The sequence below is a fragment of the Alternaria arbusti genome (genome assembly GCF_024043155.1).
Source record: "Alternaria arbusti strain BMP 1465 chromosome Unknown scaffold_14, whole genome shotgun sequence".
Classification (NCBI taxonomy): Eukaryota; Fungi; Ascomycota; class Dothideomycetes; order Pleosporales; family Pleosporaceae; genus Alternaria; species Alternaria arbusti.
In genome coordinates this window covers 643,359-706,713 of record NW_026249954.1, presented here as the reverse complement: position 1 = coordinate 706,713, position 63,355 = coordinate 643,359, and the positions used below count along the sequence as shown (strand labels likewise).

Below are 63,355 nucleotides of genomic sequence, written 5' to 3'. Positions count from 1 at the left end.
CGACCCCCCCCCCCCCCCCCCCCCCCCCCCCCCCCCCCCCCCCCCCCCCCCCCCCCCCCCCCCCCCCCCCCCCCCCCCCCCCCCCCCCCCCCCCCCCCCCCCCCCGGCGTCAACTAGATCTTTTGAGGTGCGACTGCTGCGCGGGCCCCAAGGCCCGCGCTAGTCTCCTCTTTCGCTCGCTTGCGCTGCGCGCCCGCGTTGTCTTGCTCCCATCTGAAGTTTTTTTGCTCCCGTCTGGTGATTTGGCTCGCTTGCGCGAGCGCTCTCGCGCGCGGCAAGTCGACGCGACGCTCGCGTCGGCTTGCCGCTGCAGCTTCAAAACACCAACCTCCGTGATTACCGTAGTTCTATGCAGCTAATAGGAGTGCCGCTTCTGGTCTGCTAATTAGAGCGTCCGCTTTCGTCCGGTGCGAGTCGAGTACATACAGCCAGCTCTGCAAGCAGGGCGATAATGTTCCTCGCTAGGACTCGGGGCAGCAGCGCGCGCGAAACGCCGACTCTCCGTGCTGAGGTACAGTAGGTAATTAGCCAGCAGCCAATGGGACCTTGGGATGGAAGCTTTGATCAGCCAATCGAATTTCCCGCTTTCAACGCTCGTTCAAATCCTAAAGCCCTGCAAGCAGGGCAACTTTAGTTTGACTCGAAGACGATTGTGGGTTAGCCAACAGGGTGAGCATACTTACTAGCAAAGTAACGATGCGACGCTACCTAGGTATCGGCCTCAAAACCCCGTCTAAGTAGGCTGCAAGAAGGACCAGGAGGATTCCATCCTTGAGCTTAGCTCTGACGCCCAAATTATCATATTTATCCTCATGATGCAGAGAAGAGAGATTTCTTCAGAGCGGTATTGCTAGTGTTTACCTGATTGTCTGCCTTGACCTTACTCGTACGGGGTGTAGTAGGTCGTGTAGCAGAAAGAAAGGCTGTAGAAAAGGTAATAAAGCTCATCAATCCCTTGCTGCAATGTACGTACTTTACACCCGGGCATGCTGATGACTGAGAGTGGTACCTAGGTAGCAGAGAGGAAAAGATATAGACAAGAAGAAGAGATTGACCGCCGTTGGGGCCTAGGCTCAAACTTCGTGCTGCCTTGGGCATAGCGAAGGCAGCCGTGAATCAGGCTTTGCAAACCGCCGAGACTATCAGTAAGAATTAGTGTACGTATTCGTGCGTATCTTACATGCAGTGAGATATAAATCTTTAAAGCTATGATACAAAAGTGCCGTTCATTATATCCCTGCCTTGCCTACAAGTGCACGAAAAGAGACGAGCTATCATAGTCTTCTGAGAGTACAAAAGAAATAAAGAGTAGCCTTTCCTCTACATCGCAACTTGACAGCAGATCCGCAAGTCACATGGTATTCTGAACCATTGGGAGCTCCTCCAATGGTATTTCAGGGTGTGGTGCTTCCCACCATTGGTCCTGGTGGCATAGAAGAACCCTCGTGTTGTGAAGACACGCCTTTGCCACTTTTCCAATACCCCGTAACCAAGCTCCATACATGTTCTTGGGAATTCCAGTAACCCTAGTGGGAGGGACCGGGCCCTGGCAAAGTATGAGAGACTCTAGAGAACAATCTGACTTGAAGATGCAAGCGAGGCCCGACTGTTGGAGAAAGGTCGCTGGCGCCGGAAGCGCAAATATTTCACCGGTACCATACAACAGGCACTGAAATTCGAACCCAAGCTTGAGATGCTTCAGTCCTTTGCAATCGCTAATGAGCTTCACGTAGTGTCCACGCAGAGGCCAGCGTGCAAACGAGGGAAACTCCAGAGACCGCACGTAGTGTAGAGGACCGGGCACATACATGGGAGTCAGCAAGACAGAAAGCATGGTGCGAAACCAAGCCACTTCCTGATCGCCCCATCCATTGAAGTATGCGCTTCCAAACACGAAGGTGGACTGTTGCATCCATTCGATTATGATAGAGACCCGAACGTCCGCGGGCGCCTCGCGACACTGTACTGGTAAGATGGCTTGGTACGAATCAATTACCCCGCGCATGACAAGAACGGATCGCTCGTCTTGTAGGAAGTGTTTGATGGGTGACGTTGATATAGGGCCTACCCTTTTGCGATGGTGATTGATGTAAGCGAAATGCTCTGCAACGACCTGTACGGGGGACATGGCTTCTGTGATGGAACGCGCCGGCAGCGGTATGGATGCCCGCACGGCTGCCACTTTGGCGATTATGCCGGTGGCATTACGAGCCAATGCATTGAGGGTGGACCAGTTGGCGTTGGGATGGAGCACGAGATCCGCAACCGTATCCAGAATCTCGTGCATGGCCGCCACTGGATGGATGGTGTACTGCATTCCGACACTGTGTACCATGGTATGATCCTGGCTTTGAATAGTTTGCTGGACCTCAACTTCTTGCGACTATGGTCCTGTCAGCCCCTGCATCGTACAGCTAGGTATCACCAATGACTTCCTACCGTTGCCGATCCAGGGTTTGGTCGTGGCTTTGACACAATAGATGGGTGCTTTCTTACACCAGAGTGAACCGCGTGCAACGGATCGCGAGGTTGTTTCCCAGATCCAGAGATATAGGAGCTTTTTCTGGCCCCTGTGCGGTGGAGTGAAGGAGCGGATCCTGGGCCAGGATCGCTGAACGGTTTCGGCAGGGTGGGCGCATCGGAGAATTTTGTAGGTTTCGGGTGATTGGGTGAGCAAGAGGCTGATGAGCTCACATCGCTAGACACTGCGGGTATTATGGGGGTGTTGAGTAGCTCCATGATAGCCACGTGGAGAATGGAAGTCTTGTGAGCGATATTGTAGCAAAAGGTGTCCTTTAGAGACCAAAAGGTCTGAGGTACAGGGAGTGAAGAAGATGGAAGGGAAAATCACACTCAGGAAACGTCACACCTTTTGGGGTTACCTAGTTTGTCTCTTTCACCCGTCGTAAGCTGCCCAGGTGTGATGTCATCTACCGGCCCATTCTATGCATGCTTAACAAGCAAGAGACGTGCGTTGGTGTGCGGAAATCTCTTTAGTGGAGATCCAAAGGCCCTGCGGGCTTCAAAATAGGGATATGATGCTGACTGGGAGGGTTTCAAGGTTTGTTTGTTCCCCTCCACGGGTAACTGCAGTATGAACCTATTGTTGAGGTTCCGACGTTAGAATCCGTCAATGAAACTTTTCAGATTGCGTATGTAATCATAGAACACAGACACCATGATTCATGGCTGCAAAACAGAGCCTATCACATGCACGCTAGCGTTCCACTCACCAGGTAGGTTGTGACGGCTTGTGTTTGCTTTCAGGGCGGTAGAGATGGTTACGAGCCTTTTTTGTCCCCGTTCTGTATATCCGCGGGAATTGCATGCTTCCTAGGGTCTTTATCATACTTATTCTTCTGCGCCCAAACACTCACTTTTCTCAGCCTGAGTAGATAGCGTGGAGACAACACCAAAGACATGGATCGACCTCAGAATGCGCCCAAAGGCGGTGTGACCACCATGGCGGTAATCGTCATTACCGCTTGCACGGTCGCCATGTTCCACGACTGGGGCTTACCCACTTTCCAAGCTGTATATGTAGGTTCGGGCCTAAAGGTACCCGATTCTCGACCCTGGATTCAGTCTAGTTCACGGCTAACAACATCCTCCAGGCAATCATCGTCCGGGTCCAGACCAACATCCTCTGGATTCTAGCGTCAGGTTTCAGCTTCGGCGCGCGCCGGATTGCAGAAGCCGTGCAATGTGTTCAGCAAGTAAGTGACGATACAAGACAAGTACACGATACCTAGGTAGTTACGCCACTAACAGTGGCTTTGGGTCTTGGATTCATTGCCTCATCGTCTTGCCGAAATTGTGGTGAGACCTTGCGCTACAGAGTGGAGCACTCTCAAAGAGCAAGCTGCAGGCTGCGAAATGGCCCTGCGCGCAATCAGCACCCACGTCGCGATCATCATGGCATCTTCCATCCGAATCCTAGCATCAGCGCATGCCCTCTTGACCAGTTACATGCCTCAACAAGTAGCTACGCTAGCCTTGCTTCTTGGACCTCCGCTTCTAGTTTATGTTCTTTGCCGCATACTTGTTTGGATATATCGGGCGATCAACACGGGTATGAATTACGTGCGATTTGTGTTGGGCACTCTCGGCGCGGCAATAGCCTTCGTCAAGTGGCTCATGGTCGAATAGCTCTCTCGGATCGACATTTTTGTTTGGTGCACAATGTTCTTTGTCTTTCTTTTGCATCAAGCAGAATGTCTCTTTAATCTAGGTAATGCAGGTATGAAATGTGTGGGCGCGTGATGGAATCAGAACTTTTGTTGATAACTAAGACGTCATATTTTCTATACCGTACTATCTAGAAATCCTCGTAGCGTCTTACAAAAGTGTACATCTTTCTGCTGAGTGTGCCATGGTTATAGTCTTGAAAGAGTGACAACAAAAGATACCGGGCCCAACGCAGGAGAGATTCAGGGATGAGCTGGCTTTGCTAAGTAGAAGCAGTGACATAGTGAGAGGCTAGTAGAGCTAGACTGTTAGAAAGAAAGAACAAGTTTCGAAAGCGTAGGCAAGGAAAGTAGGGCGAGGAGAGCTGGTCCAGACAGGCATCCCAAGAATAATGACAATCGTCCTGAAGCCCTCCCGCAGTTCAGTTGTGGGTCTAGCTAGTCTCGAGAACCAAAGTACGACCCAGAACCTGCCATAGATGCTGCCTAAACGCATCTGAATCTGCCGTTGTGCACCGTTCGTGTTCAGTGTCGACCTGGATGTCGAGCAGAAGCGAAAGTTCAATTATGCCCCTTTCGAAATGGAGCCACTGGGCACCAAGCTCATGGTTGAGGAGAGTAGCTCGCTCCACCTCCTTTTGGGCCTCTTCTAACGCTTTGATGTTGCAATGGTGCTGTGTAATGGCAGGATGAGCTGCTCTCGAGATTGGAGAAATGCTTCGACCTGTAAGGCCGAAGTACAACGACTTCACGCCCGCGTAAGTCTGTTTCGCGACATGCCAAAAAATGAGGATATTGGAAGAGCCGGAATTTCTGGTCTGAAAGGCGGACTGTCGGCTTGCGAGGAGGATTTGTTCCTGCACGAGTCGGCTTTCAGTTTTGTGCAGGTGTTGTTGCATCTCTTCATTGATCAAAGCCACCACGGCAGCCGAGGTACGAACGCCAAGAAGCATAGGCCTAAGGTATCGAAAGTCGTTGCAAAGAAGCACGGTGTCGAATTGGGCGTTGTTTTCTGTCAAGGCTGTAGCGACAATGTGTAGCAGTAGGCCAATGCTGTTATTGCGTGATGCGTCCGTCGTAATCGCAGCATCAAGTGCTTGGAGGGTCTGTGGGGCACTGTGTTGGACACTTTCGAGTCTTTCGTGGGCCACTTGAAGATGGTGATGGATGGCGAAAGTGCCTGTGTTGTTGAAGTGAATCGCAATATTGGGCTTTGTAGCGCCAAACGACCATGACGGCCAACTGATCACAGAAGTTGTCATAACCCATAGCGTCAACATGAGCAACGTCAGGCGGAGGAAGTGACGATGGTGCAGTAGATATGGCATGGCAATGGCGGGAAGCGAGGCCTGACGAGCTGAGGTGAAGTCGTACGTCTTGAGGGAAATGCTTATCGAAACAAGTACACTGCCTTTTAAGATGTCAATCCTTCACGTCAGGACAGCTAAGGAGTTTTTATGTAGAGGAGTATGTCTCCAGGTGAAACTATTGCATCCGCTGGTTGCGATTGTCTTGCACACGTTGAAGCTATTCTATGCCTGTTTGCTTCCCGGGCTCTGAGACTGTCTTAGGCACACGCTGCATACGTCACCGCCCAAGGCTAGACATCTTCTCGCCGAGACATTCTCACAGACCCCAAAGCTTGCATAAATGAGACAGATTTCGCAAGATGCCAATGCGCTTTGTGTCAAGGGCTGCGCTTGTTTCGCGCGCAAACGTGCATGACGTGGCTCACGCACTATCCCTACTGCTGACCAGCTACATAAAAGGCGCCGACGGTAGCTCCCCCCCCATCTCACTGGATCAACATCAAAGTCATCAAACAAAACATCTTTCGTTCCATCTTCTCGCATCTCCACGCTACGGCAGCAACAAGATTAGCATGCCTGTCATCAAAAAGCTCGCAGTGACTCTCGTCGCGGCCCTCATTACGCTTGGGCATCAGTTCCGGGTCGATAACTTCATTATCACCTTATGGGGAGAACTCAACACTCCAGTGGTGCAAGTAGGTCACTTCAATGCCATTACCTCTAAAGCGCAGTGCTGATCGTTGAGTGTAGGCAAGCACCTCTACTGCCATGGTTTACAGTTCGGTCTTTCGTGACAGGTTCCTCAACCACTTCTACGTATGTGACATTGCATCCCACTTCTCCAAATACTAGTACCATCTAACACTGTCTTTATAGGATCAGGCACCAGTCCAGGCAGTCGTCCAGCTGAGCAAGCTCTTTGCTGCAATCCGCTCACTCCTCACAGCCGGGCAGACTTCAACCATGATGCTTGCAACCATTTCTCGTATCATGTGGACATTTCTTTCCTTGATCGAGACACTCGCATCTCCTATTGTATCGCCAACTGTTGTCTTCGTTGCGAAGCTCACCGTCGTCGCCACCTGTCTCCACTGTTTCGCGTTCGTCGGCGGCTTAGTCGTAGGCGTTTGCCGCTTCTTGTAAGCAATGTCGCCTTCCATTCATTGGGTACATGAATTAACCGTCTGATAGTCTGTAAGGGGTCTCGCTACATCGCTAGCCTATACATAGCGCGTCTAGACCATGGTTGCAAAGGGCTCTTTCTTGTGTAGTACCAAGGGACGAGGTCAGGCATTCATTAGTCATAGTGTTATCAAAGATGGGTACTTGAGCTTTCGGAAACCACCTTGCAGCCGGGTTTACATGCCTGTATTAGTAGCCACCTATGACCCCTGAAATACATAACCACTACATACGCAAAAGGTACTCCTTATCAAATAACAGAGATCGCAATCCTTGGACTCTCACAAAGTTTAAGTATACAACTTGCTGCCTACAAGCCTGAAGTTTAAAGTAAAACAAAGTTACAGCTCTTCGTAAGGTGCGTACTCACGGTTATCGTATCATGTCTTGGTGATGTATGACGCAACCGTCTGAGAGGGCGAGTGAGAGAGGAAGGGGGGACAGCAGAGGAGAGGCAGCAGCTTCTGACTCGAGAATATCAACGTTAATATCACAGAGGGAGACATTGCTAGGCTTGTCTTGCTTAATCGCCTACTGCTGGGAGATGCGTCGTCCCTTGGTATCTGACTGGGTTGAGCTCTTGGATCTAAACTGCGCCAGGAGGTCTTCTAAAACGTCGCCTCGTTTCTTAGGAGTAATGGGCTGAGGAGAGCATAGCTTGTTATCTGGCGCAAGCTGCCTCTTGTGCTTCTCCTAGGCTGTAAAAGTCTTTGGTCTTGCTTGTACAGTAGCGGCAACAAACGAGAGCTGTATAGTTGTCGTTATGGTGGGTTATCCGCTTATTACCCTACATTCTCCTGAGCCTATTACTCTATTGAGGAAGAAACCTAACGGCGGCTAGGATACCTAGGTAGCTGGAAGGAGGAGGAGGAGGACGAGGAGGAGGAGGACGAGGAGGAGAAGGAAGGCGCGGAGGGGAGCTAGGAGCCGAGGACTGCGGCCGGCGGCCGGCGGCGGTCGTTTCATTGAAGTGTGGTGCTCGAACGTGTCGAGAAAGGCCTCAAGACCCTTGCGCCAGACAACGGCCTGGACCCCCTTCTTGCCGAATACAGCCTTGAGCGCATTCAAAGGACGATCAAGGACAACAGCGCGGAGGGGACATGGAAGCTGCGGGGTGGAGGTCGCGTGACTCGAGCTTGCCGGTCCAGACATCTAGCCACTTCGTACCAGAGTGAGCGTTGATAGTTGTGACCTTCAGGACTTTTTGTAGCCGATGAGGAAGCCGGCAACGTGCTCAAAGCGGAAGGCCTTTGTGAAAGTGTGGTGCTCAAAAGTGCTAATGAAGATTTCAAGGCCTCGGGGCCAGACGCCGTTGGTGGCGAGGAGGTTAAGGGAGTACCGCAAATAACCTCGTTGACGTCTCTGTCATAACAGGGCTATCTTGCGCTCGCCTGCGACCCAGACAAGTGCTACACTCCCCTTACTCTAAGGATTACAATCTCTCTTATTCAATAAGAAGTACCTTTGCATATATATATATATTTTAAAATACAGAGCCGTGCGTTCTATCAGTACACGTTGCGTATGCTGCCGTCCTGTCGTCGTCGCTATCAATCTGGGTCCTAACAGCGGGGATCATGTCAGGGGTGGAATCGTCTCAACATCGGCCCAACAAAGCTCTAAAAGACGTTAGGAGTTCGATATATACTGCGTGTCACAATGAAGGACGAAATTCATCTATTTGATACATCTCAAACCACTTGAGATGAAATAAATGAGAATATCCTGTTGTTTGGCTGATGAGGGCGCATCGAGAAACCCTCTTTAGCCCGTACGGTCTGTTTTCCCTGCGCTGGTCGACTATCGCGACTTCGTCACGTGGTGGTTCTCTTCTGGAAGCTTCTGTGGAAAGCTGCTTGATGGTGCGACTAGCGATGTATCAGAAAATATATATAGTGTCGCGACTGCGTCGCGTCGCAATTGTTGTAGTTAGCGTGTCGCGACGTGACGACACCTCCGCGAGGTTACTGCCCAGGTGAATTTCTCACGTGACCGCGCTGTGATGACGTCATCTTGAACAGCCCATCGAAGTCCGCGGGCTCGACCAATCGGCTATCACGCTTCCATCCCATGTTTGACGGTTTACTGGTTAGAAAGGAAGATGGAAGGGGATAGCTATAGCCAAGCAGGACTACCTAGGTATTGTCACGCGGGTTTCTTGGGAAAAGAAACTCAACTCCCCCTTGATCACGTGGGTGTATTTGTTGCAAATTACGTGCAGTCTTCCGCTCACGAAGCGAAAGAACATGAAGGCTACAATATAAAAATAGTATGGCTCTCGTTCAAGACCTATCAGTTGCTTAGAAGACAGAAACAACCACCGTTACCGAATAATCCCCCCTAATGTACACAACCGAGGTTCCTTTGCGAAACGACCCCTTCGGGCTCGAGCGTGAATGACAGAGAAGAAGACAGACACGAAAGCAAGGTCCACGCCAAAACGCCAACGCCTCTACCCAGCAGAAAAAAAAGCTTCTTCCAAACGCCACCTACGCCTTGAGACAGGGAAAACACATTCTCTCTCAAATACCACACCCTCCGCCAACCTCAAATATGAAGATCCTACACCTCTACAGCTTGACCATGGAGGAAGTCTTCCATGTCAACAAAGACACGGGGGCCATGGGCGTCCCTGGTGGACTCTTTGACGTGCTGAGCCAGAGCAAGCAGCCAATCATCCATCACTGTGGGATGTTGCTTCTTGGCTAGATGACTCTCACTAGGCGTCTTGACGAACGTTAGCTCTTCGATCTTGGACGTGTGCAAGCGGTCAATGCCCACAGTAGTGGCATAGTTGGCGACGTTGTCTTGCAGAGCATCCCAGTCATTCGTGGGAATCCAGTGGGCGACGTCATCCATGCGGATGCCAAGAGTGAGCTGCTTCAGATTGCGGCACCTCAACAAGACCTCGAGCACTTTATCCGTGGTACTTCGCGAGAACCCAGGAACAGTCATCCGGCGGACGTGGTCGCGCCCTGCGTCCCCTGGTATAGACTGGTTAACCAGGAATTCTTTGAACTTCTGTCGCTCCTCAGTCGCCCTGTGATTGTGAAAGTCTCCACTGAGCACAAAGTTCATCTCCTCTATCCAGAGGATGGCCACGTCGCGAAACTCGGTGTTGTCCTGGTCGCATATAGCGGTAAGGGCGTTCGGAAATTTGAGTGACTTCTCATAGAGCAGAGACATGACCTCGTAACTCTTGACCTCCGACACAAACTTCGAAAGTTTTGAAACCTGGGAAGCTGTCTGGCTTATAGCGTGTCGGACCTGGCGGAAGTGCCTTTGGAGGAGATCTGCTGCGACTGCCTCGGGTGGCAGCTCTATTGTTGGGGCCGCCATGTCTGCATTAGCGGCATCAAGATCGTTTTGTAGTCCCACAGTTTTTCGAGCAGATGATGATTCTCTGCTGGCGGGACGTGACAACGGAGTAGGCGAACGTGAGCGGCTGGCTCTACTATCGCTCCGAGCTGAACGAGGATACTGCGCAACATCCTCGGAGTCGTCACTAGCTGCCGGGCTTGTAGGTTCATCGAACTCGTCGTCACGAGCTACTGGGCTTGTAGGCCCATAGCCATTGTCGTACGGGCTTGTTGGCTCGTAGCCCTCGTTGTACGGGCTTGTGGGCTCATAGCCCTCGTCGTATGGGCTAAACTCTGGAGTCTGTGCGGACCCCGAACGTGAGCTGTGGCTATCTAAGCCTTGCGGCGGCTTAAAATCATCCGGAGAGCTTGTGAAAATAGTCAGCGTTAGGTCTCGACCGAAGTATGAATACTAACGATTTGGGTTTGATAATGGCGTGACGGGCTGTACGTAGAGGTCGTACGCGGTTCATGTACGGACCCTCGGGATAGGGAACCCCTGGTGTAGCTGGGAACATGACGAGTCTACCGAAGTCTTGATGGATAATTGCGGGCTGCCAGGACGTAGGTGTTGGTAGCGATAGAAAGGGAGTGCTGCAAACGCCTAGAGTCAGATAATCGTGATGTCTGCTGAACGATGGGGGGAAACTGATGTTCTTATACCTAGGTACTGGTGGACGACGCGAACAAAAGGCCCAGTTTCTGAAGAGTTTCTAAGACACCTGCATGTGCGTCATGAGACAAACTGCACGCAAAGCCGCAGATGTCTAGCTAGTGCACCACATCGTCTCAGTCAGTGCGCATAGCACGATAGCTCTTAGAGAGAAGTCTCATCGCCCAGATCAGCAAAGGGTCGTAGCGGTTTAGGCAGATGTAGGGTTAATGGCGTATAGGCGGTAGTGTAGATAGCATGCGTGTGTGTATGGTTCATCCATGCAGTCTCAAGGTAGTGCGCGTGGGCGAGCGTAGGGGACCTCGGGAGCGTGCATGCACGAATTAGCGGCAAACAGGTAAAAGAGTGGATTCGCGCACAGACCTGCGCATACCCAGTCATTTTGGGGCTCTTAGAATGGCCCGACAATACGTTCCCTTTGAATGTCTCGTAGCTACGACAGAGTCGGCAGAGACATAAGTCTGAATCCGTCTCGTCATGATACAAGACAAAGTAAAGCCCACCTCCATAGTAACCTCAAGACATTAATCACAACACAGCGGACGCTGCGCGAGCGCACAGAACACGTATATAAGCATATCGCGTCGACAACCACAGTCATTCTTGTCCACACCTAGACACCCGACCACTATCCCAAGCATAGCTACACGCACCCTCCACTGCAACTATATCTGCATCCCTGCAAACGTGTCTTCGTGTGACGTCCCCTTCTCCAGCATGATCTTCAGCACTTCTTTTACACTGTGCGTTCTCATCATCACCGTGGTCATGATCGCACTCCCTCGGATGCTCTATGGCAGTCTCTACATTTGTGCTCGAACTTTGTGGCGAGCGATCCGGTTGATTTTCACCATAGCAAGATGTCTCTATCGAGCTCTTGTCCGCTGTCAGATCCTGCCGCGTGCCTTCCGCGCGGGCTATGGCGCATGCGTCGCGACCACCCAGTTGGTTGTAATGTCGTACCAACACGTTACATCTTGTCTTGAAACCCAGCCAAATGAACACGGCGTCTCCAAGAACATTGAGCCCACAGTCTACATCGCACCACCGCACAGCCAGATTCCGGCACAGGGGAATCTTCGACATTTCAAGGAAAGGTGTCCAGCTATGCTTGAGAGCGGAAGGCAGTGTAAAAACACTCGGAACTCGATTGATGGCAAAACGAATATGTGGTTTTGCCGCGATAGCCATCGTCAGCGATGGATAGAAGGCTACAGAGCATCATGATTCATGTAGTGCTCGAGCAACTACCAAGACAAGGCTGGACATGTGTTTGGGCTCATCAATATCTCTAGATTGTTATCAAATTGCCTTGGTCCTTGAATGAGGTCGCAAACCATGTACAACAGAGACTGACCGTGCAGGGGATGAAATTTGATAGTGTGAAGCGTAGCGATATTGTTGTACTTTACTCATATAACGGGGACATTCCCTAACTTCTCAGACACCACTCGAGTACGAAATGAAAAAGCACTCGTAGTAGTGCCTTCCCTTCTAGCGTAGTTTTGATTCCTGAACCAAGGCGGACCAAGGCTGATGCAAGCAGTATCAAGACCACGACCTTTACGTGGGCATTTCGCGGAGTTGCTTGGCTGTTGTGAGAGTCGGACGCGTGGCCTCGAGAGGATGACGAACATTCACGCAGGGTATGTAGACAAAGCTACATGACTTCGATGAGTGAATAGTCGTAAGGCTTGTCTTTATACTTTTCGTAATCTGAACCTGTTAGGTGCGCCTTGCCGAATATTTTACGCGTATTACCTTGTATCCAGAAGAGTCCTCGAGCTTTTGACAGCGTCGAAACTGCTCCAAAAGTGGCTGGATAGCCGTACGTGATAGATTGATGCCATGCGTCTGATTTTTGCTTGAAGTCCCTTCGATCGGTTCGCCGCCAGCAAGGTCAAAGATGTCAAGACACGGAGGCAACATTGATCCCGAAACATACCTGCCCTTGGCGATTAGCTCAAGCTTCATATGCGATCGGGATGAAGTCTTGTTGAGTAAGGTGGGCTCTGTTTTGCGGGAGGCTTCAGCGTGATCCAGAACGGCACGAAGTGCTGCTGTCGTCCGAACAGTGTACATGTACGCTGTCGGTCGCTCCTTTGTTGTCTTTTCATTCTCAACGACAATTTCTAGATCTGCGGGGAAACCGGCTGTGGGTGGCGCAATAGCCTCTTGTGCTTTCAGGGTTGTCGCATCAAACTGGAAGAAGGCGAGCACGAGATAATGGGATCTTCCTTGATATGAGCCATCCTCGAGTATCAATTCTCCAGCCGCCGCCGCAATTGCTCGTACTGTGGTCGATTTTCCAGTCCCGCTGAACCCAGTAGCGATGATCACTCCATTCCTCGAAGACCCTCGTTCCAAAATGGTGTTGTTGACAAGACTGTTCGTGAAGCAGGTCACTTCGTCGTCGCAATCGGTTTCCGTAAAGACATAATCGAACCGCATAGGCGATTGCGCGTTCGAGGGAGGAGTCGCAAAGAGGCTAATTTGGGGGATTTCAGCATCCGCTGAAATCGTATACGAGTTGTTCTTGTCCATGGATTCTGGAGGCATGGCATCGATAAGACGCGGTGTGACAGCAACGCGCACGTTGCAGCGTAGGAAGCTAGCGAATGACAGGCGACGGTATCGCCTATCGAGTGCCGTATTCGCAGCTTCCTGAACTTTGAGTAAGGTCGCCTGTTCCGTAACCTTAACCTGTAGTCTCTGCATCTTTTCTTCCAAGGAATCACGGTTTCGCCTTTGAACTTGCATCTGCTCCTGATACTTCAAGGCTTCTTCTTTGGCTCGTTCTAGGTCGTCTGAAACTTGTCTGATACGATGTTCGTCCTGTTTCGTTTTCGCACGCAATTCGCTGAGCTCAGTAGTCTTAACTTTGTCTTCCTGGACCATAGATCCGTACCGGATTTGAAGTTCTCCGAGCTCATTCTTATATTGGATTGCTCTATTACCCCTCTCGGCTGCTTGGGCGCGAAGAGAGCTTCCTTCTTCCCGCAGGGTCTCATTATCCTTTCGGACACTCGCCAGCTGCTGCTTAGCTGCCTCGAAATCCTCCTTGACCCGCTCCAGGTTTGTTGACATCTCAGCAGATCGCGCAGCCGCTTTCGAACAGCAACTGCATGTGCCTTTGTCGCCGGGACATTGCACTACTGCGCGTGTTATGTGCACATTATGCTCCTGCTTTTGTCTCGCTGTCTTCAACGCCACAAGAGACCTCAATTCTTCTTCGAGTGCTGCCGCTTTCCGTTCCCAAGTCTGTATTTCTCCTGCCGACCTATGCGCATCCGCATTGGCGGTCTTCACTTGCTGCGAAGACTCCACGCAGCGTTGACATGTCTCAAGTATAATAGGCAGTGTCTGGACTTCACTGTCCTTTTGCGTGGGCTTGATCGATACGGCTGGCGATTCAGCAGGGTGTAGCGTATGGATTGGCCGCGTGAATTGACACAGGCTGCGAAGAATAGATAGAATCGGGTTTCCCAGCCTAGTGAGCATGAGCGATGGCAAGGAACGTCTTCTTGCGCCTTACCTACTTGAGAGTTATGCGGAAGAGACCCGTAGCAAGGGTAGCCCACGCAGTACGATGCAGCAAGGCATCCTGAAAGGCTGTGAGGGCAATTCGGTATGCCTCGCTTTCTTCCCAGGTGATAGTCTTAACCCATGGTATCACCATCGCGTACGCATAGGTTAATATCTTGAGCGCGCTATACAAGCTCACCCACTCAAGAAGAAGCTCAATTAAGTTGAGCAACCTGCCAAGGTAAGTATTTCTCGCGGTGAATCGAAGAAGCCAATACATTTTGGGTAATGAGCACTTGGTGCGAGATGGCTTACGGTTGCTCTGTGCAATGGAGGGCTTCCGCCTCAATTTGGAGAGGATGGAGGGGAAGTAGTAATGAGAACGTTGGTATTTATAGAAGAGACAGTGCTATAGGAGAGAGAACGAGCGCAGGCCACACAAACAAATGGGCTGTGTTGAGACAGCGTCCGAGCGTGTCTTGTGAGTCAGGCAAGCTTATATTCCCAGGCCGCTACGCTTCCCCCACCCCAACAGTGTATTTCGGCTTTGCCGTACAATCTCGCCTTCAACAACAGTGGTTACCAGACGTTGAACACGAGGTTGCCAATTTGCCTGGGTCAGAGGCGCGGCACGCATTTGGCCTGTTTGCCAAAATTTGCCGTCTCGGAAAACTTCGTCAAAACCCTTACCCAAGCGCTCCCACCGATACCACTTTCCTACCCAGTCAATGCCTCGGGAAGTACGCAATCGCAAGAGCGCTTCCGAGAAACTACTCCTGTCCAGATAACGACGATCATCGGGAAGTATGTAACCGGCAAAGACGACATATACCAGAGTCCATGACGAACAGCTGTCAATAACGTTCGCGAGTGTAGCTTCAAGTGAATTGTGAGCCTTGTATCCTCTTTCAGTCCAAATGACCCAGGAACTATCGCCCTTAACTTTGGCTATGCTTCTTTCCGTGGCGAACAAGTCCTTCTCCACGACGCCGCGGGTATCGCGTAGGCGGCGATGCAGGTGCTTTCCCAAGCTCTCGAGCTCTTGTATAAGCGATCTTGCTTCGCTCAAGGTTGTTCCAACGTCCCTATAGAGCTGACATCGTGCTTCCGCCAGCCCTTTGTCGCTTAAAGTCTCCGTCCCATGGTCGATTTGCCATTGAGATTCGTTTCCCAATCGGGTTTGTAGCAAGGTAATCAATCGAGTTTCCGCAGACGACATGGCATAGATTTTCTCATGGATGTCGTCCACACCGGGCTGAATACTCGGGTCGTGTGTTGCCGAGCGCAATGCAGCGGTCATTTTGCTGTACATGTCGCTGCGTGCGAGTATTCCTGGGTGCACCGTGAGACTGGATGAATTTGGGTTCCCGGTACGACTCCAGAGTATGCTAATGGCAATAGGCACGGATACAACCAGTAAGGCCCGTCTCTACCACGCCCGCCGCTCGACGTCTGGGTCAACCATGCGAAAGCGATGTTGTGCTGGCTCGCCGTTCCAAAACCAGTCCAAAAATTGAAGTATGCCTCTGATGAGCCAGGTAGTCCATGCTTCACATACTACTGTGCACTTTTCGGTGAACGTCTCGCGTCTTTTCTCCGAAACGTCCGCCATTATGGAAGATAGGCGACCTCCTTGGTAACACAGAGTTTTCTTTTTGTTGAAAGGTCTTCTGGTTGGCTTGTGTGAGAGATAAGATGTTTGCGAGTAGGTATTCGTTGGCAGCTCTCGAGGGTAACGAAGTGCTGGAGGAGAGATTCCGTACCATTTGGACAAGGTGCTCTTATAGTTCATCTGGTGCCAAAGCGGCAGTCTAACAGACCAGACACATGGTAAGACACGGTTGGCTCTGGCACAAGCTCAGCATTGATAGGCTGTGTTTAGTCTCAGTCTAGAAACACAGCCGCCCAAAGCGAATTGTTCTCCTGGTCGTGTTGTATGACCGTGTTGCACGAGCGTGGGTGAAAAGATGCTTTGTTGGATGTCTAGTCGTCCTCAGCCGCAGGCTGAGAGAGGGCGACACTTACCCAATGTCGCAGTCGGAGAAGCTGCAGGGATCAAGTGTGCCAGCACAGCTCTTGGTCGCGCTTCTCGCACAGACGCTTTCCCAAGAAATGAGACAGGCAAAAAGGGTCCCCTCTTTTGGTAGGCCTTTTGGGCGCTTTGGCTTTTTATAGAGTACCTGCGTGTCAAGTGTTAGTAGAAGGGCAATGTTGCTGTCAGTCCTTGGGCCTCTTGTGACATCGTCTTTCCCGGTGTTCTTGAGGGCAATAAACTGCGCGTTGGATGGAAGGTGTAGGTGATTGATAAACGGTGAGGAGTGAGAAGCGCACCGCTGTATAGATGCCTGGGTAGTCTTTTGTTATCGCTATCAGTGGGCACGCTGTACTTAAACACCTAGGTAGTCTTGCAGCCTCCACTCCAGCATCAGCAATACTAGCAACAGCAACAGCCACCTCAGAATGTCTGCCCCTGGCCTTCTCCCCTCCGACGCTTCGCGCGCTACAACCTCGATGCCGCCGGCACACGTTGGTGTTGCTTGGCAACAACAGCAGCGCAACGCCCTCGTTTGGGGGAGAGATGAGGTCTAGCCTCGTAAGGAAGCGCGCATGAGTAATACAGGTACTGTGTCAGCACCTGTATAGTAACGATGTGGTCGCCCATTCCCAGAACCATTTCGGGCAAGCTGCTCGGCCACTTGCATTGATCGGTCTTCCCTCTTCTCCGCCCCCCCCTTTGACGTACGCTTTATGGCTTATGTACTATGGAAACAGGGGCGAAGTATGTTGTGGCAGAGCAGCGGCTAGGGCGGGCGACGGCGCGGTGCCCGTAAAAGGCCCTCCACGCGTTCTTGTTGTCTAATGCGTCGTCGAGGATCGCCCCGCGCAGTCCTCAGTCCATCTCAGAACACTGCTCGTCATAGCTGAATATTGCGAGATCAATGACCATGTCAGCGAAACGCGCATAATTAGGAGCGTGTAATTGCCTCTAAAGCATCTTAAGGAGGACTAAACTACATTAAAATTGTGCGATCAAAGTACTGCTTACTAAAGATACATTGTACCCTCGAATGTTCACGACCACCAAGCTTATTCATCGTGATGGAGAATAAAACGCCCCTTGTAGGGGATCCGGTAACAAGGCAATACCTTGACTTTGTCTTTTCTAGCCTGTATAGATCGTGAATCAGGTTGTAGAGCACGAGATGAGTAGCTGGCGTGTATCACGGTGGATGCGGACACGGGCAGAGAGAAGAAGAGCGGACCGCAAAGAGCGCACATGGGCAGCTACCGGTTTCGGATAGCAGCAGGTAGCCCCACCAAACTGTACACGGGTTGGCGGGACACTAGCCCCTGACGCTATACGATTTGGGGTATAGTGGGCGGCATAACTGCGGGTGATTCGCCGCCGACATACCTAGGTAGGTTGAAAGTGTTTCACCACCTGCACCACATACAGGTGTCTTCACTCCGACAACAAGCCGATTCCAGCCACTCGCAACGACCCCGCTCCCAATTGACTTTCTCTCACCATCACAAAGGCTTTGCCCTAGGCTCCAGGTAGCAGCGAGCTTGGCCTCGGACTACAAAAGGCCGGTGGATACCTCCTCGTCGCCATCAGCTCCATCTCTTTTATTCTCCACTACCACAATCGGCGACAGCGTCGGCGCGCTTGACCATAATGTGCCTAGAAGGGTCACAGCTGAGGTCGCTGATGGGCTCACTCCCGGCAAGCCATCGGGAGCTAGTAGATGTTCTGTTTCTGCCACGATAGACCATGCTAACGTTACCTTAATGACTGGGCTGGGCTTACCAGACTTCGTGTTCGACACAAGTGCCAGCTCCGACATCCGAGGACTGCCTAAAGGACGACTCCGAATTCGACGACGGCCTTAGCTCTGATTTATTCCTCTTGCTGGCGCCGTATCAATACCAGCGAACCGCTTTCAAATCATACTGACCTTTTCAAGTTTCTGCTTCATTGCTCGACCTCGACCCCATCCCCCTCCCTCGCCGCCGGCGCCAATACCACATCAACATCTCACCGTCGTACACCATTTTTCGAACATCGAACGCCCCTTGTACTATGGGGAGGATGTTAGCAGGACTTGGGGTCACCGAGCATCATACCTGTCTGGCAGACATCCCGTTCCGGGTGTTGACAGACGTGAACTCAAGCTACCCTCGCGGGCTCACGTCCGCCCACGCCCGACCTTCCGGGCTTGACCATGTCATGCTGGTATGGGTACATGGTAGAGATACATGTAGCCATAGCGGCGACACATATGAGGGTCTGTATATCTACAGAGGCCATGGATGTTGGAGGATGTTCCTAGGGTGCTAAGAGAAGGGTTTAGGGTATTATGCAGGCAGGCTCCTGCTGAGGTGGTGAAGTAGCTGGGAAGCCACAACATCCTGGTTTCACTGACTTTGGCGGTGGTGGTCTCATCCTGTCTCTCTATTATACATGATGGCATCGTGACTAAATCCGAACGCTCTTTTCCGCTAGTATTCCAGCCTGTCCGACTCAATAGATTTCGCGATTTTGCGCTCTCTTTAGCTTATCGGACGCAGAGGAATACAAGTTTCGTACTGTTTGCATTGTTGAATGCCTAGTAAGAGTTCTGTGTACTATCGAGTGAATGTAGCTTGCGTTGAACGATTGTCGTTCGCGATCGGCGGACTCGACCCTCTCGCATCCATGCCATGTGCGTGTACGACTCAGTAGGATACGAGTGGATGTTCACATCTTTATATGTATAAGGGATGCGATGGATAGTTTGTCGCAAATGTCACTTGCAACTACTGTCATATTTAATACGGCAATCGCCCGACCGCGCTCAAAGTTTTTCATAGCTGAACATGTACCACAACTACAGCAACAGATTCACAGCAACGAACACATTAGCATGATGAAGATTAAGATTTGTCTTTGATTTTCGCGACGCACTATGATGCACGTCGCCTACTCTGCCTGCCCGGGTGCGGAATGATCGGTAGCCTTTTGCGCATGCTGCTGAGTTGCCTCAGCGAAAAGGTGCGCCCACTGTTCGACGAACCTTCCAAGCTTGGTATTCCGCTCTGCACTAGTGACTTCAGTAAGAAGCTCATCTGCGGCAGCAGTAAAGCATATGATTTGAGTCTGCAAGCCTTGGGCCAAAGTTTTCAACGCCTTCGCTTTTCGAATGACAGTGCGATTAGATTCCTCGAGACGCTTGATCGTCTGCCTCAGAGATAATTTGGTTTCAGCCTCAGTTTGCGGCCATTGCTGGATAGGGGGGCTAAGTCGAAGGGACAAGATTTTTTCCGCCATGGTTTTGGATGAGGATGAACCGCATTGGACGGAGAACGTAAAACCTTTTATAACCACATTCGGGCAGCCAAGAACCCCCGCTATTGCTTGAGACAAACGCAGTAGCTTCTACTTGTCTGAGACAATACATGTCTTAGACGTTGTGTCTTTTTCAGTGAGGCTCGCGAATAAGACTTGCGAATCGCACCCGCGTCCGTGTTCAAACGGTTGTAACCTATAAAGTTCCTCGTTGTATGGCTTTTCCAGGTCTACATGTCGATTTCCATCTGCAATGAACCGAGCTATCAACGATGACGATGAGGATTGGACAAATCCTAAGACAGATATCATGCAGCTCGTACGATCTGGTGCCGTCCAAGATGCGATCCGACGCCGCTACAACCACACCTATATCGGCACAGGTAGCCTTACCTCGGCCCCCCAACTCTACCAACCGGCCGACCTATCTGCGGAAACTTGCGAGAAAAGTTGTGCAAGTCTGCTGCGCTGTTGGACAAACGACGTTCGATCGCACATTAGCAGGTCCCTTTTCTGGGTGCTATTAGTATCTGTAACACTTCTCGGCATAGTGCTGCATTCGAAGCAAAGCAATGTAGCACCTTTGCTCGAACGTCCGTACGTGTTCACAGTATTTGCCAACGCGACGGATGCGCTGGCCAACACGACAGGCTTCAAAAACGAAGCGATAACATCTTATCACGCAGAGATCAAGCACGCACATATGCTCGTTCAGGGGATTCCTAGCCGGGAGAAGGCAGTTGCCTTGGTCATTCGACAGCGAATGATACCAAGTATCCAGCAGCTAAGCTGCCTACTGCCGGACGGAGCGCCAGTCAACCACACCGGCTTCTCTATCAACTCAACGCTATCCTACGCTCACAATCTCCTCTCTTACTTTGAGGAGACCCTCGAACCTGTGAGCAAGCTCCTCGAAGCTTTGGCGCTCGACTACAGTAGTATTGCAAAGCAGCACGAAGCCCATGTCAAGTACGAAAGTACCTTGACCCGCAAACAGTATCATCCGGAGCCTAGACGATCGGAAGACACAAGCACTCAGCTTGCGCAGCTCGACTCCGACACCAGAGCACTCCAGTATACGCGCGACGCTGTTTTGTCAGAACGAAATCTGTGGTATGCTTACTGTCAAACGCTGTCAGGCAATGAGAGGGGTATGCGGGGTCCTGGGGAAGGAGAACTGTGGGTCGCGCAGATCAAAGAGCGTGCTGGAACTATAGTCACGGCGACAGAAGTAGTTATCGGAAAGGTAGACATGGTGTCATGCAAATAGATTCTTGTTAGTAAAAGGACTGCTGTACCGGGCCAAAATGAACGTACAGAAACATAGTGGGAGCCTGCTTTGAGGAGTGTTCAGTAGCTCTACTAGTGACCCTAATAATTGCCATCTCTCTTATTTGAGGAGTATCTTTGCGTATAACAAGCGTTTCTATTGCAGGCTGCAGCACATTCTCTAAGCTTTATGCTCTTTTGTCTAGTCTTAGATTGTACACTTTTGTATAACCTTCTTATGCTAATAATACTACCTTTATTTCCTCTTAGAATTGTTACATAAGTGTATAAGACACATCCCTATAGTACTGCGATAACGCAAAGCGAAACAAGCTGCTCACAATTTCAGAAATAGCGACAACTCAGACAAAAGGATATTCGCAAATGAAAGAAGTCGCAAGTATGATATAACGTAAGACACTTCCTCGTTGTGAAAAGAGAACGTACACGTGAAGAATGTCGAGGCATGGACGAAGATAGAACACAAACCAAAGGCTCTCGTCAAATTCACTACCCAGTCTGACTATTCCTCATAAGCTCTACAATCTAAGACTCTTCCTTGTCCAGTATTTCCGTCTCGGCATAACTATCTTCCTTCTGAAGCTCATGCAAAAGCTTGAATGGCCGAATCAAGAATGCTCTAATATGCTCTCCTAGCTCACCAGTACCAGAATCGCGTAGCAGAGTAGCTAGGCCTAATTTGTTCCGTAGGTGATTAATCGCTTCATCGTGGCGAGATCCAGACTTTGTGACCTTGTTTTTAAGAAAGTCCTGGGAGAGATGTTTGGCCAGCGGGAAGATGCAACCAGGCCCAAACTCTGACACAAAGATGTTAATCTTCGCGCCGTACGTACACCATTCATAAATGTCATCCGCCGCAACGCTGAGGTTGAATTTCGGGTGCTTTGTGCCCCCTGCGATATCTGCAGCAGCGAGAGGTGCTAAGAACAACTGGATATCTCCTAGCTGGGTCACTCCCATGCGACTACCTGTAGCGCCAGGGCGAAGGAGCTGGCAGATGTCAAAATATTGAAGCATGAGAAAACCCCAGATGGCTGCATCAGCTGCCATGTTTTCATGCAACTGGATGGTGTGGTAGTAAGATGCGAGAAATGCATCCCCAGCCTGCTGAGCGTCGTATTTGTGGATAGGGTGTTGGAGTTCAGAGCGAGAGAAGAACGCTTGGGGGTCGCTTCCATGGTCTGCAATGTGACGAGAGATGTGGCTTGGGATGGTCATCTCCTTTAGCTTCAGAAATCGGCTGAATTGGTTTTTTGGTGTTGCCGGCTTTCGAACCTTCGGCGGCACAGTCTCAGGCTCCGACAGTACCCTCCCACATGAACATACCATTTGTCGTGGAACGTTGTCATTAGCGAGCTCATCGGTGCTAAACTCTTTGACTGGGATGGGACTGTTAGGATTCGTACGGTAGCGTTCTGTAGTCTTGGCGAAATGGCTATAGATAGTTTTGATAGCTTCGAAATGCTTTTGCGTAAGGTCTGAACGAGCAAGTAGGGCTCTAATGGTTGTATCATCTGACAATAATGCGAGCAACTTCCCATCTTCAGATTGGTACGTCATGACCTTGGTCGGGATATAGAGGGTTTGAACAAAGATAACTTGTAAGTTGTAGCAGTGTTCAAGGTTTCTGTTAAGAGTAAGATAGAATGTGGGAAGCTGAAAAGACTTTAGTTTATAAGTAGTAAGGGAAAAGGCAGGAGAACTGTCTTAAACAATCGAGGTAGGCGTAACTGCTACAAGTTACACTTGGATGTCTTAGACATTATTGAGACTTTGACATGCAAACTAGAACATCTCGCAGCCCGCCAGCGTGTCCTTTGTCCTAAATTACGGCGGGGTACAGTACGATTTTACGAAATAGGGAAGGCGTATGTACCATTCCACGTACTAGCAAAGATAAAGGAGTCGTGGTACGGCATGCGGCCCGGAGTTGCAAGAGTTCGGCCGGGTAAGCTAGGTATTGCGCGCGAGGCTACAAGAACTCCACACAGGCGATCTTTTGCCTTTCTAGCAGTCGTCCTCATGTTTGTCGTGGTTGTCGTGGGTACTTAGGTAGCGTTGGATCACCTAGAGATGAAGGCATAAGCGGTATAAAGAGTTGTACCAACACGAGCTACATTTCCTCGCTACAGGCTGTTGTTTTAGCGGCGATAAAGGTGATCGCTAAGTTGCAAAAGGCCTTCTAAGATCGTCTTGCTTAGAAAGACGGATAAGTGGTTAGAATTTACTATCATCACAGCCTCAGCACACGTCCTAAGGTTAAGATAATAAATAGAAACGTTCTCAATGTAATGCTGTTAGGTGCGAAGCTTTTGCGCGAAGTACTAGCAAAGGTTATCTTAGCGCTGTGTTCACTTTCATCTTCACTGTTCACCGTTCACCGTTCATGCAGCAGTGATCATAAGCTCTCATCTTAAGCTGTAGCCCTCCACATCTTTTCAACAACAGCCTACCTATCTACCTTCTCTAATTAATCCTTCTTTTTTTACAATGCCGGAATACTTTGATTTACCTACCGAGATACGCCTCCTAATACTGCAATCCGCCTTGGGAGACTGGGAAGTTATCTGCGAGCGAGATGGCGCTATAACAGATATTGGTACGCAAACACTCGCACTCGTGTCCAAGCAGATGAAGAACGATTTGGTGGCATGGAGAACGACAAGGGGGAGACGGGATCGCTATGCGTGGGCCGTTTGCGGTCTGCGGGCGATGCTCAACTTCGAGTGGGCACGCACAATTCGTGTCTCCATCACCAACCGGGACGATTGCGCAGCGAGCCTGGAGGACGTGATACAATGGAAAAATCTGTCAACCTTGCTCCTGGATCTTGCCGGTACCGATATACAAGACACCTGGGTCGAGGGTGAAGCGCTTGACGTCAAAATCGAACGAAGGCGCAAAAACCTCACAACCACAATCACAATCACTCGCCACGAGCCTTTTGCTTCCTCTTCGTCTCCTCACTTCGCTTTATCATCCCGTTATACCCCGAAGCTGCAAAAGTCCTAGCAGCCCGTAAGCAGGCCTTCTCGCCCCAGACGTTACACGTCTGGTGAAGAAATCCCGCAAGGGTAGGGTGTGGGCCCTCATTGAGCGTGAAGCTATATGCTGCACCTTGAGGAGGGTCTTTCACTCTTCGCACAAGCTCAGGAGACATGTGGCGCAGAAAATAAAACTTCTCTCCATGAAAATCTTCAAAGCTTCTACTTCCTATTGCAAGTCGTAATCCAGGACGAGGCCGCAGTTTAAGTCAAAGACGCATGTAGTTTCCTGTTGTTTTCTCGAGACACATAAATAATCTTGGAAGCTTCCTGATCCTGCAAGTGCGCGCTCCCCACCTATCACCAGTCCACTCAGGGCTAAACATACCCATAGCAGCTTTCAATGTCACCTACAAGACAGTAGTTCACCAACGTGTATCTCGTACGTTTTGCATAATATCGTATCTACCACAGCGGCAGCTGCTAAACACACACAGACGAAAGGCTAGCAAGATAGAATCTGCTAGAGAGTATGCCAAATAGATACTGCTAGCTGCAACCATTACTCTTTCACAACTTGATTGCTGGGCACACGATACGCAAACATTAGTTAGCAAACTAGTACCTTTCTGGTTATAAGCAGCACCCCGCCCTTCCCTCTCTTCTCTCAACTACCAACTGCTCTTACCTAGTCTACACCAGCATGTCCAAGAGGAGCCGCTCAAACACACCACCAGAGGCGCGACAAGCCTCAAATCGTCCGCCCATGAAGAGATTACAGGAGGCTTCCCCAGTAATTTCTACCAGCAGCGCCAACGCACCTAACGACAAGTCTAGTTCTGCGCCTATAAGCAAGTCAACCTCTGACCACGGTAAAAAGGACGCATCTGATAGCAAGTCCGAAGCCACGCTTCGCATTGAGTCATTTTCTGAGAACCTCAAAGCCGCATCTGAAGACGGATCAATAGCTGCGCTTGCGACTAGACCAGCCTCTGAGGACTGCAAAGCCGCATCGGGAGATAAGTCTTTCACTGCAGCTACTACCGAGCCCACCTCTGAGAGCACGCCAAAGGGATCCGGGACTATCCCCTATGCCACATCTACACAACACCTGTCCACGCCTGAGGATGTCTTGAGTGACCACTGGTCTTGGGTGACGAGTATGACACGAAAGTCAAGCCGTCCGCAATCGCTGTACGATGACGTCAAGGACATTAACATGTCGGTTATCGCCTCAGAAACCCCTACAACATGTCCTTCAGTCTGGCCCAGCCAATGTCGAACGTCTTCAGAATGGCGACGTGTGATAGCCATCGAGTGGTTGCACCAGGTAAATCTAGTATTCACTAGTAAAACTTCTGAACTTGGAGACGTTGAGAGAATTGCATTTCAGGAGATGCTAGTAGATCTTAGAAGTGGCAATGATCTCGGTTCGGATCATGTGCGCCGTCTCACCATCCTGAGCTTTTCTCAGGAACCTCTTTACCAGTACCGAATGCTGTTAGGAGGCTGCAGGTTCCTTCAAGATCTAACCGTTGGCTTTTGCGAGGAAGAGATGCAGGATTTCATAGCCCGAGAAAGTCCCAGCGACTTTGCGTCCGGGTCCGGTCTAGAGTCTTTGTGTCAAACCGCCTTACAGAAACTAACCATCTTCAAAGCACCAGATGCCAACATAGACAGTATGCCTCGGAATAGATCAACTGCGAAAACCCCAAAGGCAAAGGTTGCAAGAAAAGCGAAGCCCGCAGATGGCCCAGAAACAGATGCATGGGTCGAGCGTCTCGTTGCTCACCTCCACAACGTGGCAAGCAGCAACGGCAACAGTGAGCTACGCATTATTGCGGATGCTTTCTCGTCCAGCGATGCGGCTTAGAGGCAGTAAGAAGGCGCTAGTGACTGACCGTTGGTCTCGATCATGGGGTGAGGTTGCTGTCGAAGTTGTCCAGGTGCTCTACGGATGGTCAAGGTCAGGAAGAGTGTTTGACTGGCACGATTCACTTAATCACATGGCTCCACATGTATGTACTAGTAGTTCCACAATAATTAACTATCAGCCTTGCTCGCCGTGTGTTTTTCATTATTCTCAGACATCCATGGCACTTGTTCGATGCCGCTCTTTGCGTAATGCCATTCTTTAGCGACCAATGCGAGGCATTCCCACGGACAGTCTCCCGCCTCGCCACCAAAAGTAACCCTTCAACTGGAAACGCTACAGTCTTGCAAGCACGAATTCTTCCCTTCTTCAACTCTCAATAGCAGCGAACCAATCTAAAAGACTAAAGGACTTGTCTCGAATTCACTCCCGATTCACCAAGCCCTGGCAAGTCTGTCGAAGCCCCGCCCACACTCGCCAGAGCTGACCTGAGTCCTGATTATTGATTCGTATTTGTTTGGCTTCGCGAATGGGTATGTCGTATAGTGGGCTGTCTACGGATTCTCGCCGTCTCTTAACGTACTGAGCCCTTTCCTGTGGTCGTTCACGCAGGTACTCTTGGACATGCTCCATTTCCAAAGTGACCCGGTGATGTACCTGCGGTCTTCCAGCACCAGTGTAGACGTCTATATCAGTAACGGCCCTGGGAACTTCTGTTCGGAAGATTTGTGCAGATCGAATCCAAGCCGGCATTGCAGATCGTACAGCTTCTTGATCTACATGGAGTTCGAACTGCACATGACAGTCGCTTCCAAGCTTAATGAGCATGGCAGACGTAATTTGCATCGCTTTGCAGTGCAGGTGTATTGGTCGCTTCCCACTCAACGGGCACACCCAGGTACCAGTGCTAGATGTATCTCTAAGGTGAAGAGCTGCAGTGACAGGATCCAGGTACAGAATAAAATGCTGATCCTCTATCCAATCTTTCTCGGGAAGTTGCACTGAGCAACCTCGAAAGGAGCCTAACGGTAAGCACTGTCTGCTCATGATAGATGCCAAGGTAATTTTTATGCCAACGCGGTCGTGACGAGACCTCTGCGTAAGATGTAGGAAATCACTTTCTTGTACCACGTTAGATTTGTTCCGGTGATAGTGGACTATTTCTTTGGCAGTAGACGAGGTAGGTATAAGCATAGCGAGAACCTTGCCGCGAAATAGATCCATTGTTAACAACTAATAAGAGCGCCTAGAGAAGAGGGCAAGGCACTCTTTAAACTGATTTGGACAGACAGTTCAGTCAGTGTCTAAGACACAGTTATTTCTTCTGGATATCTGCATAGTCTCAGACATGTCTACAAGCAAAGGCCTACTCAAGACATCGCCGCTCTATCAACATCCGTCTTGTCCCCCAGCTTCATCACGTACTGATTTCACTTCCACTTTTCCGAAGAGCCTGATCGCACTTTCTGGTCGGATGAGAACATCGCTTAGTGACACACCGTTCTTTACACTACTCTCTTTAGTATGAAACTCAACGTACTGAATCTCCTGGTGCAGAAAACGCGACTCTCGATCTGGCAGCCCTTGCAACTGGTTGCGAACTTGCTTTAGGCGATCGCAAAGACTTATAGCATCTGCTCGGTTGTAGTCTGTCTTCTTAGGATCGACACCATTCACGGACTTTAGGGTCAGCCCCAGCGCATTCAGCGCTGCTTCATAGCGGACGGTAACATCTCGCCAGTGTTCGTCCGCATGCTCTCGATGCAGTTCAATAGTTACATGTCCATGGGTGCCCAGGCGCGGCGATTGCATCCATGCGGGGAGGGATTCGTGCAGTCTGTCAGCCGCGAGGGACTCTGGCATGTCTGTAAGAATAATGTGATCAAGGTAATAGTGTGTAATGCTCTCGACGTTTGATACATGTCCGACCCAAATGCTACCAAGGGCTAGAGGCAGGAAGTAGGACACGTTGGTGACGTCTTGAATGAGGGAGAGAAGTTCATACAAATAGGGTATAGTGTTAGCGACAACTAGAACGCGATCGTGATCAGAAACATCTGCCACAACAATAGCAGGAAGGTCTGGAAACATTCTAGACGTAGGAGTTGGAAGAATTACAAGTGTAAAAGTTCGATACATCAGTATTTATAGGCCTCTTTGTCAGAAGGCAGTTTGCGTGTTAAGTCAAACGCCGATGCAATCAGGTCCGCTTGTCGCTATTAGTCTAAAATTCTAGTTATTCACTATTCGAGACTATACCTTAGGAGTTGTAAGATGTCGTCTTTACCCAAGCTACTCGTTTCACCGCAGGCGTGCTGGTGTTCAACATCGTGCTCGTGCTCTTGGACTTTCCCGTCGTGAACTTTGCTCTGATCGTCCATCTTACTATACCACACCTCAATCTCCGAATGCACTGTACAAAGTTTCCAACTCTTTGCAAATGTGAGAGGTGCACGCGACGACTGGGAAGAAAGAGAAAGGCCAAATAGAGGGGCACCGAGTGTAAGGTAGATCCATGTATCTTGCTGGCACTTGCAGCGAAGGACAAGACTATTCCGATGCTGTGCCCAATGCAACGTCCGAACTCACCACGTTGTTCGCCTGGTCCGAACGGCTGCACCAATGGCAACAACCCAAGGAATGCGCTTGTCAGCTCGTAGCTACGCTTTGATTGGTCGGCATCATAATCGGCTGTTCGTGACAGGGGTATAAGCTAAGGCGATCGCTCTTGGAAATCCTTGGGTTGTGATACGGGCGATAGCAACGTGGGAAGGTGCGAACGAGCACAAGAACGTTCCGTCGAATCGGCAGTCGACCATTCTCGAGTTGCGCGCAACGTCTCTGAGCACGGAGATGGCCTCAGTGGCGTGAAATCTGCAATACCAACTGGGCCACCTAGGGAGATGAGTTCAGGTCTTTCCATCTGCAATGTATATGTATTTGACTTGACTATAATCTGTATTGTGGAGTACGACTACATGCGCCTTCGCGCAGTGGGAATTTTGGTATAATCGTGATGGCGCCCCACTATTACAGCATTAGCAAGGAAAGAAAGGAATCTGTACATGATATCGCCGTAAATATAGCCCTGGTATCCTAAACGCCTTGCTGAAGACAAGATGTACACAATGATGAAATGCATCGGAAACAAGAGGATCCCATGTAATAGTTCCTACTGCCCGGGTGTTTGTGTCGGAGTACTCTCTTCGGTGCTGGCAATAGCACTGTCGCCTTCCGCGACCATCGTGACCGGTGTTGGTGTAATCCTTCGTCGCTTACTCTCTCGCGCATCTGCATCAACTTCCGGCATAGCATACAAATCTCGTTTCTTGGAAGTCGAAGATGCATCGTCGCGGTCTGACTCGCTCATTTCGCTTTCTCTTCGCCCAACATGGGCAGTGCTTGGTACCCCGCTGACCGAGCTACTTGCACTGTGCGTCGTGCCCTGGCCGTGAGCTGGGGTCAGAGGCGGTGTCCACATCGGTACAGGTCCAGAATTGGCAGCAGCAATACTAGGCACTGATGACATAGCCGGCGTTGGGGCGTTCATGTTGCTTTGGTCACCTGCACCGGGCGCAAAGGATGAAGCAGTAGCAATACTGGATACTGAATTGCTTCTTGTGGGACTTCCAGGCCTTGCGGGAACAAAAGAGCTCGGAGAGGCCGGGAAGCCTGCAGAGGGTTGCCTCTGCATTGGTGGTGCAGTAGCCGTTGTGGTGCCTGGCATGGTTCCGTTTGTTGGTGTAGGAGTCGGGGTAGAGTTGTTTGATGTGTGCCCCCCCGTGGTGTTGATGGCAGCAGGTGTCTGCTGTGGTCGGCTATGAACAGCTAAAGGACCCGTGTACTTGTCGCCGAGTTCGCCAGGAGCAAATGTGATGGATGAGCAAAAGCCATCCGACGAGGTCATCAGCAGCATGGAGCCGTCATTTGACCTATTGAATGGTAAGTGAACTGGGAGTCAAAGCGGGCCTCGGCACGTACCAGGTGATGTCTGTAAAGGTAGCAAAGTGCAAGTTGCTGACGATGCATAGGGGCTTCTGTTGCTGCGTATCGTAGATGTGGATAGCGTCTTGTGTTGCGACAGCATACATCATGCGATAAGGCAGTGTAAAGGCAGACGGAGGCCCGGGGGGCAGGCCGGATTGAGCGGATGCTTCGCCATCGGCGGGCTTGGGCGACGGCGCTGATAGGCTAGGCGAGGGAGAAGGCGCACTCGTGATGGGCGGGGGGTCCATGGATGAATGCGAGGTAGGGGGCTTGGAGGGCATGACTGGATCAGGCAGAGAAGGAATCTCATCGTCCATATTTGAAGTATCGATGGTGATGTGCCTGGTGGGTGGGGCAGACTGGCGCAGGGTATAGTAGACGGGCGAGCAACGGACGGCGACCGAGGGCTTCTTGTGGCCGGGCAGATAGGCGACGGGTGGCTTGTTAAGGCCGGCCCGGGTATATATGTAGACTGTATTCGTGATGTCGTCGGTCTGCTTGGCTTCAGCAACGGACGCATGCACGGCCTTGTATTGGCCTGCCGGCGTGAACAACAAGCTGCCGTCCGGGGCAAATGTAAGACGTCGGAAGAAGGAGGTCAGGGTCTCGTTGAAGTAGAGGGGCGCGTTGCGGAGGCCCATGGTGCCCATGGTGCCAATGCTGGGGGAGTTTGGCATGACGGCGGGCAGGGGCATGGACGGAGCGGGCGAGGCGGAGCGGCGCATGGATGGAGAGGAGCCGAAGGACGAACGACGGCTGTGCGAGGTCGGCGGCGGATGCATCGTGGGCAGGGCCAGCGACTGGGGCGTGCCGGGCATCGACGGCACGGGCGAGCCGATTGCCATGGCAGCATCAGCGGCAAAGGCGCGGCTGCCGAAGTCTGGGGGCGCCGGGCTGTTGGAAGAGACGCGGCGGGCGGGCAGGTCCATCTTGGTGACCTTGCTGTGCTGGGCCAGCGAGAAGTGGCCGTCCTTGTTCTTCAGGGTGTAGATGTGGACGGAGCGGTCCGACGACTGGGTTGCAATGTACTCGTTCATGGGGTCCCAGGCAACGCCCTGGACGTAGTGGTTGTGCTCGGCAATCTGCCGCACGATGCTTCCTAGACATGATTGAGCAGCTATCGGGGACGTGGTGGCTGGGCACGGGGCGTACCAGTGTGAGCGTTGTAGATGCGGGCAATGTTGTCCATGCTGCCTGTGATGAAGAAGACGCCGTCAGGGGACCAGGCCAGGTCGTAGATCTCGGAGCCTATGGACCTGCACATGGCCTTGACTCGCCACGTCTCCTTGTCTTCGAGACCCTCGTCCAAGTTGTGCGCCGCCTGCTTCTCGGCGGGGACCCAGAGCAGCACGTTGCCGTCGTCGCCGGCGCTCGCGAGCATCTCGCCTAGGGCACGTCAGTTGCTGCTCTCTCTTGCACGTGGGCAGGAGGCGTACCCCGTGGACACCATCGCACCACGTTGACGGCCTGCGTGTGCTTGGCCAGAGTCGACAGGTAGGTGACGGTGCGCTCCTCGCCGTGCGCCTCGACGCTCCAGAGCTGTTGTACAGGTCAGCGCAAGTCCATGCTGCTCGCGGGGAGGGACTGCCGCACCCGCACGTTATTGTCGCCGCCCGCTGTCGCCAGGCGTCCCTTGCCGTGGGGCTCAAAGTGCGCCGAGTAGATGGGCGCGTTCTCGTTGTGCCAGGACACCAGGAGCGGAGCAGCCTTCATCGTCGCTGGGGCCGCTGCTCATTCCGCACACAGGCGCAGGCGTAGGGCGTCCGTGGGTGCTGGCTGCACGTGACGGGTCGTGATGTTGGCGGGAGGAGGGCAGGGCATGCGGGTGAGGCTCTGGGCTGGCGGTGCGGAGGGCAGATGGATGGTTTGCCTGTGTCTCTGGGTGCCCAGGTGGTTGGAGCGCGGACGTTCCGCGTCTGCTCCTAGCCGCATCGGGAAAGCTCTTTGGTTTTGGTTTCACTGTAGCCACCAGCGCCCGTCCAGCCTCCCACACGCCGGCCTTCATGTAGATCCTGCAAACACAGGCAACCCGCCTGCATCCACCATGGCAGACGACGCTGCCGCCCGCCTTGAAACCGAGCTGCTGCTGCTAGATGCCATGTATCCCCACCAGACGCACTATCATCCCAAGTCACGGGAATTAAGCTTCTCCCAAGATGATCGTGCCTCGCTCCTTCTTCGCTTGCCCGAGTCGTATCCGGCATCAGGGTCGCCCGACATCATCTCTGCGACTGACGCAGCCAAGCACGACCTGCGGACGCGCATTAGATATGCCGTCACAGGGCTTGGGCTGGCCCAAGGCGAAGAGGCCCTCGATGCCATCCTCGCTGCCTTTCGGCACATGCTCGATTCTGCTCCTGCTGAATCACACAGCGGCTCGACCGCAGGGGCCGACCAGAGTCTAGACACCTCCAAGACAGTCATTGTATGGCTGCACCACCTTCTCAATACCAACAAACGCAAAGTTGCACTCTCACCTCCGTCTTCAGTGCCACCCGTGTCTGGGCTCACCAAGCCTGGATATCCTGGCTTGCTTGTCTACTCCGGCCCCTCCGTAGCTGTCACAGAGCATGTCAACACGCTAAAAGCACAGAACTGGCAAGCGTTCCAGGTACGGTATGAAGAAGCAGAGCTCTGGCACTTTGCACATGGTGCCGGCGTCAGAGAGATGGAGACTATGAGCCATGTCGTCAAGGGCGTCGAAACAGAAGGAGCCATTGGGGCAACGCAGAAAGAGGAGCTTCTCAAAGCTATCGGTATCAAATAAACATCCCACCAGTTCTCTGCTACACTCCTTCCAAAGGCACTTTCTTATTTGTTGACGTGACCCCTGGCTCAAGTAATCGTTAGGACCTCCGCTTATGGATCTCCATCTGTACTTTCGTGGTGACGTGGTGTACCTTGGATGTACGGAGGAGCAACATGTCATTCGAGGTTGGCCCGAGCGCGCCAGTTCACATCCCAAATCATCGAAAGTCTGCCGCAGCACCATTTCGCAACACCACGGCGTCATACAGTCTCCAACATCAACACCCCAATGGCTGCACCAATGAAATGCATGGCCACGGCTGTGAGGAGTATTTCATGTCCACGAGCGGCGCGCGTTACGCATCGAACATTCGCCTTTAGCACATCGAGTCCGGTCGCATCGTCGCGGAAACCATCAGCGGGCAACGCAACGTGTCGGAGGGAATTACAGACAACGCGCATTGGACCAAGGAACGCTGCAAGTAGCTGCCAAGGACACACAAGGGGTTTTTCGCAATCGACACCACGGAGCAAGCTCAAGACAATAGATCAGATCCGGGCCAGGAACAAGGGCGGGGTACGTTTCGATATCCAAGGAGCTATGTACCAGATGGGAGTACTTAGACGCCCGATCAAAGGCTAACGCTTCATAGCCATTCAATCTCACAGCAGCCATCCTCTTCGTCGCAGCAGGTGGAGGATTATGGGCCTACTTCACATACGAGAAAGAGCGCATGGCAAGAAAGCGAATCGCCGAGCAAACAAAGGGTATCGGAAAGCCTAAAGTAGGCGGTCCATTCCAGCTCCAAGACCACAACGGCCAGCCATTCAGCAACGAGGATATGCTAGGCAAATACTCTCTCGTACGACATCGCCCTCGCCCTAGTGTGAGCATTTACACTAACAACAGTGTCGTAGGTCTACTTTGGTTTCACTCACTGTCCCGACATCTGCCCCGACGAGCTCGACAAAATGGCTCTCATGTACGACAAAGTCGTCGCCGAATGCGGCAACGTCATCCTCCCCGTTATGATCACATGCGATCCTGCACGCGACAACCCCAAGGTGCTCAAGGAATACCTGGCAGAGTTCCATCCTGACTTCATCGGCTTGACAGGCACTCACGAGGAGATCAAGGATACATGTAAAGCGTATCGGGTGTACTTCAGCACCCCCAAGGACGTCAAGCCCGGTCAAGACTACCTGGTTGATCACAGTATCTACTTCTATTTGATGGGTATGTAGTCTTACTGTGATCAGGTTGCACGTACATAGGCTAACAGATCTACCAGACCCAGAAGGCGATTTTGTCGAAGCCATCGGGCGCAACTTCACGGCGGAACAGGCTGCGAAGGTCATCTCAGACCACATCAAGGATTGGGAAAAGCCGTTGAAGAAAGAGACGAGATGGGAGTAGACGAATGCGCATTGAAGGTTGGAGATGCGAGTGGCTCGTGTGACTTGCATGCTATAGAACGTGGCAAGGACGTGCGAGTCACACCAGGTGCAGGGAGAGATGTATATATACTTTTGTAAGAATACGGTGAGTGGGGCTTATACTATGCCATGTGTGCAGGTGTGTAGATTACTTGTCTGAATACCCATATTACAAGGGCACAGCATTTCGCTGTAGATGCAACACGTTCGTGAGTGAGCTGTCGCTATGCATCCTGTCTTCTCTTTCTAGGGTACAGGTCTGTGCTCTTTGATACTAAAACTCATGTGTGCGATACGCTGTACACATTAGAATACATAAAGCTGTCTCTGTGACCTTTCAGTAGAGAATACAGCAAGTGCCTATGTTGAAAAATAATGAAGAAAGAAGGCGGACGTATGCTTCCGTGGAAATGCATTAAGAACAAGACATGTTGCTTTTATAGCCTCAGAGAGACGAATGCACCTGTATCAAAAAAGAAAGATAGCCGAGCAAAAAGAGTCAAGGGCCGAACCGGAGTCGAACCGGTGACTTCGGGAAGGTAGCATTTCGTTTCAACTGCAGTCCTACACTCTACCACTGAGTTACCGGCCCATCGAAGATCATGTAGATGATTCTAAAAATAGTCAAAATATATCGTATTGAATTAACGCCTGATCATTGACTTATTTACAGCCCCCACATCTAACCCACCCACGTGGTGTCCTCATCGATGCATTTGCTAGCACGCCACCTGCCTTGCACCTTGGCTCCGCAAGAGCAGTATCAAGCATCCGCCATGCTGACTCTGCCGGAAACCGTCCACCTACAAATGTTCGGTCAGACATTCTACAAAGCAGTTACATTAGTTACATAAACTAGGGCATATCCTGGCGCAGAGAGATTTATACTAAACGATTGGGCTTTTTTTTAATGCATCGCCTATGATGCACCCGGCAATGCGATGTAACGGGTGTCGTTGCTTTGCACTTAGGAGAAAAATAGTTGTCACGGTATTTCAATGTAGCCGTACCCTCTGCCTGCATTTGAAAGCATATCAAGCTATTCCAACGCGTATTGGACTGTCAGACTAAGGATGTGGTCCGTCTTTGCCTCGGATTAGAGCCTGGGTTTGGTCGGGCAAGTTATCGTTATAGCACCTTGGTATACGGTAAGATCTTGATTTGGTGCACCTATTTTTCGGCACAAGTGCGATGGCTTTGATGATGGACTGATTGCTGGAAGGCAGCTGCAGTAACAACGTTGAAATGTGCGTTTAGATTGCTTCTATTCTTTTTCCCCGGACAAGTACATTGAAGAAAACCCATTAGTCAACCAGCACAACGAACGGCAAGGGTGGGGCCTAAACGCCCAAGAAAGTGATGAGAACTCTTATGCTGCGTCTCTGTAGATACTTCAATCTTGTTCGCAGTTGATGGCTGCTTATTACCTCGGTAGTGTTCTGGTGCACAACGTCTTGTAAGACTACAACTAAAGAAACGACCTTGGGATGCAGCATAGCAGTTGCCCTGTTTTGGCATCTGATTGGATACGCGTGTTGAACACAAATGATATCCTCAAGGTGTGCTTTCGTTCAGAACCACTACAGCCTTCGCAAAAGCGAGGCTATCCCCCTCAGTGAATACCGATAGCAGGAAACTGAAATGACTTTACTAATTGCAAGGTTACGTCAGACAAAGAATCGTATGTCTTGGCTGGGTTCCACCACCTCCAGTCTCATGAATGTATCCTGTTCTTGATCGCTTCTACAATACTCTTCAGACCACTCAGTCTGGCCTCTCTCGTCTCCCCAAGGTATAAGCTTGCAACAGGCCATGCATGAATACCTCCCGGCTCTTCCCAGCTGTCTACCTCTTTTCCGGTCTTTTCCAATAAGCTGATCAGGCGCCTTGTCTCCGGCCCAAGCACTTCTTCACTACCATACAGGAAATACCATCCTTGTTCAGGACTAGCCTCTCTCCACTTATTCAAATCTCTGCACGTTCCGGGTGAAACGATTGGATCATCTGCTGACACCTTGCTGCCGATGTATTGACGGCCGTATAGCTCCAACGATGAACTGTTGAGATAGTCGGATTCTGTGTTTCGATTTTCGCGCGATAGAATCGTGACCCACGGGCTGATCATGATGGCAAGGCCAGGTTTCTGATGTCGCAAGTCCGTGTGGTCAGACATGTATAGCAGAAAGCTCAAGATGAGGGTTGCGCCCGCAGAGTCTCCACCCACGACGACACGAACTGAAGATTGAGCTAGCGATAGAACGTATTCGTAGCCTGCGACCGTCTCGTGGAGTTGGGTAGGGTATGTAGCGTCTGGGACGAGCGTGTATTCCAAAGCGAATAGAGCCGGATTGCTGTACCCAGCGTTCTTGAGCATTGCAACCCAAGCGAGTAGAAACTCCATATAGAAGAAACTACTCCCCATGGAAAAGCCACCTCCATGACAATAGTATACAATTACATCTGGCTGCTCTTGCTGGTTGTGCACTATCCATACACCTCTAAAGTTTGGCCTTTTAATCTCAGTCCACCTGATAGGACTGGTGACGATGCCGTGTCTCAGCATACGAAACCTCAAGAAAGGGAGTGACACGGCTTTGGAAAAAAAGACACGCCCCAGAAAGGCGGGCATGTTGGCGAATGCATAGCGAACGAAACGGATGACCAAGTCCTGGAAAGGCGTTGCCTTCTGCACGAAAGGGGCACGATATTGATGTGATACGAAGAAGCGTTCACGAATGAACTGGTACGGTATGGCGACGGCTTTGGGAGCTGTGAGTATTAGTATGCCCACGTACATGACATGTTGTAGCTTACCCAGAGATGGCAAAGCTGGTATCAGCCATGTCAAGAGTGGCAGGAGCCCGATCTGGACTAACAATTGGGGAGCGAGAAAGACGAGGAAAGCTATGCAGTCCAGATAAGAAATTTGACTCAGTATCATCTTTACAGAGTAGAGGATGGACAAAGTATCTCAGCCACGAGCACGCCTAGCGACACCGTTCAGGACTGGAATAGCGATGACGCTGACAAGGGTCCGGCTAAGCCACAATCGCTTAGCGCCACATCTAACGGTTCCGCATTGATCATGCTTTCCCTGAGCTTCGGCCGGGCAACCTGCGAACCTCTGGAAGACGTGAAGCCGGAGTCACATCAGGCGGAGCGACACCCAAACACTGACTTGCTCGAACGAGGCACGGAGCGGTTCGCACGTGACGGAAATTAGCGGAGCTGCGCACGGACCCGTCGGTCGGTCGCGACTTCCAGAAAACTTCCGCGACTCACTTAGCTGTCACTCCGCAAACACGTCTGTCCGCGCCTGCAAACAAGCCTGCCTGCTTGCCTGCGCCTGCATCGAGGGGTTGTCTTGCTTCCATCTTTTCTTGTCTCTCATCCGCCATTTCCCATTGATGGAGTAACGTCTGGCGCAAACATCGGTTCCAACTCTTACACGGCAGCCTGACCCCAAGTCGCGAACTTGTCGGGCCTTACCATGGGCGACCCCGCAACCGATCCCAAGGCGGCGCCGCTCGCCGACGAGTTGAGAGAGCTTGCTGTGTACGTGCGAAATGCCTAGGCTCTGAACTCATACTAACGTAAGCAGGTCGCTCCCCACGACGGCCTTCCCGAAGAACTTCTTCTGCGCCCTATGTAACGAGCTTGCGTTCGACTCATACAAGCTGATCTGCTGTGCTAAATCCATATGCTCACCATGTGCGTACACCATATGCTGCTGCCGGAGATTCTCGCAGGCGCTAACGCGGCCCAGGTCAAGGAAACCTCCAGTTCCCGACAGCGTGTCCCTCGTGCGACCACTCACCGCTCGAGGCCGACTCTTGCACACCGAACAAGTCTCTGCGTAACACGATGCGAGTGTGGCTACAAAAACAGAAGAAGAAGGAAGAGGCCAAGGCCGCGGCACAGGCAGCCACCCCGCCCGTCGAGGTGACACCGGCCGCGCCTGAGGTCTCGCCGGTCGGTGATGGTACAGAGCAGCCCGTAGACAGTGTTGAGGATGCGCACAAGGCAGAAGGCGGTGCTGCTGAACAAGCTGCTGGTTCTGCCGAGGCCCCAGAAGAGGCTGGACAGCGCGCCGGCTCGGCCGCGGCCCAACCAAAGGAGGTAGGTTGTGAAAGTCTTTCATTTCGCTCTTGCGCGAGCATGCGGGTACTGTACAATCAGAAGAAGAAGAAACCAAGCAGAAGAGACATCGTCGGGCCTCTAAGCATTGCAAAACATGGTTGCCACACGTGCCAATGACCGGAGATGCTTTCCACTGCACTCGCGCTCTTGCTGACCAAATCAGGAAAATGCTTCTCCTGAGATGGAGACTGAGCGGCGCGGTAGCACCGCCTCCCAGAGCGTGACCAAGAACACGGAACCTTCAGCGGCCGACAGCTCGACCGACGAGCAAAGACCCTCCAACGGAACTAATGGCATGATTGGCAACAACCCGCCGATGAGCGGCGTGCAAAGCCAGATGGGCTTCGGCTTCCCCAATCAGGGCGGCTTCAGCAATGGCATGGCTTGGAACGGGATGCCTAATATCATGGCCAACGGCGGCTGGAACGGCATGAATCCTATGGGTATGTCTTTGGAATAACCTTGCCTTCCTTGCAGGCGACTAATGCCTTGCTAGATTTCAACAACATGAACGGAATGTACGGCAACTTTGGAGGGAACATGGGCTTGGGCATGAACGACATGTCTGCCATGAACATGATGCAGTACGGTGGTGGCTATGGCAATGGATGGAATGGTATGGGCAGTGGCTATGGAAACTTCAGCGGGCCCAATCAGCTGGGTGGCTTTAATCAATCTGGAGCATATCCCGAGATGATGAACCAGTTTCCCAAGAATAATTTCCCAAACCAGAACCACAATCGTTTCCATGCCAATCAAGGAGGAGCACATCCTCAGCGAAACAACAAGAATGGCAGCCAGGGTGGCTTTGGTCCGGGTTGCCAGAATGCGCCTGGTCGTCCGGGCAGCCGTGGCGGTCCTTTGCAAAACGTACGTTCAACCCACCAACGAAAGCTACCGAACCCATACACGGGAATCGGCCAAACTTGGAAACCAAAAACTGACCCGATTCGTTCTACACAGCGTGACGACCAGTCGCCTGACGGAAATGCCAACCCTGCTTCTGAGGTGAAGGCCGAGGGCGAGCAGTCGAAGGCGTCCGCAGATCCAACTGAAGAAGGTAAGGACATCGTCGACGATATCCCAGTATCGCTCGAACCACAGACTTCAGCAGATGGGGTTGGTGCTGGCAATGCTAGCGAAGCTGCTGGCGACGACACTAACCAGGCAGGGGGTGGTCCACAATGCGAGACTCAAGACGGCGGTCTGAAGCCTATACAAACTGTAGACTCTGGCGATGCAGACATGCGAGAGTACGACCAGTCTATGATGGGCCCTGGTGTGCCATACCCTCAAGGAATGATGAATCAGTTCCCGGATCAGCACATGAATGCAGCCTTCGACCCCAGCATGAACATTATGGGATACAATGGCAACTATGGTCCACGTGGCGGCTTCAATAACGGGGCTTATGGTGCAGCGACAGTTCTGACAGGTCAGCCAACGGAACCGATTGGTGTCGGTGTTGCAGGCGCGCCAACTGGACCACGCGCGATGAGAGAAGGTCGACCCAACACTGGTTTCTCGAGTCGTGCCCATGGTGGGCGATATGCAGCCCCGCCACCGCCCAAAAGCGTCGCGTCTGCTCAAGATGCGACAGCTGCTAGCCCACAGCGTAGAGTTCGATCGTAAGTAGATTTGATGGAGAATGAAGTACAAGCAGTGGCTGACAATGACGCAGGCGGTCACCTCTCCGAGATGAGAGTATGCGGGTCAAGGAACGCTCACCCACGCCTTCTCGACCACAATCACGAACGAAGGGTGATGACAGAAGTGAGCAACGTGACCGATCGCGTTCTGCAGACCGTCATTCTCGTCGCGATGACCGCGGTAGATCCGTTTCGCCATTGAACAACGAATACGAGGATCGCAAAGACCGCAAGCACCATCGATCGTCACGCTATGATGACCGTGACCCGGAGTATGATGATCGTTACCGCGACGAGAAGGGCAGCCGGGGTGACCGTACACGAACTGCATCGGCAGACTCCAAGTATCGTAGCAGCCGTCGTGACAAGGACAAGCACCGTTCATCGCGGTCCCACCGCGACCGGAGCAAGGAGCATCGTCGTCGCCATCGCTCCCGATCACCTCGTGAGGGAGACAAATATGAAGACGAAGAAGCGTACGGCAATGGCGAAAAGGATTCTGATGGCAGTTCACGACGCAAGCACAGGAGCGGGCGCGACCGCTCACGCGACAAGGAACGTGAACGAGACCGCAAGGATCGTAAAGAGCGAGAGCGAGACCGCAACTATGATTACGACCGCGAGAAGGATCGCTCCCGCGACAAGGATAAGGACAAGGACCGTAGGCGGCGTCGCGATCGTGAAAGTGAAGACGATGAGCGTGATTATGGGGACGACAATCACCGCTCTTCACGCCGTAGTCGCAAAGATCGCGATCGCGAGCGACGCGAGTACGATGATCATGAGCGCAAAGACAAGCCATCTCAATTGGAGAGGGAAGAGGATGTCGTCGGTCAGATGATGAAGAAACGCGCTATGTCTCCGCCCTTGAACGCACCAACCGGGCCCTCGGCGAATGGCTTCAGCATCAAGGGTCGCTCAAAGAACGCGGTCATGCCTCCACCGGCCCAACCTCCTACCGGCCCACGAGCTTTCCAGCCACCCAAGGGTCCGGCTGCTGATCGAAACAAAGACCGAAGCGGCGAAGCTAGGGATCACCGTCGTAAAACCAGCGCCACTTCTACATCGACTATACCAACCGGCCCTTCATCCAAAGACAAAGAAACGTTCCAAGACCATTATGCCGCTGAGCGAGAGCGCAACGCCCGAGAGCGAGATAGTCGCGAACGCGTAGAGAAGCCACCCAGCTCCAGCAAGTCCCTTCAATCACGCATCTCTCCTTCATCCCGCCCTACGCTCTCGAGTAAGCGTAGCAGAGACGACTTTGACGACGAGGCTCCGGTACCCACAGGCCCCGCCGCGCATCGTGACAAGCGCAGGAAGTCTGGTGCGACGGGTGACGACAACATTGCCAGCCTCTTTACAGCGGGACTGCGTAAGAACGCCAAGGCTAGACGTGGTGGTGTGAGGACTGAAGGCGATGTCGAGCGCGAGATGATGGAGCGGGAGCGGGAAAGGCGGTAAGATGGCTCTTTTGGCCATATGCGCACCGGTTTCCAGACGGGTCTTTTGGGCTATGACAAGGCACGATATGGCTACGAGACAGTGACATGCTCAATCTGGGGGAACTGCTGGGGGAGACCTGAGGTCCTTTCTCTACTTATCTGTATTATACCCTTTGAGACATGAGTCAGAAGATATGGACGAACATGTATGCTGTATACGCAGTAATCAGCGTAGGCTTAGGTACGATAATTAAGAATTCTTGTCCGGAGATGGATACGTTGTGGAATTGTGGTATCGTTTATTCTGTGAAATCTGGGATGTTGGGACGAAGCCGTCACAGGGTTTGAAGCTTCGACATATTTACCGCCTGTGGTTTACAAACTCCTTCTGCTCACCACCCAATCTCGATGCGACGACAGTCGCTTCCCTAATTGCCTTTGCGACGGCGCCCCTGACGCCATCTTCCTCGAGAGACATGAGCCCACCGATGGTGCAACCACCAGGCGTTGAGACTTTGTCCTTCAGCACCGCCGGATGCTCGCCGTTTAGCACGAGCCCAGTGGTTCCCCTCATGGTCTGCGCAGCCATCATCTGTGCCTCTGCTCTTGGTAGGCCCATGGCAACCGCACCGTCGGCCGCCGCCTCCAGTATCAGTGCGAAAAAAGCTGGACCCGAGCCACACAGCGCGGTCGCGGCATCCATGTTCGCAGGAGGGAGGTTCGTAACGCGACCGATGGAGCTGAAGACAAACTCAACGAGCTTGTACTGCGCCTCACTGAGGGGTGGGTCCGAAGTCTGGATCACAGACATGGACTCTCCTACGAAAGACGCAGTGTTGGGCATGACCCTCACCACGCGACAAGCGTTTTCTGTCTTCGCCGGCCCATGGGGATACAGGAAAGCTTCAATCTGCTCCCGCGTCACGCCTGCCAGGATGCTGACCAGCACCTTCCCCTTCAGCGCCTCCCCAACGCCCTCCTCGCCCAGAATCGTCTTGAAGCCATGTGGTTTGCAGCTCAGCAGTACGATGTCAGCTTCCTGCACGCCCTTGAGGTTCTGGTTTGTGAGCGTCTGCAAGGGGAAGTTGTAGTGGCCGAGGGCTTTGCGGACGTTTTGTTCGGCGGGGGCCCATTGGTCGCAGGCGATGAAGTTGGAGAGGTTAGGCACGTCTTCAGAGGCAGAGGCAGAGGCGGGATCGAGCGAGGCTCTCGTCCTGGCAGAAGCGAGCGAGGCCATGACGCCGCCCATTATCGCGATGCCCATGGTTCCTGGGCTTGTTAGCGATGGCTGTGGTTGGGGGGTGGGCCAGACGACGTGCCAGAGCCGAGGACAGTCAACGTGAGAGGCTTGGCTTCTTGTGTGGTCGCCATGGTGGATGAGTCCTGTGGGCGTCTTGGTGGGCACTGTTGGGCAAACGCGAAGGACGAGGGCCGCTGCGTTTCGGGAGCGCGAGATCGGCGCCTTCCCCACGTTCCAAGGTTGGCTTGGAGAAATCTTGAGCTATGGCCATGGCCGACGATATGCGCGCACCTCCCCAAGCTCTCCGCCTGACGCTCCGCACGACCTTGCCGTCCAGACCACCAAGACTACCGCCGGGCCCATAGTAGCCAAAGACGTGCGCAAGCCCGAGCTCCACCATGGCCGACCCGTTCGAGGTCCGTCAACGCTTCACGACGCTGCTCTCCCACCTCAGCGCATCCCACACGTCGCTCCAAAAGGCCGCTCTCTACGCGTTGAAGAACCGTGAAATGGACGAAGACCTCCACTCCTGCATCCTCGAGCAACTCGAACGCACCAACATGAACACCCGCGCGAACATCATGTTCTTCATCGAATGCCTCTGCGAATACGCCGTCAGGGACAACAACTCGGGCGACACGAGCGCAATGGGCTACGTCCGTATGTTGCAAAGAGACATACTGGCTGTCGTAGAATGTGTCGTAGGCGAAGAAGGCGCCAACATCCGCGTCGTTCGCAAAGTCCTCAAGACGCTTGAGAACCTGTCCATCCTCATGAAGGAGACTGTCCAAGAACTCGAGGCCGTACTGAAGTCGAGAGAAGTCGCGCATCCCTTCATGGCGACAGATACCTCCGACCCCAAAGACAGCTTTCCGGCTTCTGCCGGTCGGAATGGAGGGCAAAGAATGGACAAACGTCAGATTGAACAGAGGATTGAGGAGGACAGGGAGAGACACAAGAGGTTGCGGGAGAGTATCTGGGCGGTGCCAGGAGACGGCTACGAGGAGCTGGAGAAGCTATGGGATGAGGCCAGCGACATCAACGAGGACGACTATGTTACCGCGAGGGAAGATGCCGAGGAGAGGAGGAAGGTTATTGAGTTCGGATAGAATCCTGACAAAGACCGAGAGAAGATTGAGGCATGGGAAGCGGCCAGAGCTGCTGCGAACGAGGAACAGTCAAGCGACGATGAGGGTAGCCAAAGTTCCAAGACCGTGTCAGTCGGAAATGGTCCCTGGCATGGTGGGCAGGCGGTAGCTGATCTGCATTTACGGCGTTGATTGGGAGCGACAGACATTGCCACAGCATGGCCTAGGCGTTGGGGCAGAGATACCACGGGCTTGTCTCATGACGCCCACATTGTTGTTGGAATTCTGAGTAAACTGTATACATCCATGGTCATTCCAAACATATCTGTACACGCCCAAACGTAATGCTATGATACAGTATTCGTCCTTCTCTCCCAGATCCTGCTCTTCGCCGCTTATAGCATGCCCCTACTCCATGACAACTGTAGCACCCAGCGCCTTGAGCGTCTCGACAATCTTCTCCGCCTCCTCCTTTGGCACACCCTCCTTCATCATCTTCGGTGCTCCCTCAACGAACTTCTTGCTGTCCACCAAACTCAAGCCTAACATGGCCTTGATCTCCTTGATCACCTTGGGTTTCGCGCCGGCGTCGAATTTCTCGAGCTTGAGGTTGAAAAGTGTCTTCTCTTGAGCGGCGGGCGCGGCCTCTTCTTCCTCGACGGGGGCTGCGGCCGCGGGACCTGCACCTCCTCCGGGACCAGCGACAAATCCTCCCATAGGCATGTCGGGTATGTTCAGACGAGTCTGGCGAAGTGTTAGTGGGACAACCTGAACGTCGCTGCATCTATCATCGGTGGCGAAACGGTTTAAAGCCAGGCCTGTCTCCCTTAAACACAATGCAGGTGTGAAGACGGGCATGCTCTACATATTGTATGCGTGCCACTACAGGCTTCCGATGGTCGCCTTCCCACCCCCGTACCATGTCACCGTACCTTTAACGTCGATACCAAGTCTGCAGTCTCCAACAGAGTCAATTGACTAATCTGATCCACGATCGTCGCAATCTTTGGATTTGTGGGAGCTGCCGCATCTGACTGCCATCTCCGCTGTATCCTCTGCTGTGTGGCTCCAACGGTCGGTCGTACGTATGCGGACTGCTTCGCGGTGCAGATACAGCGCCTGAGCGCGCGGGATGCCGGTGCTGCCATTGTGCTGGAGGGGAAGGCGTGAATCGATGGTGATGATTGTACGTTGCGGGCGTGCCTGCCATCATGAGATTTTGCGGAGCGGATTACGACTAATTGGGTTGGCGTCTTGGCGCGTTCCCAGACCCGCAAAAAAGTTAGAGAACTTCGAGGCCTTCAGACATCACCGCCACAACACCACCTCCCGGACATACTGAAGCGTCGAAACTATGGGAAGGCGCCCCGAAGTCCTATCACAACCCCACCCTTGCAGAAATGGAACGAATCAATACCCGCAAGTCCGGTAAAATGGTCGACATCAACACGCTTGCCACGGAAGCCTTGAAGCCCGAATCCACAGACGACATTCTTGTTCAGCATGGAAGTCTCCTCACAGAGCTATGCGCGCGGTGGGTACGGTCTGGCTCAAAGACCGACGCGAAAGTGGCGGCCTTTGGGCGATTACTACCACTTGCGCCTCACCTCGCGGAGCACGTGGAACGATTTCTGGCCCATACTTCTGATTCTCCAATCATCGGATCGAGATCATCGATCGAAATCATGAACGCTACCAGTGATGTTGATCTTGTCGAAGTTCTTCTTGGAACATTCCGACTCGTCAGTTACGACTGCAAGAACTTCACTAACTATGTACGACCGCTTGCTTTGGAGCGCCTGTCTCAGCACACGAGTCGCGTTGTACGGTACCTGGCCATACGGACGCTTTGTTTATACGCGCATACGGCGGATTTTGCGACCCAAGAAATGATCAAGCGATTCCTTGGAGAGGAGGAGATCGAGGGGCCATGGGAAGGTCAGCACATCGACTACCGCTTTTTGTCGCTTTGGGAAGAGAAGAGGTGGAAACATCTACAGAGCAAGATTGGCCAGGAGATTTCCGGGATAGACACGTGCGCGAATGCTTTATATCAGGACCTATCGCCGTATACAGTCAACGTCAATGGTGTTCTACTGCCTCGGTTGGACGGAAGCCCATCCCAAGAGAGGCCTGCCCAGCTCGTCTCGACAGCCACCACAGAGGAAAACCTAAAGAAGATCGCTCATGGACTTCTTGGGTCCAGCCCTATCCTACTCACGGGCCTCGCGGGCTCGGGCAAGACTCTTCTTACGCGTCATCTCGCATGGCAGCTCAACAAGCTCGACGGAATGGTTACCCTTCATTTGAACGAACAAAGTGACGCAAAGCTACTGATTGGAATGTACACTACCGGAGCTAAGCCGGGAACCTTTAGCTGGCGCGCAGGAGTACTCACTACCGCTGTTCGGGAAGGCCGGTGGATCTTCATCGAGGATCTCGATCGGGCGCCAAACGAGGTTATCAGCACGCTGCTACCCCTCATAGAACGCGGTGAACTACTCATACCCAGCAGAGGAGAGACCATACGAGCAGCGCGTGGGTTCCGCATCATCGCCACTATGCGAAGCACCCTTAACCCAAGAGGCCAGGAGATCATACCCCGTCAGAACATGATTGGCCATCGATTCTGGAAATCTGTCACAGTGCAGATGCCTCATCTAGAGGAGTTCCGTCAGGTGATACACGCAAAGTATCCTGCGTTGCAGAAGCATCTTTCCAGCATCATGGAGGTCTATGCACGGCTATTGGACCTGTACTCAGATCCCAAATTCTCATCCGAGAATGGTACATCACTTCGAGCCATGACACCACGAGACTTACTCAAGTGGTGCGACCGGATCGCGGTACTTCTTGGACAGGCTGCATCATTCAGCAACGCGCAAAAGGACGACATATTCATGGAGGCATTCGATTGCTTTGCGGGAAGTCTGCGTACCGAAGGCGCGCGTTCGAAGGTCATGGCCTGTGTGGCAGAAGAGTTACACATCGACCCTCAGCGCAGAGACCACTTGTTAAGGAACCGCGAAGTCAAGCTTCAGGTGCCTTCCAAGACTACATCATCCGGCACTATTCAGATTGGACGAGCGCGATTGTCTAAGCATAAGTCTTCTAAGAAATCGGGTTCAGCACGGCCATTTTCAACCAATGACTACACCCTACGCCTGCTTGAGAAGGTGGCCGTAGCAGTCGATCGTCAAGAACCGCTTCTTTTAGTGGGTGAGACGGGCACTGGAAAGACAACCTGCATCCAGTATCTGGCTGAGCAGCTTGGTCGCAAGCTCGTAGCCTTCAACTTGTCACAACAAAGCGAGAGCGGCGATCTGCTGGGTGGCTTCAAGCCTGTCAATGTACGCAGCCTTGTCATTCCACTCAAGGACGAATTTGATGAAATCTTCGATACCACCTTCTCACGAAAGAAGAACTTGCGATTCATCGAAATGCTCGGAAAACGTGTTGCGAAGGGCGATTGGAAGCGCGTTTGTTCACTGTGGCGCGAGGCTCTGAAGATGGTTGATGCAGCCAGGAAATCACACGAATCGCAAACGTCATCTCCGGATCCTGATGGTGGTCAGCCTAAAAAGAAGCGAAAGATGGACTCGCTACCTGCCAACTTCCCGACAGCAAGATGGGAGAAATTTGCAGCTGATCTGCACGACTTGGAGGCGCAGCTTGCTAGTGGCTCGGAAGCGTTTGCCTTTTCTTTCCTGGAAGGCAATATCGTCAAGGCAGTTAGGAATGGCGATTGGGTATTGCTTGATGAGATCAACTTGGCGTCTTCGGACACACTAGAGGCGCTTACTGATCTTTTGGGCGGCGGCCCAGATGGGAACCCATCGATACTCCTGACCGAGACTGGCAATGTCGAACGTGTGGTCGCACATCCCAATTTCAGAGTGTTCGCTGCGATGAATCCGGCCACCGATGTAGGCAAGAAGGACCTCCCACCGGGCATCCGATCGCGATTCACTGAGCTATACGTCGAGAGTCCAGACGGTGACGAAAAGAGCTTGCGCAACATCGTGGAGAAATATCTCGGCGGAGACGGAACAGATCCAGCAATCGTGCGCATAGCACGCGATGTCACTACTCTGTACCTTGAGATTCAAAAACTTGCGAAAGCGAACATGCTCGTCGATGGCGCAGATCAAAAAGCCCACTTCAGCCTGCGAACTTTGACACGGACGTTGTCATACGCCAGGGATATTGCGCCGCTCTGTACTCTCCGTCGGGCTCTGTATGAAGGGTTTCACATGAGTTTCTTGACTTTCCTAGGCAAGGCTTCAGAAGACCTGATCGCTCCGCTTATTACCAAGCATCTTTTCCCGCAAAAGACTTCCGTAAAGGCTGAGCTCGGAAAGCCACTTCAGCAACCATCAGATGGTCGAGACTACGTCAGACAGGGCCATTACTGGCTCCGACAGGGTGTGCATGATGTGGAGGAGCAATCGCACTACATCATCACCCCCTTTGTTCAGCGCAACATGGACAACCTCATTCGAGCTGCTTCCACACGAAAGTACCCAGTGTTGATCCAAGGCCCTACCTCATCCGGTAAGACAAGTATGATTGAGTACCTAGCCAAGCGATCAGGGAACAAGTTCGTTCGTATCAACAACCATGAGCACACCGACTTGCAAGAGTACCTAGGGTCGTACATCTCCGGACTTGACGGAAAGCTCACATTCCAAGAGGGTATATTAGTACGAGCTCTACGTGAGGGCCACTGGATCGTTTTGGACGAACTCAATCTGGCGCCTACAGATGTTCTCGAAGCTTTGAATCGCCTGCTCGATGACAACCGAGAGCTACTCATTCCAGAAACACAAGAGGTCGTCCGGCCACACGAAGACTTCATGCTCTTCGCCACACAGAACCCGGCTGGTCTCTACGGAGGACGTAAGGTGCTTTCAAGAGCTTTCCGTAATCGTTTCCTGGAGCTACACTTCGACGACATACCGGTAGAAGAGTTGACGGAGATTCTACATCGCCGTACCATGATTCCGGAAACATGGTGCAAGCGGATTGTCAAGGTATATCGGGAGCTTTCCACACTTCGACAGGAGAACCGTATCTTTGAGCAGAAGAGTTTTGCGACACTACGAGACCTATTCAGATGGGCTCAGCGCAAAGCAGACACAATCCAAGACCTAGCCAACAACGGTTACATGCTTCTTGCTGAACGCGTGCGCAAAGAGGATGAGCGAGTCGCCGTCAAGAAGATTCTAGAGACCGTGATGAGCGAAAAGGGCCCGAGGGTGACGATAGACGAAGAGCGACTGTTCAGATCTGACAGCCTATCGAACATCGAAGGGCTTGGCAATAGTATGGCTATGGTCACTACTGATATCGTTTGGACCCGCGCCATGCGTCGCTTATCGGTTCTTGTTGCACATGCTATCCGAAACAATGAACCGGTTCTACTTATCGGAGAGACTGGTTGCGGAAAAACGACTGTCTGCCAATTACTCGCAGAGCAATTCAACAACCGACTCCACATCGTCAATGCTCACCAGAACACTGAAACTGGAGACTTGATTGGTGCGCAACGACCGATCAGAAACCGGGCCGCTATTGAGGAATCAGTAAGAGAGCAAGTGCTTGAAGCACTCCATGAGACTCTGGGCGAACGCCTTCAGGGTGACCCTGGCTCGCTGGGTTTCGAAGAGCTTATGACGCTTTACGACAACATCATTAATGACTCACCCAGTGCAATCACTGATGAGCTTCGCCAATCTATACAATTCAGTCGAGCTAAGGCAAGTGCCTTGTTTGAATGGGCGGATGGTAGCTTGGTGTACGCAATGAAGCAAGGCCACTATTTCCTTCTGGACGAGATCTCGCTAGCTGATGACTCAGTGCTTGAGCGCCTGAACAGCGTTCTCGAGCCTTCGCGTTCCCTTCTGCTGGCAGAGAAAGGTCCGGTGGACTCCATGATTACAGCTAGCGATGGGTTCCAGTTTCTTGCTACTATGAACCCAGGTGGAGACTACGGTAAGAAGGAGCTCTCGCCAGCCCTTCGAAACCGCTTCACAGAGATCTGGGTTCCAGCAATGTCCGACCTCGACGACATCCTCGAGATTGTGCGATCGAAGCTGAGACCAAGCTTGATTCAGTATGCTGAAGCTATTGTCTCGTTCTCACAATGGTTCAATGACAAGTACAACACCTCTGTTGCTTCTTCAATATCTGTCCGTGATACTTTAGCATGGGTGTCTTTCGTCAACGACTCGAAACACGGCGACCCTATATTTGGAGTTACCCACGGCGCGGCCATGGTTTTCATTGACACACTTGGTGCCAACCCGGCAGGTCTACTTGCTATTTCTGCATCCACTATCGATGATGAGAAGAGGACATGTCTACATCACCTGAGCAAGCTATTGGGTCAAGATGTCGCACCTATGTACTTCGCCGCCATTGACATCTCAAATACGGAGCATTCTTTCCAATTAGGCTCTTTCTCCATCCCCAAGTTCTCGTCGGTAGCCTCGCTGGCGTCCAACTTTGCGCTTGAAGCACCCACCACTCGCTCCAACGCGATGCGGATAGTTCGCGCACTACAACTTCCAAAACCAATCCTGTTGGAAGGAAACCCCGGTGTAGGTAAAACTACGCTAGTCACTGCCTTAGCCAGATCGATTGGCAAACCTTTGACACGTCTCAATTTATCTGAACAGACAGATCTGATGGACTTATTCGGATCGGACGTGCCTGTCGAAGGGGGAGCCGCCGGTACATTCGCTTGGCGTGACGCTCCATTCCTCAAAGCAATGAAGAATGGCGATTGGGTACTCCTTGACGAGATGAACCTGGCCTCCCAGTCAGTACTTGAAGGCCTCAACGCGGTCCTTGATCACCGCGGCGAAGTTTACATATCTGAGTTGGACCAGACCTTTCACAAACATCAAGATTTTAGAGTCTTCGCAGCCCAGAATCCGCATCACCAGGGCGGTGGCCGTAAGGGTTTGCCAGCTTCCTTCGTCAACCGATTCACCGTCGTATATGCCGACGTATTCCGCCCAGAAGACCTGACGCTCATCTGTAACAAGGTATTCCCTGGAATCGATCAGCAAGAAGTCGCAAAACTTATCCGATTCGTGGCGGACCTGGACGAGCAGGTTGTCAGCCGTCGCGCATTTGGTAATCTTGGCGCACCTTGGGAGTTTAATCTACGCGACACACTGCGCTGGCTGCAACTTCTCACTTCATCAGATTTCCCGGGTTCAGCGCGGGATTTCCTGGACACTATATTCACCCAGCGTTTCCGCACAGAGGGCGATCGCATTCGACTTCGCAAGCTATTTGAGAACCAGTATGGGGTTCACGAACCTCGCATAAGTCTCTTTCACAGCTTGAGCGCTATGACAGTACAAGTTGGCCTCGGTCTATTACCGCGCGACACTTCAGTTGCACGTGCGGATGCCATGTCGACCCTTCGGACCTCGCGGCTGGGACCAATGGAAGCTCTTCTGGTCAGTGTGAAGCAGAATTGGCCGATAATCGTCGTGGGCCCACCCGGCTCTGGTAAGACTACTATGATCAGCCAGCTGGCAGGCTACGTCGGCGCAGACCTAATCACCTTCTCTATGAATGCTGATGTCGATGCTATGGACCTCGTTGGCGGATATGAACAGTTGGATCCGACAAGGGAGGTGCATCAATGTCTCCACCAGGCGGAACAGCTCGTCCGAAGACATATTGCGACCAGCATGCAGCCCTCAGCCATACATCTTCAAATGTTGGAACTACTTCAGGCTGGGTCTTTGGTACATGGCAACAGTAATATCGCGCACTTCCTTGAAATGCTTTCGGGGCTGAGCCCCGAAGCGACGGAGCTGGCTCAAAAGCTGCAATCATCACTGCAAGCTTCAGGCCAACAAATCGACGGCGCGCGTTTCCAATGGGTCGACGGCATTCTCATTCGCTCGCTCGAAAAAGGGAACTGGCTTGTTCTTGATAATGCAAATCTATGCTCAAGCGCTGTTCTAGATCGACTCAACTCGCTACTCGAGCCTAACGGCTACCTTTCGATCAACGAACACTCTACAGACGATGGAGAAGCACGCATCGTACGCCCTCATCCAAATTTCCGAGTATTCATGACAATGGATTCCAAGTATGGCGAGCTGTCAAGAGCGATGCGAAACAGAGCCGTTGAGATATGTCTGTTGGAGGCTGGCGATGAAGCTTCTAAAGACGATCGACCGGTCGTGCAGTATCCACTTGATTCCGTCATGTATCGGTATCGCCAATTCCAAGAACAAGAAGAGAATTTGCCAACAACATTGGAGTACCGCTTCGAGCATCTGGGACTCCAAGATTCTAGTCTGTTGGCAAGTTTCACTAAGCAGGCCCGGCAAGGTCTCGTGTCAAGTTCTTTTGTCGAACTCAACGGAGCCAACGGCCATTCTACCACGCAACTATTATCCGCAGAGGCTCAAGGAAGTCTCGAGCACCGTATATCACAACATGCTCAATTCTTGCAAAGCACGTGGGCAACGCATATCTCAGCGGTTTACAAGCTGCTTGATGATGATGAGTCAATGAGACTTCGCCCTTATCATCCTCTAGGTAACGAGCTGTTTCTGAGCCGTACCGAAAGATCGAATGCAACCAGCATCTGGAGTGCGTCGATGTATGAGATCATGCTAGACCTTCACAAGATGCAACACGCTATCCAGGATCTTCCATCCGCTCGTTTTGAAAGACGCAAAGAAAAGCAAAGGTTGCCGGCGTTCCTCCATGCGTACTGGCAGGGTCTTGTCAAAGTTGTGGATGGCCTTTCGGCGACAGTTCAACAAACTCACCATCGTGACGTTGCTTTCCTGAAGCCATTGAGAACCTTATTCTGGGCTTTCCACGGACTCACCACGGCGTCCACGTTCGATCGCGCCATGTTCCAGACTTATCTTAAGATGTTAACATCCGCAACTCCTGCCATGACCGAAGAGTCAGGTTCTCTCTCACAAAACCTGAGTACTACACTCGCTAAGCAGATGATTGCATTTGGATCTGACGTTCAGTTAACCACTGGCCTGGGCATGGAACACATCTGGCGAGTATTCAAACCGTCTACACCGACAACTCATTCTCAGCTGGGCGCTGTTCTGGAGCTCGAAAGCTTAGCCGACCGGCTCGATGCGATCATGTGGCAGTCAACCTTGCACGTGGATGAGATGATACAATTACGCGAAAGGGTTGCAAGTTCCCTCACGCTCGTTCGAAAGAACCAAGTTGATGCCAAAGGACTCATCGCGGGTCTGAGTGCGGCCATCTATGACCTTGAGCAGACAATCGGGGAAGATAATATGCTCATTACTCCATACTTCGAAGACGAGTTTGAAGGGCTCTGTCAGTTCCTAGACATAACACGCCACGACATCGATACGAGCAGACAATCAGGTCTGACCTCAGCTGTTGTCGCCACGCGGGCACGATCAGCCCTGTTCGCCAGGCGAGCGACGAAACTCATGAATCTTGCATTCGAGCGATCTGAGCATGGATCGAAACAGTTCACAAGACTGTATCGCCATCTTGGTTTGACGCGCAAATCAGCAAACGCTATGGTACTAGAAGGCCGATTCCACACTGCCATATTTGCAAAGCTCCACGCTATCGATGAAGTACAGCTAGCACAGCTCGACCGATTCGAAACGGAATTACAGGTTCTCTCCCAACAGCTGTCACTAGACGCTTGTCACATAACGCGGGGCCAGGTGACTGCGTTAGACATGATCTACAAGGACATCTACCACGAGATTATCGCATCGCACTCTAGTATGATTATGGGGTCGGCGATTGGAGGCTCAGTCGCAATATCTCCGGATGCGGACATCCCGGATTCCTATCGAGTGGCTCTAGAGGACGGGATCGCACACTGCAATCCATTGTCTGGTTCTCATATTGACGCTGCAGCGTGGACTCACTTAGGCCTTTTAGGCTTGCGGCTGTATGTCCCAAACTACCCGCACGATCCCGCGCTACGGCCTATGATCGAACGCGATATGTTCAACGCAGAGAAGAGTTCTCTTTCGCATGCCCTCAGCACTTTGAGACAGTTTCAAATCGATTTCACTGGAGAAGCGACAAGTTTCCGCATCCGTCGGATCGAAGAGGCGGTCAATGCTATGGGTCAAGAGCCGCCTGTCCCGGCTATCGTCCGCCCCGTTATCTCCGAGCTCGACGATCTACAGGGCGAATTCACAAACCTACTGAGTACTACACAGCCTCTCTTGAACGGAACAATGTCCGTCCACGAAGCTGCTCGTGATCTCACCTTGCAGCAAAATATCCTTCGCATCACACAAAGACTCACCGAAGGATATCGGGAATACGACGACATCACAGACATAGCAGTAGGCTTCCTCTCTTGCCTACAAATTGGCCTCACTATGGGCCGGAGAGAAGAAGAGAAGAGGGTCGAAAGCAGTGTCAGCAGAAGTTTAGCATACATGTCGTCGAGGACGCCATTCTTCGGGCGGACTCAGCCAATGGAGAAGGCAGAATTGACATTGCAGTCCATGCACGAGAGCTTACGGCAGCGCGAACACGCTATCGATATAAGGTGGCATACCCTTTACTCTTTGCTCACACTCATAAAAACCGATCCCGCGGTCATGACGACATCACCAGTTAGAGCCCTGATTCATGACTTGTTTGCTAGCTTCTACGTCGACTGGAAGACCAAGCTACTCCAAGACCAAGAGAAAGAGGCCCAAAACTCCAGCTTGTATACGTACCGTGGGCTGGACGACGACGCAGACGAAGAGGATCCAACTTTGTTCCCAGACTATGACGAAGATCAGGGAGAAGTAGTCAGTTCAGCTCGACTATCATCTAAATCACGGGATCATGCGGTCCGACTCGCCAACATTCATGCCGAACTCTTTGGCGGAGACCGGGATGCCTCAGATTCTATCAAATCATTGTTAGAGTGGTGTGCGACTGAAGTGAACCGTATATCGGGTGGTAAGGGCTTCAATAGCAAACACGAAGATGCTTTGCCAACCATATACCTGGTACTTGAGAAGAAGGTCAACGCACTGTCGACTATTGGCACAGCGAGAACCTATAACTTCTACTTTGACCCTAATCTGTCAGAGGCCAAGCGTCTCATCACGCTCATCCATCGTATCCAGACGCGCTACCGCCAGATTCGTAATATCTGGCCAGAACATGCCACTCTCTCGGAGGTTCTGCGCACATGCGACGAAACCCTCGAGTTTCGACATGTTGATCCTGTGGCCAAGTTCATCACGAAGGCCGAGAAACTTTATGCATACATGCACGAATGGCAGAGAGTTGCCAGCAAAGAGTATAGCACGGCCAACCTTTACGATGATCTCACCAATCTCCTCGTCAGCTGGAGAGAGCTTGAGCTCACCACTTGGGCACGACTCTTCGACATGGAAGAGGAGAAGTATCGCGACGACGCGAAGAGTTGGTTCTTCGTGGCATATGAGACCATCATTGCCGCATCAGAGTGCAGCGAAGATGAGAAGAGTCTACGTACACACGTCAAGAATCTGCTCAAAACGCTGGAGGGATTCTTTGAGTCGACAACGCTTGGACATTTCGAGCAGCGCATAAAGCTTCTAAGACAGCTTTGCCAACATACAAGCATGCGCATGCAAGACCTTGGCACTTTCAAGATTGTACACGATGCACTCGACAATTTCCTTGCCTACTATTCGCGCCTTGAGAAGCCCGTGCATGACGCTCTTACCAAGGGTCGTCAAACTCTAGAGAAGCAGATGACCGATGTAATCAAGCTTGCAAGCTGGAAAGACACCAACATTGAGGTCCTAAAGCAGAGTGCAAAAGCCAATCATCGCAAGTTGACTAAATTAGTCCGCAGATATAGGGCACTGCTCAGTCGGCCTGTGTCTGGGATTATGGGCGCTGGCTTCCCTGATGGAGATCACCTGCTACAAGACGTCTCTTTGGAGACCGCTAGTACTGCTGCCAGCTACGAAGGACTCCAGCTTTGTGCAACGAGCATTCCAGGCTGGGATGAGAGGCCTGCTCGCTTCAAGAATCTTGCTATCACAGTCTCGATGATGCGCGATCTCACAACACCAAAGGCCGATACTGTCGACGGTGCATCGTACATCACCGATTTCATTGCTGAGATCTCAAGCTCTATACTTGAGTTGCAAAAGGCGACACCCACGACGCTCACGGAAGAGAACAAAACTTCCGTACAACACCTCAAGACCCAGAAGCGCAAGCTCTACGCCGATACGATGAAGGAGCTGCGGCGGATGGGTATTAACTCGAATCTAAGCGTGGACACGCTAGCAAAGCAAGATGAGCTTTCGACAATACTCTCTACTATTCCATTGGTCAAGGGAGGTAACATGACCGGACGTTCCGCTGAATACTACCTCCATAAAGCACTCAACCTCATGCCTCAGGTTCGCGCGGTTACCAGAGAACATTCTGGTGACCTGACTCCAAACGACGTAGCAAGAAGCATTGGCTACTTAGAGGGCCTGCTAAATGCCTGTATCCGACAGCGCAGTGTGCTGAGCAAGGCTACGCTCAGTCTTGAACAGATCAAAGCACCTGTGTCACTCGTTGATAGCATCTGCCAGTTGGCGCCCGGTCAAGCTACATTAGTTTCCGACCATGTGGATGTCTCAGGCTTTGTACAGCCGCAACTTCGGTGGCTTGCTGCTATGATCAAGACCGCCGCCGATGTGGTGACTGCTCAGGCTAGGCTCGGGAAGACAAGTGAGCTCGATACGTTGATTCGTGAAATGCGCAGTTGGACCAGTACTGCTACAAACCTTGCCGATGCATACGACCAGTCGCCGAAGCTCCCATTCAAAGTCCAGTCCATCGATCGTCAAGAAGCCAACAACACCGTCAAAACCTTCTTGTCCGATCTTCAGCGGGCGTTCAACGCATCCGTCAACAACAACGACATGGCAAAGACAGTGCTTCTGCACCTTGAACCATTCATTTTCTCGTATCCCGCTGCCGATCCTGTCAGATCTCTAATCGATATTCGCATAACAGTTGAGTCTTATGCTCGAGACGTACTCGCTTCTCTGGATCTTGTCCTTGGTTCAATGCAAGATGTGGAGGCCGCCATGGCAGACATACCGACCTCGACCGACGATACGTCCTGGCTCCTCAAGGAGGAACAAGCACTCGCCACTGCGCTTGTTGGCTTGCATTCTCCTCAAATCAGCGAAGCCCTACAAACGCTCCTCGAAAGGATGCATTACCTACACGACGATGCCAATCTGCAAGTCATCGTCGCTTTGTTTGCATGCGTAAAGCCAATCTTACATCAGTATGTGGCGACGCACAAGTACATTGTTAATCGCTTTGATGCGCTTCATGCAACGACTGCGAATCTACTGCATCGTCTGTCGAAGTCATTCATCCAGATTGGCACGGAAGGTTTCTGTCAACCTCCCGAGAAATCTAACGATCCCCAGAAGGGCAAGGACGATAAGCTTGAATCTGGAACTGGCCTCGGCGAAGGTGAAGGTGCCGAAGACATCTCCAAAGATATTGAAGACGATGAAGACCTCGAGGATCTGGCACAGGAGCAGAAGGGTGAACGTGAGGGCAGTATTGAAGAACAAGAAGATGCTGTCGATATGGGCGAGCAAGAGATGGAAGGTGAGACGGAAGAGATGGGAGAGAAAGAAGATAAGGGCGAGGAGTCTGGCGAGGAAGGAGATGATGATGCACAAAGTGAGGTTGGCAGTGTCGACGACCTCGGCCCGAGTGCTGTTGACGAGAAGATGTGGGACGATGGTGGCAAGGAAGACGACGCGAAGGACAAAGAAGGCAATGAAGATGTGGGAACTGAAGATCAAGACGAGCAAGTTGCTTCCGAGCAAAAGGAAAAGGAAAAGAGTGGTGAGGACGAAAAGAATGACGAGAAAGACGAGAAGGACGATAATCAGGAGGGCGAGGAAGACGAGGAAATGGAGACGGAAGGCGAGGAGCAGGATGAGAACGTTGGCGTTGGCGAGAAAGAGCAGATGGATCCGCATGCGAAAGAGGAAGAGACACTGGAACTGCCAGAAGACTTGAACATGGACGGTCAAGATGACGAAGGCAAGGAAGATGATGATCTTGGTGACATGGACATGGGAGATGATCTGCCAGAAGAAGACATGCAGCCAGAAGTCGATCCAGCACTGCCAGATACCATGGACGAAGATGTCGGCCCAGAGCAGGAAGACGAAGAGGAAAAAGAAACAGCCGGTCATGTTGGAAATGAGGAACAGCCAGAAGAAGGACAAGAAGACGAGGGTGATGAGCCGATGGACGATGACGATGCTGTTCCTCTTCCAGATGAAAACATGCCGGACGATGAGGCTCGCGAGCAGAAAGACACCGATCATGCTGATCCTAATGCCGAAGCCGGCGCGGGTACAGAAGCCAATGACGAAGCTCACACGAACAAGAATGATCAAACATCTGCCAGTGCTGCAAACCAAGACGAAGGCCAGGAAGGCGAATCAGCTGAACAGCAACAAGCACCGACAACTGAGGACGGTCAACTTGGGCAAAATGCGGCGCCAGATGCTGGAGGACAGGGAGACCAACCTGAGGAATCTCGTGAGGCGCAGTCTTTCAAGAAACTGGGCGATGTGCTCGAGAAGTGGTACAACCAGCAGAAGCAGATTCAAGACGCCAAAGAAATGGATGAGACTCAAGCTCAGCAAATCGATAAAGAGATCGACATGGCTGATGCGGACTTTGAGCACGTTGGTGACGAAGAACAGCGAGCTGATACGCAAGCATTGGGCACCGCAACTGAGGATCAAGCGAAGACGTTGGATCACGATATGGCTCTGCCAATGAATGAAGAGGAGGACAAGCTGCCATCCCGCCCCGATGACAAAGACGAAGAGAGGACTGGTGCCGATGAAGATCTTGATATGGAGGAGCCTGAGCAGCAACAAGACCAAGACCAAGAAGCTCAGCAGCCGCAGTCGAATGCGATGGAAGGCCAGCCTCAGGCTTTCGTCGGCGAACCACGACCCTTTTCCGATCATGAAGATGAAGACATGGCCGATGCTGTATCGCTCAAAGATGATGTCTCGTCGACGACGTCGTCTGCTGATAACATCGAAGCCCAGCTCTCGCTTACGCACCTCGATCCAAATACCATAGATCCCACTTCTGCACGCGCCCTCTGGCTTGCGCACGAAGCTTCGACAAATTCGCTCTCTCAACAGCTGACCGAGCATCTCCGCCTTATCCTTGCACCCACTCTCGCTACAAAGCTTCGTGGAGACTTCCGCACAGGAAAGCGACTCAACCTCAAGCGCATTATTCCCTACATCGCATCAGGTTATAAACGCGACAAGATTTGGCTGCGACGTAGCATGCCAAGCAAGAGAAGCTACCAGGTCATGATCGCATTGGACAACAGTGGCAGTATGGCCGACAGCGGAGCCAGCGGACTCGCACTCAAGACCCTTACGCTTGTTACTCGCTCGCTTTCGATGCTAGAAGTTGGCGAGGTTAGCGTCGTAGGCTTTGGCGACGAAGTCAATGTTGCGCATGACTTTGACAAGCCCTTCACTTCCGAAGCCGGTGTACGTGTCTTTGAGCAATTTGGCTTTGACGCCAAAAAGACCAACGTTCGTGGTCTGGTCGACAAGAGCTTGGAGCTATTCAAGGATGCGCGACAGAACGGATCGAGTTCAGCGGGTGAAGATCTCTGGCAATTAATGCTCATTGTCAGTGATGGTCTCTGCGACGATCATGCGGAAATCCAACGTCTCGTTCGCAAAGCGCAAGAAGAGCGTGTGATGATCGTCTTCATCATCATCGATAGCTCTGCTACCGCTCCGTCAGTATCAACACCTGTGCCATCTGACAACCTTGGTGCTCAGCCACCTGTGCCAGTGAAGGATCAAGCCAAGACTTCTATCCTGGATTTACAGTCTGCTGTGTTCACGCCTGAGGGCAAAATTGTGAGATACAAGTACATGGAGCAGTTCCCGTTCAGGTACTATCTCGTTGTGAGGGATGTGAGGGAGTTACCGGGCGTATTGGCTGGGGCACTGAGGCAGTGGTTCGGTGAAGTTGCGGGGAGTGCTTAAATAGGTACTTACATCCTATGTATGTGTATTTGCACTTGTGGGTGGTCGGTTTAATCTGGCTGCATTTGCAGTCAAGGAAATGGCGTTTTAATTAGGGAACGGTAGTTAGCACTTTAAAAGTTTTGTGCACTCAATGTTTGAAGTGCTCTTAAGTCTCTTTCTTAGTAGTATGAATTCACATTCGCTCATTAGCTGTATTGTATGCAAGGTTGGGATAATCCAACCAACAGCCACTCATTACAACTAGCTACAAAGCGCACATGCAAAAACATGCCAAGAAATTCTTGATTGCGAGAGGTTAGAGACGGAGTCATCCGCTCGATGTCTTGCTCGAGTGGGGTGAAACAGGGTGGGATGACAGGCAATTCTCACCGCCGAGTGGACGCCTTAAGGATTGGTTAGCATGTACTCAAGCCTTCTCACAGTCTCGTAACCTCGCAAAGAGTCATGCCGAAGCTGAGATCGACAAGCAATGCTGGTCATGTTTGCTTCAATACTTGGAAATTATGTCAAGGTCGCTTGTCGTCAGAGTGAAGTGCCTACCTCAAGGATACCTATTGGTCAAGAACCACGTTATCTCCGGACGAGATATTCTTTTCATCTACGCATTTTTTATTGATTTTGAGCACCACAGAACGAACTGCTTGACTTCTCCACTACTTCTTTAGCATCTCATGCTCCTTGCCCACTAGACAGTGTCTAGCACTGACTAATCTCATTCTTCTAGAGGTCCTCTGACTTCTTTTCCTCTATGATGGGCTGTAACCTAGCGCTAGCCCAAACATCTTCTGTTGACTCATCGTTCGTGTTAGGGTCCTTCATCTTCTTATTGTGTCCATGCATCATCACATTGTCAAGCCAAACTTCCATGTTCGCTTGCTTCTGAAATGGGCCATGAACCTTGGCGTTATCGTTTCGCAAAGTATGTTGTAGGAGTGGATTACCGGCTGCTTGCTTCGTTGCAACGTCCGCGAACGCGTTCCGCTCTAGTGTAGACATTACCTAGTAGATGCTGCGTAGATAGCCACGTTGATGTAACGACCAGAAAGCAAATCAATGCACGTAGAATCTAGTTGTATGAGTACCAATCTGGCATGAACTCTGCTCACCGCGCATAGTAAAGATGCTCCAGAATTGAGAAGTTCAGGGCGCAATCATTTACGAGCGTAAATCTATCGTCTTCGTTATATGTTACTATCTCGAATTTAAGTTACAATTACCTAGGTATTCACATGGACTGCCGTTCACTACATACACATGGGCGCGACGCGTGAGGCGGCAGTCGCCAGGGAGTGAGCGTGAATGACAACATGCTGGCGACAAAGACTGTTACGATGTTGTAGGTCTGCATGGCAGTGCATGGCAGAAGCTTTTGGACAAACACCACCGTCTGTCAATGGTCGCAGTTCGTGGCTCGCTTACGTAATGGGGCCCGGCAATTGTCGGCTATGAATGCAGCCATGATCTCTCGTCTACTCCATCTCTGTCCTGTCTTTCCGATCATCTGTCCTATCTAGCCCGATGTATTGCCAGTCATCCTAGCGGTGCGGTGCGCTGACTTCCTCCTGCCTGGACCTCTACCACCTGCCCAAGTGCCCTCTACCTAGCACACTTTGTTCCCGTTTAGATCCTGGATGCATCGAGTCAATTCCAGAGATCTTCAGTATTTGTTCTACATGGAGCCCACTAATTCCGACGCGGTTAGCTCTGTCGCCCTCCTATGGAAGATGCTAGACTTGCCACAGGAAGCTCTCGACTCGCTAGATCTGCCCTTCGATAGAGAATGCCTACCATCTTCATTCAGAGTTGATGTTCTCGCGCAGTCAGCCGTTGCAGCGTCCGCGCTTGTTGCAGCTCTCTTTTGGTCTCATCGAAATGGATGTTCAATGCCCCGCGTGATAGTTCCGGCAGAGCATGCATGCGTTGAATTCAAATCCGAGCGACTCTATACCCTCAATGGAAAAGCCGCATCGCCCCCATGGGGAGTTATTGGTGGGTTTCATCAAGCAGCCGATGGATACGTCAGGATACACGATTCATTCTCCAATCATCGTCAGAACGCGCTTTGTATTCTAGGACTTCCACCTGACGCATCCAAGGAAGTTGTGGCACAAAAGGTGTCAAAGTGGAAGGCGGTAGAACTGGAAGCTGAGGCTTTTCGTTCCGGAGCTATGATTGCTGCGCTGCGTTCTTTTGATCAATGGGACGCTTTGCCTCAAGCCAAGGCTATTACAGACCACCCAGTTCTGATAACGAAACTTGCAACTTCCGAGCTGTGTATGCCATTAGAGCGAACCCCGAAGGTAATGGACAAATGCCTAGAAGGCATTCGGGTTGTCGAGATGAGCAGAGGTATGCAGCTGTACCGATAGCTTGTAAGGCATACACTGACCTACCCCGGATCTATAGTTATAGCTGCGCCAGTCGCTGGGAAGACGTTAGCAGCACACGGGGCCGACGTTATCTGGATCACATCGCCGCATCTGTCAGTAGTATCCATGTACGAGCTAACCCTGGAAAGAAGGTGTACTAACCACACATACGTACATCCAGACCCGATCTTCCCGATCTCGATATAGATCTATCGCGAGGCAAGCGCACGGTGCAGTTAGATATATCGAAGGCCGAAGGGAGAGCTAAGCTACTGGATCTGCTCTCCACAGCTGACGTCTTTCTCCAAAGCTATCGCCCCGGGAGCCTAGCAGCAAAGGGTCTCTCTGCAGAAGTATTGACCAAGGCCAATCCAAGCCTGATCGTTGCAAGCCTCAGTGCATACGGTCCCGGGAATTCATGGTCGCTAAATCGCGGGTTTGACTCGCTTGTCCAGAGCTGTTGCGGTATCAATGTAGCGGAGGCTGAGCGCCATGGAGCCGGCGAACCGATGCGCGCACTACCTTGCCAAGCATTCGACCACGGTGCCGGCTATCTTCTAGCAACTGGTATCATGGCCGCTTTGTATAAGCGCGCTACTGCTGGAGGCGCCTATGAGGTTATCGTATCGTTGGCTGGTGTTATGAGGTTTATGCGGTCTTTGGGGCGCTACGATGGCAAAAGCGGGTTCGACCGCAAGGATTTCAAAAGCCCAGAGGATGTAAAGCGGTACCTAGAACTGCGGCAAACGCATTTCGGGGAGCTAGAAGCGGTAACCCACTCGGCTCGCATCGAGGGTCTGTCAGTGGGGTGGGATGTCATGCCGAAGCCTTTAGGGAGTGACACAGCACATTGGCTCTAATGACACCACTATCCTATAGTTACTCTTACAATGCTCTCCTCGTATCTAAGCATGTATACAACTTGAGAAAATTCACCGCCTAAACATGACACACGACTCAGTGTTGCTGAATTCCAACGCCGTGGTTCATGACAAGGCCTTACAATGAGGACCAAGGCTTCTGGGACATGGCCGCCATGTCGGCGGCCGAGAACAAACTACACAACCTCAAAGACGGTCCTCCATGGCTCTCTCTCGCTCAGGCCGTGTTCCAGACCCAGCACAAACGATGGGACGCGGGGAAATGCGGTGGCGGCTTCAAGTAGCAGATCTTCTTCACAAACCCTGGATATAAATACAAAGACGTCGACACGGGATACTGAGGATTACGCATCGTGCGATCTCTACCAACTCCGCAATGAAAACGTACGGAGCAAATCTGGTGTAGCTGATGAGCCGAACGTAAAGGGATTGGCTGGGCGGTGGTGCTTGGAGACCGGAGGAGCTACCATCCATGTATACCTGGCCGAGACAGCACCTGAGCTTGTTCAAACATGCAGGGTGGTACCGTTGGCTTCGCCGAGTGGCACAGGTTGTTTATAAGTATTGC

At 51.9% G+C, this 63,355-nt stretch overlaps 14 protein-coding genes and 1 non-coding gene across 15 annotated transcripts; 7 read left to right on the top strand and 8 right to left on the bottom strand.

Annotated features, from left to right (window-relative positions):
- Positions 1 to 9,241: 9,241 nt before the first annotated feature.
- J4E86_008798 (uncharacterized protein) lies at positions 9,242 to 10,018 on the bottom strand (the record flags this gene model as incomplete). The annotated part of the gene is made up of 1 exon (XM_051449307.1): positions 9,242 to 10,018. One exon carries the CDS (start codon positions 10,016 to 10,018, stop codon positions 9,242 to 9,244), a length of 777 nt encoding a protein of 258 aa, XP_051299726.1.
- Positions 10,019 to 12,371: 2,353 nt separating this feature from the next.
- Positions 12,372 to 13,798, bottom strand: J4E86_008797 (uncharacterized protein; the record flags this gene model as incomplete). Its single annotated transcript, XM_051449306.1, has 2 exons — positions 12,372 to 12,427; positions 12,544 to 13,798. 2 exons carry the CDS (start codon positions 13,796 to 13,798, stop codon positions 12,372 to 12,374), a joined length of 1,311 nt encoding a protein of 436 aa, XP_051299725.1.
- A 6,020-nt stretch (positions 13,799 to 19,818) lies between these two features.
- J4E86_008796 (uncharacterized protein) lies at positions 19,819 to 20,711 on the top strand (the record flags this gene model as incomplete). The annotated part of the gene is made up of 2 exons (XM_051449305.1): positions 19,819 to 20,678; positions 20,705 to 20,711. The coding sequence occupies 2 exons, from the start codon at positions 19,819 to 19,821 to the stop codon at positions 20,709 to 20,711; spliced, it is 867 nt and encodes a 288-aa protein (XP_051299724.1).
- Positions 20,712 to 21,380: 669 nt separating this feature from the next.
- On the bottom strand, positions 21,381 to 22,415 carry J4E86_008795 (uncharacterized protein; the record flags this gene model as incomplete). Its single annotated transcript, XM_051449304.1, has 2 exons — positions 21,381 to 22,130; positions 22,182 to 22,415. 2 exons carry the CDS (start codon positions 22,413 to 22,415, stop codon positions 21,381 to 21,383), a joined length of 984 nt encoding a protein of 327 aa, XP_051299723.1.
- A 2,127-nt stretch (positions 22,416 to 24,542) lies between these two features.
- Positions 24,543 to 25,712, top strand: J4E86_008794 (uncharacterized protein; the record flags this gene model as incomplete). The annotated part of the gene is made up of 2 exons (XM_051449303.1): positions 24,543 to 25,060; positions 25,190 to 25,712. 2 exons carry the CDS (start codon positions 24,543 to 24,545, stop codon positions 25,710 to 25,712), a joined length of 1,041 nt encoding a protein of 346 aa, XP_051299722.1.
- A 3,172-nt stretch (positions 25,713 to 28,884) lies between these two features.
- Positions 28,885 to 31,412, bottom strand: J4E86_008793 (uncharacterized protein; the record flags this gene model as incomplete). The annotated part of the gene is made up of 5 exons (XM_051449302.1): positions 28,885 to 29,644; positions 29,694 to 30,798; positions 30,852 to 31,085; positions 31,136 to 31,238; positions 31,293 to 31,412. 5 exons carry the CDS (start codon positions 31,410 to 31,412, stop codon positions 28,885 to 28,887), a joined length of 2,322 nt encoding a protein of 773 aa, XP_051299721.1.
- A 331-nt stretch (positions 31,413 to 31,743) lies between these two features.
- Positions 31,744 to 32,466, top strand: J4E86_008792 (uncharacterized protein; the record flags this gene model as incomplete). The annotated part of the gene is made up of 1 exon (XM_051449301.1): positions 31,744 to 32,466. One exon carries the CDS (start codon positions 31,744 to 31,746, stop codon positions 32,464 to 32,466), a length of 723 nt encoding a protein of 240 aa, XP_051299720.1.
- Positions 32,467 to 32,736: 270 nt separating this feature from the next.
- Positions 32,737 to 33,864, top strand: J4E86_008791 (uncharacterized protein; the record flags this gene model as incomplete). The annotated part of the gene is made up of 4 exons (XM_051449300.1): positions 32,737 to 33,024; positions 33,101 to 33,310; positions 33,366 to 33,684; positions 33,731 to 33,864. 4 exons carry the CDS (start codon positions 32,737 to 32,739, stop codon positions 33,862 to 33,864), a joined length of 951 nt encoding a protein of 316 aa, XP_051299719.1.
- Positions 33,865 to 34,386: 522 nt separating this feature from the next.
- On the bottom strand, positions 34,387 to 34,476 carry J4E86_008790. The gene has a single exon. It is a non-coding gene; the product is annotated as a tRNA-Cys (tRNA).
- A 1,122-nt stretch (positions 34,477 to 35,598) lies between these two features.
- J4E86_008789 (uncharacterized protein) lies at positions 35,599 to 36,686 on the bottom strand (the record flags this gene model as incomplete). The annotated part of the gene is made up of 2 exons (XM_051449299.1): positions 35,599 to 36,653; positions 36,680 to 36,686. 2 exons carry the CDS (start codon positions 36,684 to 36,686, stop codon positions 35,599 to 35,601), a joined length of 1,062 nt encoding a protein of 353 aa, XP_051299718.1.
- A 688-nt stretch (positions 36,687 to 37,374) lies between these two features.
- Positions 37,375 to 41,137, top strand: J4E86_008788 (uncharacterized protein; the record flags this gene model as incomplete). The annotated part of the gene is made up of 7 exons (XM_051449298.1): positions 37,375 to 37,439; positions 37,486 to 37,595; positions 37,651 to 38,003; positions 38,188 to 38,467; positions 38,521 to 38,894; positions 38,988 to 39,652; positions 39,706 to 41,137. 7 exons carry the CDS (start codon positions 37,375 to 37,377, stop codon positions 41,135 to 41,137), a joined length of 3,279 nt encoding a protein of 1,092 aa, XP_051299717.1.
- Positions 41,138 to 41,479: 342 nt separating this feature from the next.
- On the bottom strand, positions 41,480 to 42,382 carry J4E86_008787 (uncharacterized protein; the record flags this gene model as incomplete). The annotated part of the gene is made up of 1 exon (XM_051449297.1): positions 41,480 to 42,382. The coding sequence occupies one exon, from the start codon at positions 42,380 to 42,382 to the stop codon at positions 41,480 to 41,482; it is 903 nt and encodes a 300-aa protein (XP_051299716.1).
- A 374-nt stretch (positions 42,383 to 42,756) lies between these two features.
- On the top strand, positions 42,757 to 43,467 carry J4E86_008786 (uncharacterized protein; the record flags this gene model as incomplete). The annotated part of the gene is made up of 1 exon (XM_051449296.1): positions 42,757 to 43,467. One exon carries the CDS (start codon positions 42,757 to 42,759, stop codon positions 43,465 to 43,467), a length of 711 nt encoding a protein of 236 aa, XP_051299715.1.
- Positions 43,468 to 43,854: 387 nt separating this feature from the next.
- On the bottom strand, positions 43,855 to 44,594 carry J4E86_008785 (uncharacterized protein; the record flags this gene model as incomplete). Its single annotated transcript, XM_051449295.1, has 2 exons — positions 43,855 to 44,190; positions 44,379 to 44,594. The coding sequence occupies 2 exons, from the start codon at positions 44,592 to 44,594 to the stop codon at positions 43,855 to 43,857; spliced, it is 552 nt and encodes a 183-aa protein (XP_051299714.1).
- Positions 44,595 to 44,846: 252 nt separating this feature from the next.
- Positions 44,847 to 59,534, top strand: J4E86_008784 (uncharacterized protein; the record flags this gene model as incomplete). Its single annotated transcript, XM_051449294.1, has 1 exon — positions 44,847 to 59,534. One exon carries the CDS (start codon positions 44,847 to 44,849, stop codon positions 59,532 to 59,534), a length of 14,688 nt encoding a protein of 4,895 aa, XP_051299713.1.
- Between the last annotated feature and the right edge of the window lie 3,821 nt (positions 59,535 to 63,355).